At 40.1% G+C, this 72,089-nt stretch overlaps 1 protein-coding gene across 1 annotated transcript; it reads left to right on the top strand.

The window, feature by feature from the left end:
• The first annotated feature begins 5,199 nt into the window (after nt 1-5,199).
• Nucleotides 5,200-44,921, top strand: COL6A1 (collagen type VI alpha 1 chain). Its single transcript, XM_075283772.1, has 35 exons — nt 5,200-5,481; nt 11,852-11,981; nt 13,600-13,800; nt 15,731-15,890; nt 16,003-16,125; nt 16,798-16,818; nt 16,916-16,936; nt 17,040-17,084; nt 17,167-17,220; nt 19,683-19,727; nt 19,828-19,854; nt 20,699-20,725; nt 21,366-21,410; nt 22,240-22,293; nt 22,822-22,884; nt 23,029-23,091; nt 24,555-24,608; nt 24,689-24,724; nt 25,516-25,578; nt 26,719-26,781; nt 33,830-33,892; nt 35,670-35,732; nt 36,416-36,466; nt 37,050-37,085; nt 37,177-37,239; nt 38,233-38,298; nt 38,434-38,469; nt 38,813-38,849; nt 40,728-40,736; nt 40,999-41,132; nt 41,570-41,679; nt 41,881-42,064; nt 42,141-42,315; nt 42,408-42,437; nt 42,554-44,921. Exons 1-35 carry the CDS (start codon nt 5,304-5,306, stop codon nt 43,162-43,164), a joined length of 3,141 nt encoding a protein of 1,046 aa, XP_075139873.1. The 5' UTR covers nt 5,200-5,303; the 3' UTR covers nt 43,165-44,921.
• The last annotated feature ends 27,168 nt before the right edge of the window (nt 44,922-72,089 follow it).

Consider the following 72,089-nt stretch of genomic DNA (forward strand, 5'->3'; position numbering starts at 1 on the left):
AATGTCTGCTACGCTGGTATTCACACCCATGGGACCAACCTGTAGCATTTCATAAATAACATCTGGGTACGTATGTGAGATATGAGCAGTATATGTATTTCTTCCTTGGTAATTTGTGCTACAGTTCTACACTGAATAAAGCGAGGAAAGGGGCTGCTGTGGGGCTATACAGGGGATGGGTGTGTGAACTATGTCCTGCCAAATACTCTACGTGTTAGGTGTTTGGAGACTTCCAGAATTAAGGGGGAGGAAGGATCCTACAGTGAGGAGGAGGGTGGTATATAATTCTGGATAATGGGGGGGGGGGGGGGAGCAGTGAAGTCTTCGAAGTGATGCAATTCTAGACATGTACACCAGGTGGCAATGTGGTTCTGTCCCTTTGTGTGTCCTATTAGGTAAATGTGCAAAGATTTGGCACTGATATGTTTGGCAGCTTAAAAGCATGTGTCTGTGATCATTTCCAGATGTGGCAGAACAGCCATATATGGAGCGAGATTGACTGCAGACGTTGCCTGTGTCAGTTGCTCTTTCTTGGAGTTATTGCAGCAGTTGATTCTTCAAAGTAAAAATGTGAGATGCAGAGGATTCTGCCCATACGTAGGTTCTGTGCGTACAATGGGAAAAGTCTCCCTTGGGGCACCACGCATATGAAATATACAGATGATATATTGTAATAGGTGTCAAACAATGAACAGCGTGGGTCTAATCCTACAGATGTGCTAGGGTCTACTGTACAAGGTGCATACAGAGAACACACCCATATACTGTATGTATACTCACAAGGCTTGGGAAGATGAATATATGGGAATAATATTACTACTGAAATGGTGTAGTGGCAAAGCAAAAACCCTAAATAGGAATGATATTGCGCACCCATTAGCACAGCGTCTCCAGGTATATTGGGATTTGGGTATGCAGGTAGGGTGCAAAGACCACATACAGGACCACAAGTGGTGGATAACATCCAGGATATAAGTAGAAAGTCCAGCACCGGTATCTAATAACATGATATTCTTCATATCTTCACATTGAAACCCTGTTAGAATTATCCGTAGCTTACGCATGTCTGCCTTTCCTCATCGCTCGAAAAGCAGAAGGTATCTATCAGACTGACACGGCTTTAATAGGAAAAAAAAAAACATATGGTGGATGTGTCCCCATCACTGATGTTAGATACAACTTGTCCTTATCATCTTGCATGCTTCAGTCATGGCCGTTGAAGTTGGACAATTTGCAGTTTGCACATCTGCTTTTCATTTAGGGTATATTCACACATGGCAGATTTGGTGCAGAGATATTTACACCTAGAGGTTTGCAGAAATCCATGCACAAGCTGCAGAAGCAACCCCTTTTAGGTAAGGCCCCACATAGTGATATGCAGTGAAAAAATGCAGCAGAAACGTATCAGTCTTTTTGCAGAGACTTTCCACCTGCGTCTGCGTTTCCATAGGTATAATTGATGTGACTACTATCTCTGCACCTTCTAAAGTATCTCCATATCAGCAAAGTTCTGCAGAAGGGTCTAGGACAGATCCCTTACCTACATGCCCCTAAATACTTCCCTATAATATTATATTGTTAAACCCACTTTCTTCTTCTTGCCTTCTAGGTTATAATGTTAAGAAAGTGACTTGCAGTCTTACAGTTTTACATCAGGTTCACAACAGGCACGTGCCACGCCATTTTGTCCATGATTTTTGATGAAATTTGCTATAAAGACTCCTGTGAGATCCTCTGACACAGGTGTGAACATGGCATTACCCATACCTTCACCCAAAAGAGGGCAAGCACAAAGAGAATGACTCACATCTGGTTCACATCTGCGTTCGGTATTCCTTTCGGGGAGTTCTCTTTTGGACTCCCCCCGAACGGAGACATATGCGCATAGAAAAGCGGACCCATAGACTATAATGGGGTCTGTGTGGTTTCTGCTCGGTTTCCGCGCAAAACATGCAGAGAGAAAAGTCCTGCAAGCGGACTCCTCAAACGGAATACCGAACACAGATGTGAACTGGGCCTTAGAGTGATTTATACTAGTACAATCCCAATACGTACACACAAGCTGAATGACCTATTCAACATTACTGATCAATTATACATCATTATTAGATTACTTATAACCCTCAATGCTTTGTTATACGGTCAGCATGGAATGCCATAACTACCTCTTGTCGTGCCATAGTTTGACTACTCTGACTTCAGTTTTAGTATAGAAACAGATATGTATGAGAGTATTTGTGTGTATACATGTGTACATATGTGCCCCACATTTAGTGGACATGTGTATGTCTTCAGTTTATTTCCAGACAGTGTATATAAGCATCAGACTGCAATACCAATGACCTTAAGGGGAACCAGTCACAGGAAATGCCATTACAATCTGCCGGCGGCATGTTATAGAGCAGGAGGAGCTGAGTAGATTGATATATAATTTCCTGGGAAACGATTCGGTATAACCTATCATTCGTCCATGGAAACCTCTGCTCTATGCTAAGAAGTCAAGTAGGCGGTCCTATCAGTGATCCTCTCTATGACTGTGCATACAGAGATAACTATCAATCACTAATAGGACCGCCCCCTTGACTGTTTAACCAAGAAAAAGCAGAGATTTCACTAAGCAAAATGTAAATTATACTAAATCTTTCCCCACAAATCTACAGTATACTGAGTTACTGAGCGTCTCCTCTTTTATAACACGCTGCCTACTGACTGCACTGCATTTTTCTGATGACGGTTTCCCTTTAATAGAAGATCTATAAACAGCATTTTGTTGCTGTTTTTCAATCAGCTGATTGGAAACCATCATCAAGCTGGTATGGGTGGATCTGTTTATTGTATTGTTTTTCTATTTAGGTGACAAATTACTATGGTGTACGGTAATGAAGATTATGTCGATTTGTCGATAATATTAAAGTACACAAGCCAAATTTTGAATAAAAGTGAAAAAAAAAAAAACAATGATAAGGTCCATCAGCACAACCCAGCATGTTTGTGGATGGTTTCCTGGGAAATTAAGTATATTATACAAGTGCCAGAACAGACATTTGCTGACTATATAACTAATATACAGCGCACTGTATGTCCATATTTATGACCATGCTTCTTATTGTCTCAGGTGGAAAAAAAATAAGTTTGCAATAAATCTTAATATATTTATTTTATTTTGCTTATTTAATTAAGAATGATTTGTCGTTTTGGGTCTACAGCACTATGCAGACCCGTGTGTTTCCATGGTAACAGACTACAACAAACACTATGTTCCCAACTCCTATACACATATATATATATATTATACAGTACATATAATATATGTACGGTATCATAGTGACTATAGTATTAGTATGACTGTGGGATCAGACTACAGTACGGAGTTTGTTTGCTGTCTGTTGCCAGGAGATGCATAGGTCTCCATGGGAGCCTTGTACAAATAATAAACACCTAAATGGTCAGGAAACTGCATGGCTTTTACTTCATCTACTCATCTGGCATGAGATGAAGGTTACAAATGTTTTCCCGTTGTATACCGAGGGTTGAACTAGTGAAGTCAATGCTGTTTGTAGAATTTATCATTAAAAACTACACCAAAGAAACCAAACAAACAGAATGGAGTGAACAGGTCAGGTCAAGAACTGCTGTACTGTCAAGCCCAGACATATTGAGAAACATGACAAATAATATACAGTATACAGTAGTAGAATGGTGCACCTATGGACAGAATGAGAGGGAGAATATGTTGTGAATAGGTAGAGGGGAGAACGTCGCTGTCAGATACCTCTCCCTAGAGAATACAGTGATCGGGCTTATTAAAATTTGAATGCCGATCCTTGTCTCCCCAATATCAGGCAATAGTCGGGAGACTCATGTGCACATCCGATGCTTGATCGATCCAACTGAAATTGAAAGCTTTGGTCAACATCTATATAACGGTTATGGCCAACTTTGTCCTTGGGCACTTTACAAAAATGTTATTTGGACACCACCGTAAGGGAGGGGCATTGATAGAATATACGGCATGGGGCACCATCCAATCTAACATTTACTCTCTAAATAATCCCTTAGACTGAAAGTCACCTCTTTTGTATATAATAACTTCAAAGAGAGGGAACGGTGTATTGTACAATATATGTGAATAAAATGTAACTTTTATTGATCTCAGTTAAAAAACCAAACAAATAAATAAATAAATAACTAGAACGTCCAAACAACTAGTTATTTATTTATGTATTTATTTGTTTTTTTAACTGAGATCAATAAAAGTTACATTTTATTAACATATACAGTATTTTACAATACACCATTCCCTCTCTGTGAAGTTCCTAATCTGGATAGTTAGTGACCCTCTGTGACTTTCTTTTTTTTTTGTATATACTAAGCTGTATACTGTACCGTACATGTTAGCCAGTGCTATATACTTCAGTCCTGGAGAACACTAATCATGAATTGTATGAAAAGTGCGCGACATGATTTCTTTCTACTTATAGGAATTTTATGTGATTGTTTAGAATATTGAATTTACAAAAGTTCGGCAACCTTTTAATGTTTGGAGAGATAGTATTATTATTATTATTATTATTATTATTATTAGCATTATTATTATATTACATAATATTAGCATTATAGTTATTATTATCATTATTATTTTTATTATCACCATCATTATTATTATTATTATTATTATTATTAGTGTTATTAGCATTATTATTATATTACATAATATTAGCATCATTATTATTATTATTATCATTATTATTTTTATTATCACTATTATTATTATTATTATTATTACTATTATCATTATTAGTACCAACCACATTATCACCATCATCATCATTATTATTATTATTACTATTATTAGTGTTATTATCAATATTATTACTAATAATAATAATAATAATAATAATAATGAATTTCTAGCCGCTTGCATTGCTTTGTCATGTTAATATGCTTATGATTTCCATCTTGCTTCTCCCAGCTGGGAGTATCGTCTTCTTCCAGGCACCGTCTTCTATCAGTTCTCTAGAAAACCCTCTACACCCCTCTCAGTATGAGCGAGCCCTCTCTTTACCGAGTTATACTGTACAATTCCCCAGTCAATGTCACAATGAAAACTTGCCAGACTGACCCTCCTTTTCACAAGGACCATCCTCTCCTCTCCTGCTTCTCCCCTCCCTGTGACTGTCAGCACTGCCCCTCTCTGTGTAGTGTGTGTGAGCTCTGCATTCCCAGCAGCGCAGCGCTCAGCAGCATTGTCAGGCACTAGCTAAACTTCCAACTCCCCTCCTGCCTGGGATATAGGGGGCACCATGAAGATGCTGAGGGGAGACCTCCCTCTGACCCTGCTGCACCTCTACCTTCTAATCGGAGGGGGCACAGCACAGCAAGGCCAGGGACAGGTTGGCATTAAGGAGCCTGGGCAGCCTGGCACTGGAGGGGGCACTGAGATCATCTTCCCACCACCAGACAGAAAATCTTCCTATCAAGGTAACATTACATGGCTTAGCATCTGAAGTCGCCCACTCCCATCTAGTCTTTTCACCCCAGACTCATTCTATCCATCATTTATGGGTTTAGCTTTTGCAGTGGGTCTCTAAATAATATCATATCCTTCCAAATGTGGGTCTCAAGTTTTCAAGGAATACAAGTCAGATACTTGCAAGATGGTTTGGAATTCATGGTTGTGTAATAGTCTGTCTTCTTATCCATCCCATACTCAGCTTACGTCTATTGATTTCCAGTCAATCTGACTCTACTATTTGCATGCTAACCCTATTTTATAAGATCATTCTACCAAATGTAGTTTTCTTCTCCTGTATCACAGCCTTACAAGAACCTGGATTATTTAGCGCCCCTTCATTACCTTATTTAATCGCTATACCCTTCTATAGATCATACAATAGGTATCTTATCCACCCACATCTGTAAAGCTGCAATTCGGAGCCCAAAGTTAATATTGGGAGGGGCAACTAAAACAGAAGAGTGGGCGGAGCCACCGCAAAGTGGGGCAAATACTCGGCATAAGCTGTGCATAGCTATATACTGTATATATTGGTACATGGAAAAAAGAAGTTTTTGCGACTTTCTATTTATAGATGTGAATACTTGATTGAAGTTGTGTTTTCTTACACGTATATATACTTTGTGTACTTTACATCATTTCATATAGTATACATGTTGTAGGCGAACCTTATAGTGACAGTATGGACTCGATCAGATTTGGCATAGAGTACTAACTGCGTCTCCTCTCTATGGCAATATATATTTACCTGATATGTATCTTTAGCTCACTATGTTGCATGTTAGAATGATATATCTTAAAACAAGATTTTTTTTTTTACATTTTTTTAACATTTTTTATGGATGTAATGTCAAGCAGTTTTATCAGAATAGATACCAGGTTATCTGATATATCTACTTTATTTATTATTATAAATTATGTATTTAATTATTATTTTTTATTATTAATATTTATTGACATTGACAAAGACACTGAAGCCCTTCCATTGGTCCATTGGTATTTGCTTCACCAGCAGATTATATTGTTACTTTAATCTATTGTTTGTCTTCTTTTAGAATTGGTTGTTTTGTATATTTTTACTTATTTCTTTTGCATAGTCTTGCCAATGTGACACTCCTATCAGTTCCCCTGTCTGTCATGTATGTTTTAGTTAACACTTGTATTGCACATGAAATAATAATTTTTTGAGAATTCCTTCTTGGTTGACAACTGGGTGGTGCCATTCTCCTTGTCAATGAGTAGGGATTCCTGCACATCCAATCAGGGCATAGTGACAACAGTCCAGAATTTGCTGGGACTGCCCTGATTTTTAGTGGGTAGTCTTGACAAATATTTGTCCCTGACACAGTCCCAAGGAAAGTGTGTTTTTTATTTTATTTTTAATTTGCCTAAAATTGTTCAGGTTTTTTTTTTTTTTTGTGGTTAAAACCTCTGGACCTTTCCTTCCTGAAAATTGAATTTTCTGGTAAACTCCGCCCACTGAAAGCCCCTCCTCCTCCTGCCGAAAACAGCACCCACTGTTCCTAACAACTATTAGCAAATGTTGGCAATTATATCAGTCCTGACAGTTTCATACCATGTAGTGGCACACCCTATTGACAGGGGGAATGGAATAATGGAGTTCTTCATTTGGTCATACGTTTCCAGGAAGAAAACCAGAGGAGCAGCCCAGTGTAAAGTCCTAATAAAATATGCTCCAGAATTGTCATTTCATGGAATATTTACTTAATAGACATGATGGGAAAGCTGACAGCTGATAAGCTGAAAGCTGAAAGCTGATAAGATCATTCTTATCAACTTGTTGACATGACCACTATGTTTGTGCAACTCAGATGGACATAGCTGTGTTGGCATGGGTTTAGGAGCTGTGTTTAAGACATTGGCCTCAGGTTTAACCTGTCTATCACAGATGACAACCAACTGCAAACATGGCTGCTAAGTGCTTAGAAAGTTGGCTTCCCCAGTGGCCTTAATTCAACCCAATAACAGGGTACAGATAATTTCCTATGACAACTAGGCCCTAACAATGGTCTCCACTGGAGTCTCCAGATTTGTCTTTTTAGAACACCTATTAGGCCATGCCTGCTGCTAACTGGCCTGCTATTACAATATGTTTCCAGGTTACAGCTATTGATGACCTATATCCCAGCTACTGCCAATACTAGGACAACCACAGACAAGGGAACCAGAAGCACAACTCCATTCTCAGTGTAGTGGACAGGCAGGGTTGCCACAGCTCAGCTCCTATTTACTTGTATGGCGGCTCACCAGCAGTAGTGCAGACCAGTCACTACACAGAGAATGAAGTTTTGCCTCTAGTTCCCTTCTCTGTTTTACTGCTGGCACTGGAAGCTTTTGGGACCAGCTGATCACTGGGGGTGCTGGACTGTTGCCGATCTGATATATCCAGGGCTTCCATTGAAATGAATGGAGACACTGGTTCATCTGTATCCATTGCAGTTACATTTTCAATGGGAGTAAAACAACCCCAGTTCTCAGGATGGGTGAGGGTCTCAGTAGTATAAATCTCAGATCTACATATAGAACCCTTGGAGTCTCTGGCATGCCCCCACACCACTCAAGCCTCATTTGCATATTCAAAAGAACTTTCTAAAGACTATTGAATTGACTATTAAAGGCTATTTCTATTGGTCTATTTGAAGGTACTATATAATGATGTTCAGCATAATGTCCTCTATAATGCACTGAGGCTGGGTTGGTATTGAGTTTCCTTGTGACAGACTCCAATTTTTTTTTTTTTTTTTTCTCGGTTACAAAGAAAATGGTTAAGGGAAGAGTTAAATGAGTTTTCTGGAGAAAAAAAACAGGTCACTAATAACAGATCTCTGGAGGTCTGACACTTGGCAGCCTGATTGATAAACTGATATACAAAGTATGGAGCAGGAAGCAGACAGCTATGTTCTCTGTGTGTTGGTGGAAGTCAATACAGCTAATACAGCTTAATTTGTATTCAAGTAAATGGGTGCTTATCTGCAGTACCTGGGCTGACCAGCACACAGAGAACAGAGCTGTCTGCTTCCTGCTCTATTCTCTGTGTTTCAGCTACTGAAAACAGCTGATTAGTGAGGGTGCCAAGTGTCGGACTCCACTAATCTGATATTAATCACCCATCCTTAGGATATGATAGGTTATCAATAATCTTACCCTGGAAAAACTCATTTAAATGTCTGCTGCAGAGGGTCCATAACAGTATAGTGTCATAATGATTGATTTCCATAGTCTTAGCCTAAATTTATATTGTTATTTTTCATTTCTTATTAGCTTTGTGTAGTTTTCTTAATGACTATTTGAAATTCATTGATTTTAATGGGTCACACTTTTGGGTAGTGTAATAATCTGGGCGACCTTCTGCTGGCAAAGCTTGTGTCCTGGCATTCATGTGACTGATGCTTTTTCACCTGCTACTTAACTTGCTGTGGATAAAGTACCTCCCTTGCTGGCAGGGGCCTGTTACAACAGGACAATATGCCATTCCAATATGCCATCCCTATATGCCATGCCTCACTGCAATCATTGATCAGCATTAGTTTGAGGAAATGGCAAAGATTTCATGGTGTTGACTTGGCTTCCAAATTTCCCTTATCATCATTGGACCAAGCCTTTGTAAGATGTGCTGGAAAACAGTTCCATAAAGACTCCACATCACAACCATGGGGCCACAGAAAATGTTCACAGGTCTGTATCTCAGTGGGTCTGAGCTGTCTTGGTTACACAACTGGGACCTACATACCATCAGGTTGGTGATCTTAAAGGAAGTCTACCACCACTAAAATCTCTTCTTAACCACTTATACAGTATGTTGTTTTAGGTGCGGCTAGTGACATAACAAACTTTTTTGTGCCAAATTGTAGTCTTGCTGCAGAGAAAATCTACTTGTAATGCCTCATCTTATGGAGCACCTGTTTTCATCTGTGGTCTTGTACATTGCATATATGTGGTCTAGAAGTGATTTTGGTGTTGGTAGATTTCATTTAAACCATCTGGGCTCAAGTGCAAAATCGGGAACAGGGCATCTACCATATTAAGTCCTGGTGTATACTTATGTGGCCTTAAGGCCACCTCAGGCTTCATAGGCCAGGATTAACTTTAATTGTTTTCTCCAACTTTAGCATCCCTGTATGTTTCATGTATACATTGACAATATCATATATACAGTAAAACAACAGGGCCCAGGCCTATAGGCCCTGAATTATGCAGAAGTGATTGCTGCTTCCTTGTCACCCCTGCCTATATATGCTATGCTATGTTTCCTTGGACCTGATTTGTTACAGTGGCATAATTATTAATATTATCGTGTGATCATATAAAAACCATATACTTATACATACCTCCCAACTTTCAAAGGACCAGAGAGAGGGACAAAAAGTGTGGCACGTGCTATGTGCGCATTGGCAACCTTAGCTCTGCCCACTTCTACATTGACTCCATCCATTCTCACTCATCACCCCACACAGTATAATGCTCCTACAGTTATCCTAACATTATAGGACCCACATTATAATTTTCTCCTCCACTGTATGAAGTCACTCTCCTCATGCCCCAGCTTAAACTGGGGGCAAATAGAGGGTGACATTAAACGACGAGAGTTGGAGGTGCCCCACCCTAATTGCAACAAACAGCTCATTAGACGTTGAGCAGCAGGACTGTACTTTGACACAATAAAGCAATGTTCACTAACTGCCCCAATGACAGCATATAAGCGTTTTAGAAGAGATTTTGGCGCTGGTAGACTCCCTTTATAAACACCACCCTAATAGTGTGTAACTTGTGTTAGCAAGACAATTATGACCCACTGAGGTATAGATTCCTTAAGATCTATGAAAGTGTTCTGTAGCATGTGGTTCCAAGATCTTTAGCAGTAGATCCTTTAAGTTGTGAGGTGAGGCCTCCATGGATCAAACTTGTTTTTCCACCATATACCACAGACGCAGTTGGAAGCCTAGCCTATCAATCAATAACCTTTGCATACCAAAAATACAGAAAATTTGACAATTGCATCACTAGGACATGACGATTTGAACACAATCCTATGCAGGCAATGTATTGTACATTTCGGTTTCCAGTCCACCGCTAATTCTGCAATGAGGAAGCCTCTCCAGCCTTGTCCTACTTTTGTGTCCCTAGTGAACAAGCCTACTCTATCAACCAGTTCACCAACTCTCCTAGAATGGATAACTCCAAGCAGACCATAGCTAAACTCTTTGAACTCGGGTTTTTGGTGCCAAAACACTCATTTAGGAGCTCCTTTCTGTTCTTCTTATAGAATTATGGCCCATCATTCTAGTGTGATAAGACTCTATCCCATGACAGTGTCGGCTCCACCTGGGCCTATGCTGATCCTAGCACCAGTTAGCTATAGCCAAGGAAATGATCATTCTTGTTGTCAGCTATCATGGCGAGGCATGCAGTTCTGCCAAGCACTGAGACCTGCCATTTTATAATTGGCAACCATAGTCTAAATCTGTATTGATACTGATATATCACAAGTACACTATATAATAGACACATATACATTGTATTAACATTAGAACATTGAACAGGTTATCTCAAAGAGCTGAGCAGTCTCAAGTTACCAAACAGTCTCTAGTTTTTGCAATTTTAAAAGTAAGGCGGAGGCCCCACTTTGAAAAATGCAACATTTTTTTGTTGCAGATTTCCTATAGTTTTTTGAGCCAAAGTTAGGTGTTGCTTGAAAAGGAATGGAAAATATAAAGGAAGCTCTTAGATGTTTCACTACTGTTTAATCTGGACTCAAAAAACGCAGCAAATTCTGCACCCCCCCCCCCCAAAAAAAAAACAAAAAACGATACATTTCGGCAACATGGGACCTTAGCTTAGTTTATCTGCCCCATTATGTTTACCCTTTATATTCAACTACCTGACTTCAGGCTATAATATGAGTTATAAGTAACATAGGCAAGGGACAGAGAATATATAAGTTGTCTTGGGGATTTAACTAGTTTCACACCTTACACCAAAGCCCCATAATACCAGCAAATCACACCGCGCAGTAGTTCCTAGTTTTATAGCCATTGTATGTTCTCCATATGTTGGTGCACTTTTCTTCCAGGTGTTTATGTTTTCTTATAATCCAATAACCTCATAAGATTGATTTCTTCTGAAACTCTCCAGTATGTTTCTGAAGTCTAAGAATTTGGAAATCGGACAAATGGGTAAATAGTTGACGTTGGAGCTGTAATGGGGGCAAATATGGCATAGTAGAGTTCGCAAAATGTACTTCTCTTGCAACACCTGATATATTACACGATATACAATGTTGTCGTAATGCTTGTATGTCTTCTCACTTCTTTTCAGATTGTCCTGTGGATATTTTCTTTGTGCTGGACACATCAGAGAGTGTTGCTCTTCGTGTCAAACCATTCAAGACTCTTGTTACTCAAGTCAAAGAGTTTACCAAAAAGTTTATAGATAAACTCACTACAAGGTAACATCTACTTATTCATAGAATTTACTGTACACTGTGATCACAATGTTTTAGCTATAAGGGTCAATTCATATAGGTTTAGTCTTCATCTTTTTACACTTGTGGTTCAGTGTACTGTTCCTGACGGTTCACTGCTTATATGCTACTGGATAACGTGTAGCCAATGTGGCCCAGTGATTTCTTACATGTTTTATATAACTGTTCATGGTTTCACTATCTTCTCGAAGTGGTTAACACGTAAGATAGTTCATTATGTGCTACAATTATGATGCTTTACTGTACTTAGGTAAAGCATCTTCAGTTTTTAGCGGATTTACTCTCCACTATGCAACTTTCTTTTGGCTTTTATTAAATACTTCTTTAATGTTAAATCAGGATAGGATGTGTTCCTATTGCAACATACAGCAACTCCTGCTTATTTCAGTTCTTAAAGGGGTTTTCTGAGATAGGTCATCAATTGAATTTCAACAGGGGTCCAACATATGGGCCCCCAGCTGAGCAGATACTTGAAGATGCTGCACCATAAGTATTGAAGCTTCTTCCCAAGCACTGTACATTTTTACACTAAACGTGCTTGGTATCACAGCTTAGCCCATTTATTTGGATGGGACTGACCTGCGATCAGGCCATGTGATCTAAGTTTAGGTCATCAAATAGAAAGTCTTAGAAAACCCTTTTAGGCTAAGGCTTAGTGTTGCAGAAACGCAGCTACTTTTGTTGCAGATTTTGTTGCATTTTTCTGAGTCAAAATCAAGAATGGCTTCAAAAGTAATAGGAAATATAGGAAGCTCTTATACTTCTACATTCTGCTCAATCCACTCTTGGTTTCGGCTCAAAAACTGCAACAAAAAAGCTGCGTTACCGAAACATGGGATTATTTCATAATTTCTGTATACCCTCCATCCACAGGTTAGTTGAAAAGTGCCTGGGCTGTGATACCTTATACCTGTGTAAATGAAATAGAGGTCACTCCTTTCAGATGGGGGAACATGGGGGTCCCCATTCTTATGGGGCTCAGACCAGCCAGACACTTATCACCTATAATGGAAACCTCTTAAAGGGTTTGTCTGATTTCATATGTCCTATAATTGTAAGATAAGAGTAAAGGATCCCCGGTTCAGGACTCTTTTCTCTTAGATAGTATCTTTCATTTTGGACTGCCTGCCTTTGAAATACTTCAGTCCCCTTCGTGGAAACTGAACACTTATAGCCAGATGTCCCCACGGATTACCAATGATCACTGTGCAGGAGTCAGGACTCCTTGTGATCCAGGTGTCAGGGACTTGGCTAATAAGAGGGGATTGTTCAAAGCACACAACTCCTTCAATGTCAGAGACTAAACACCCAATCAATCTCTTACCATTAAAGGGGTTGTTCACGTTGTACAATCTCTGTTTGCTACTTTCAGAGCGTGCATATGACTAGCCCTCCTGCGAGACAGATGCTTTTTTTTCGGTCACTCTCCAGTCTAGCTCATTCAGGGATACTTCTGTGTTTTATTCACAATACCATATCAAAATGAATGTTCTAATAAGCATATACCTCTTAACCTTCTAGAATCCCATTACTAGTATAGACATTTATTAGTCTAGGTTTACATTGAGCTCTTTCATTTTAGGTATTACCGGTGTGACCGCAACCTTGTATGGAACGCAGGAGCTCTGCACTACAGTGACGAAGTCATCCTAATTAGTCCTCTGCTCAATCTAGCCAAAGAGCGTGATACCTTGAAGACTAGAGTTGATAAAGTCGAGTACATCGGTAAAGGTACTCACACCGACTGTGCCATCAAAAGAGGCATTGAAGAGATCCTGATTGGGTTTGTATAACAATATATTTTATAGCTAACACTCTTTAACTTCTACAACCTTTGAGCTCTCCTATCTATCTATCTATCTATCTATCTATCTATCTATCTATTTCCTATCTATCTATCTATCTATCTATCTATCTATCTATCTATCTATCTATTTCCTATCTATCTATCTATCTATCTATCTCCTATCTATCTATCTATCTATCTATCTATCTATCTATCTATCATCTATCTATCTATCTATCTATCTATCTATCTACAGTCCTATGAAAAAGTTTGGGCACCCCTATTAATCTTAATCATTTTTAGTTCTAAATATTTTGGTGTTTGCAACAGCCATTTCAGTTTGATATATCTAATAACTGATGGACACAGTAATATTTCAGGATTGAAATGAGGTTTATTGTACTAACAGAAAATGCGCAATATGCATTAAACCAAAATTTGACCGGTGCAAAAATATGGGCACCTCAACAGAAAAGTGACATTAATATTTAGTACATCCTCCTTTTGCAAAGATAACAGCCTCTAGTCGCTTCCTGTAGCTTTTAATCAGTTCCTGGATCCTGGATGAAGGTATTTTGGACCATTTCTTTCTACAAAACAATTCAAGTTCAGTTAAGTTTGATGGTCGCCGAACATGGACAGCCCGCTCTCAAATGATCTGAAAACAAAGATTGTTCAACATAGTTGTTCAGGGGAAGGATACAAAACGTTGTCTCAGAGATTTAACCTGTCAGTTTCCACTGTGAGGAACATAGTAAGGAAATGGAAGACCACAGGGACAGTTCTTGTTAAGCCCAGAAGTGGCAGGCCAAGAAAAATATCAGAAAGGCAGAGAAGAAGAATGGTGAGAACAGTCAAGGACAATCCACAGACCACCTCCAAAGAGCTGCAGCATCATCTTGCTGCAGATGGTGTCACTGTGCATCGGTCAACTATACAGCGCACTTTGCACAAATAGAAGCTGTATGGGAGAGTGATGAGAAAGAAGCCGTTTCTGCACGTACGCCACAAATAGAGTTGCCTGAGGTATGAAAAAGCACATTTGGACAAGGCAGCTTCATTTTGGAAACAAAAATTGAGTTGTTTGGTTATAAAAAAAGGCGTTATGCATGGCGTCCAAAAAGAAACAGCATTCCAAGAAAAACACATGCTACCCACTGTAAAATTTGGTGGAGGTTCCATCATGCTTTGGGGCTGTGTGGCCAATGCCGGCATCGGGAATCTTGTTAAAGTTGAGAGTCGCATGGATTCCACTCAGTATCAGCAGATTCTTGAGAATAATGTTCAAGAATCAGTGACGAAGTTGAAGTTACGCCGGAGATGGATATTTCAGCAAGACAATGATCCAAAACACCGCTCCAAATCCTCAGGCATTCATGCAGAGGAACCAGTACAATGTTCTGGAATGGCCATCCCAGTCCCCAGACCTGAATATCATTGAACATCTGTGGGATGATTTGAAGCGGGCTGTCCATGCTCGGCGACCATCTAACTTAACTGAACTTGAATTGTTTGTCCAAAATACCTTTATCCAGGATCCAGGAACTGATTAAAAGCTACAGGAAGCGACTAGAGGCTGTTATCTTTGCAAAAGGAGGATCTACTAAATATTAATGTCACTTTTCTGTTGAGGTGCCCATACTTTTGCACCGGTCAAATTTTGGTTTAATGCATATTGCACATTTTCTGTTAGTACAATAAACCTCATTTCAATCCTGAAATATTACTGTGTCCATCAGTTATTAGATATATCAAACTGAAATGGCTGTTGCAAATACCAAAATATTTAGAACTAAAAATGATTAAGATTAATAGGGGTGCCCAAACTTTTTCATAGGACTGTATCTATCTTATTGATCTATCATATATCTTCTTTATGTCTGTCGTAATGTTGACATCTCTATTATCATGCAACTTCACCTTACAGAGGATCCCACCAGAGGGAGAACAAATATCTAGTTGTGGTCACAGATGGTCATCCTTTGGAAGGATACAAGGAGCCATGTGGTGGTCTGGAAGATGCTGCTAATGAAGCCAGACATCTTGGAATTAAAGTCTTCTCTGTTGCTATATCACCAAATCACCTGGTAAGATGGAGACTCTCTAAACGTCCATCTAGATATTATGTAAATAAGTAGATGCCCCTATATTTCCCTGATGTGCAACCGGCCTCTAATATTGTCTCTTTTTTATATGCAGGAGCCACGTCTCAGTGTTATAGCCTCTGACCCAAGCTACAGGAAAAACTTCACAGCCACTAGTGCTGCTGGCTTGTCTGACCTGGAGCTTGAAAACACCATTGACAACATTATTGACACCATTGTGAGTAATTATAAAGATACATAGTTTAAGTTGTTGTTTCCATCAGACCCTCAGACACCCCAATAAAGAAGTAAAATGGAGCACACTCAACCAACGCTCCATCCAGAATGGTCCTCACAGTGATCATAGCCTGGGCACTTGTTCTAGTGATCGATAGAAGCTCACCCAACAATCAGACATGTATGCCTTATCTTACGGAGAAGTGATAAATATCCATTATGGGACAAACCTTTCATGCAAGTGGGAGCAGAGCCTTAGTGAGACAGAGAAAAAGAATATATGGGCACCGGATGTGCCATTTAAACTGCAAGTACTGGTGCGGTTTCATTATTCTATGACATTTGTGTCATAGGGGATACTCTTTTGTATAGTGTATAGTGCAATCCTTTTATACTTCGTGGAAAGAGGGCCGCTGTCAGAGACCCCCTTATCCATTGAAAACACCTACGTGATCAGCCAAAATGATGTTACTATGTTATGGAGGAGTCGGAAGAAATAGCTGTCAGCCAAAGTTTTGAAATTCACCATCATATTGAATTATATCTATAGTATATAAAGAAAGAATCCCATATCTGCAGTCATGGTAGAGTCACTAGGTTTCTTGATACAATGTATATACAATATACTATACTTGTGGCTTATAACTGTTCCATTTTTTTATTTTTTTTTCAGAAAACTAATGGAGAACATGGGGTGAGTATTACAGATATATCACTGTTAGGTTCCTTTGTGTACAATTCTGTATTTTTTCCACTAATAACTCTCCCTTTCCCTTCCCCTAATGTTACAGTGCTGCTCCTATGAGTGCCAGGTAAGGAGCAACCATGGTGTGGGCAATGGACGCATGATGTGAATATAACCCAACATACAAGTCTATGAAATATTTTGACTAATATGTTCATGTTTTCCCTTAGCCACCTCGTGGAAGTCAAGGTCCCCCTGGTCCCCCTGGGTATGAGGTGAGGACAATTACCAGTTGAGTAAAATAAAATAACTGAAAAATATATTAAAATTGATCTAATAGTTTTCATTTACCCATAGGGAGAAACTGGTAAAACTGGACTTCCAGGAGATCGTGGACCCCCAGGAGACCCTGTAAGTAAACCTTTTCTTGAAGAATGTTCTTGAACGTGTGACCTCAGCTTAATAGAATTTCACATTGGCAATGGACAGTAAGAACATCGTTTTATTTTCACATTATAATAACTCATCTAAACCTGTATCTGACATAAAGAGAAAGATTTTTATATAAAGCATTACACAGTTTGTACAATCCAATAACTATGGAGCAGATTTAGTAATAGTTACTTAAAATGGCTTAAGAGTCCGCTCTGTTGGTCACGACCATATGGTGTTTGAGTTTATAGCGGACAACACACCGATTCTCCGACTAGTCTGCAGACTCATAGTCATATATTGTAGTCCGCAGACTCATAGTCATATATTGTAGTCCGCAGACTCATAGTCATATATTGTAGTCCGCAGACTCATAGTCATATATTGTAGTCTGCAGACTCATAGTCATATATTGTAGTCCACAGACTCATAGTCATATATTGTAGTCCGCAGACTCATAGTCATATATTGTAGTCCGCAGACTCATAGTCATATATTGTAGTCTGCAGACTCATAGTCATATATTGTAGTCCGCAGACTCATAGTCATATATTGTAGTCTGCAGACTCATAGTCATATATTGTAGTCCGCAGACTCATAGTCATATATTGTAGTCCACAGACTCATAGTCATATATTGTAGTCCGCAGACTCATAGTCATATATTGTAGTCCGCAGACTCATAGTCATATATTGTAGTCCGCAGACTCATAGTCATATATTGTAGTCCACAGACTCATAGTCATATATTGTAGTCCGCAGACTCATAGTCATATATTGTAGTCCGCAGACTCATAGTCATATATTGTAGTCCGCAGACTCATAGTCATATATTGTAGTCCGCAGACTCATAGTCATATATTGTAGTCTGCAGGTAAAAAGTTTGTTTTTAACCTACAAAAACTACAGATGTCTAAATACAGAAGATTCTGTAATTTTATCAAAGTGACCCCCACTGTATGATACATTTCATACATTTTTATGTATATTTGTATGTCTCCAAGCATACTCTTAGTGCATCTGGGTGGACCTATTTCCATATACCGCCTATGTTTGCAGTTGAAGATAGGAAAATGTAGTAATAGTAACTACAATAAAATATGGCTTCCTCTAAGAAGCTTGCAAAATATTGAAAACCAACAGCAGTCTTGGTTTCTGTATTCCGTATTGTTGAATCACCATTTTCCTAAATGGACAACTATGGCTTGCTGTAAGACAACGGGCTGGAGCTGGAGCCTCCCTGCTGTGCCCTATCTACAGTAGGACAAAAGGTTCAGTTGCACTCTCTTGGCTAACATCTGCCCCCCTACTAATTCTCTGGGTGAAAATGGAGCAGACTAGTAGGAGATTAACCCCTGTGTTATCTGCAGGATCTACAGGCTAATACAAAAATGCTATAGATTGAAAAGAGTGGGAACAATTATATTTCCTGGTAACTTTTGTGGTTTAAGCCACAACCCGCACCTATCATAACTAACTGGCTATCCCATACTGGATTGTTCATACTTGCCGACAGCGCCGCACCTCCCATGAGGCGACCTGAAGCAACCGCTTCTGGCGGCACTATGCCAGGGCCTCAGGGAGGGCGGCATTTTTGGTTACCTAAGCCAGTCCAGGACAAGCTGTCCTGGACTGGCTTAGCACCGAGCGGTGGTTTGGGGAGGCCACTGGAGCAGCGCTGCTCCAGCAGCCTCCTCTCACGCTCAGGCAGAGAGCAGGTCGTCTCCGTGCCTGCTCTCTGCCGGCGAACGGTGCTAAGCCCCACCCCCTGCACTTCGCCACGCCCCCTCCGCTCAGCCACGCCCCCTCCGCTCTGCCCCCTCCTCCCGGCGGGGGGGTGGGGGCGGCTTTCTGTAGTTCACCTCGGGCGGCGAAAGAGGCAGGTTCGCCCCTGCTTGCCGAAATATCCAGTGTCATGGAAGGCTACTAGTAAGAAGCTCTCTGACATTGTGTCATGCCTCTCATTTATTCCTCGAGCTTTTTATCTTGGCAGTCTGCCATTGACTTACCAGGCCTTTCCAGTTCATGTAAACTTTCTATCTCGTAAAATGTTCATCGTACTTCTTCAGTATCTGGTTTGTGTAAATTGTTCCTGAAAGCAGTGAAGAATGATCCAACAATAAATAAAAAATAATTGCATATATTCCAATATTACCAAGTTAGGCATCAGTTTATTGGCCATAGAGGGTCACATGACTTCCGAGGCTCGGGAACACTTGCCCGCACATGGTTATTTAGTTGGAGAAAGATTACCTACAATTAATACTAAGCTGACACTACTAAATATATACTTTACTTCTTATATATGTACGGCCTACACATTCAAGTTCAGCTTGTGGAAATATACTTACCAGTTGCTCAATTTTCAATCTAAAATACATTTTGGCACTCTTTCTTACAGTTTTCCATGTGTGGATTTCTAATACTGTCTAACTTTTGCAGGGTCGCCCTGGTGACATTGGACCTGTAGGATATCAAGGAATGAAGGTAAGTTTAGTGACATTTACATGTTATCTAGTATCACTGAGTTTCTTAATGTTCATACTGACTTAGATCTTGAATTGTCTTCTCTTCTTTTTCTCAATAGGGTGACCAAGGTTCCAAAGGAGAAAAGGTAAGTAGGCCAGAAAGTCTGTTCAACATCTTGGTGAAAAATGGAACAGATATTTTGATACCTAGGCTAAGCTTTTTTGTTTTGTGACGGTTGTAGTTAAATTGTGTAACATAAAATTTTTCCTAATTAGGAAAAAATTGTATATAATTTGCAAAAATTGCAAGAATTTTCACCTCTAGGGAGACCTAAACTATGTTAGGCTCCTTGCATTAGAGTGTGCATCTGAGGTTTCCATTGGGATGATATTCCAATGGTAACTTCATGGGGTCTACATGTTACAGATGTCACTAACAGGCATCCATCTCGCCTAGACTCCAATGTAAAAAAAAAAAAAGTATAACATTTTAAAAGAGTTTGTCTGAGACCCAAGAATAATGGATTCTATGACCTACTTATATGTCATTGCTATCCATTACCCTTGCATCTTGGACAACCTCTTTAAGTGCCACTGATAATGGTATTCACAATGTAATTGTTATCATTACCGTGGCATATATAGAGAATAGCCAAAGATAAAAATAAAGGCCCTTTGGCCGCTGGTGGACACATCCACTCTCTTACCCCTATTTGATTTTCAAGACTCGAGTACATTTTCTACTCTTTGCCAGTTCTTCAGTACCTGTGGATACAATATCAATGTGCAGGTTCTCCCAACCTATTACAAGGGGGATGAAACCAACCTGAAATGGACTAAAAGCAAGTGTATGGGTTGGGTCTATGGTGAGAACCAGTGGAATTTGCAAAAGAAGAATCGTGGAAATCAAATTCATGGCTAACAATTCACCATCCATATTGCTTTACATTCTAAACTGTTTTGCTATAATTCTCTGATTTTCTATTGCAGGGTGGAAGAGGAGCAAAGGGGGCAAAAGTAAGTATTTTATAGTTTTAAGACTGTCCAGTTTAAGAATTTCCTATTAATCTACCATCTGAAACTCTTTTTTCTCTTCCATTCGTACTTCCCATAACTGGATTCTCAATTTACATGGCCCAAAAGTATTGTGATATCTTTAAATAGCAATGACTTCAGCCTTTTATTCTGGCTGCTTACTAGGAGCTAGAAAGTAATTCCATTTATGGTGACACATGCTAATTCTGCATGAGGACTGCAATATAAACTGCTTTATAATCTACAATATTTTGGGTGTGTGAACAATAGCTAATATCTCTATCTAGAAAGGTAATTTGAGGTAGATCTTTGTAGCAAGTACTCGATTCCCAAACAGTGCCACCACAGGAGAAATCAAGAATTACATAATGCCCATTGATGTCAATCGTTTGTCCACTTAATCCATGGACATGTTCAGTCCTCCAACATCTCTACTATCTATTTTAGCTATTTGATGGAGGCCTCATATAAGGGACTAACATATATTAACTGAAAAGTCACTATTAGGGTATTTGAAGATAGTGTTCTCCTTTAAGAGCTTTTCTCATTCCACCTGCGTTTCCTAGTCATTTACATGTACTTAAATGTGGTTATACTTAGAAATGTTTCTTTCATTTTACAGGGTGAAAAAGGAAGAAGAGGAATTGATGGGATTGATGGACAAAAGGTGAGCAACAGTTATATATTTAGAAATCTACATAATATACAAAGCACCAATGCAGGCGTCTTTATGTGAAGACCTAACCAAACTTGGATATACTTGAAGAATACGTAAAGCTATTAAAAGCTTAATCCTCACCAAGAGAACCTTCCCTAGTGATCAGCTGTTAGAAGGTATTTTGACCTCTGTGTAAGGAAAATGTGGCCATTTTAACGAATCTTAGAGATCTGCTTCCTGTTCTGGTTCATCGGGGGTGGAGACTTCTAAAGCAGGGGTTGGCTCTACAAGCTTCTTTCTGTTTAACCCTCACCAGTGGAACGTCTTTTCAATACTATTCCCTAGTGACCAGTTGTTAGAATCTACTTTGACCTCTGTATAAGGAAAATGTTGTCATTTTAATAAATATTGGAGATCTGCTTCCCATTCTGGTTCCTAGGGGGTGGAGACTTCTAAAGCAGGGGTTGGTTTTATCAGCCTCTTTCAGACTTTTTAATGGATTTACTTTCCTTAGTTGTACTTATTGTTAATAAGAGACTTTTAAATAGTAGTTTTATTTCTATTTCCATCAGTAACGTTACAATGAATACAACGTTTGTGCAGATAGTGTGGATGGTTAGATGGAAAAAGACAGAGTAATAATAATTCATTTCTAATTTATCATATAGCCAATATTAACCTGGATAAATTAGAGCACCTTACCATTAGAGCACCTTACCATTAGAGCACATTACCATTGTGTAGCAAATATTCTCCTTTAGATTTTTTTTTTACGTAAAGCCAAAATCCCCTGCAAATTACTTGGTTTTTATAATTTATTTGCCATTTTATTATTTAGGGAGAGGATGGAGAGCCTGGTTTCCCTGGTTGCAAAGGATCACCTGGTTTTGAGGTAAGTACTAAAAATATGCATTAAATATTTTAATAAATCCATACTTAAAGCAGTTCTCCAGCAGTCCTTTAATAAGATTAGTCCCCCATAGTCATTTTTCAGCAGTTACCTAATATTTATATCTCGGTCATTGGCGGTTGAGTAATATGGGCTTTGTATTCATTCTGCTCATAGAAATCAGCTCCCCAAGTTCTGACGTCCTGGTGAGCTTATGATAAACTTGTGTTTATACACATCACCCAATCAAAGAAATTAGAGCTGCAGTGGGTGGGATTGGACATCAGTCTGAACCAATGATGAGGCAGGGGGTGTGTCTTAGACTTCCTCAGACTCTGTGTAGACATTGTAGCTAAATTGTAGATAGCTAAAATGTGGATGAAAAATTTAGATGAACCTTCAGGTTTATATAAGGACATGAGCTAGGGATAGATGTTAATAGTAAATAGTGGATATTAGACAATTGAAGAATGTTTAATACAATTCAACTTAAGTCACCTTTAAATTAATATTAACACGTTTTCGTCATAGGGAGAATCTGGAGCTCCTGGGCCCAAGGGAGATCCTGGATCATATGGGGCAAAAGGAGAAAAGGTAAGTCTAATCTTCTATGAAAGAGTGATGTTCCTTAGCAATTAGAGGGCATCACATGGGTTAAACGAGAAGAGGACACAACACATACGTATATGTTAGTTATATAGTACAAAGATGCTTACAGTATGCCAATTATTTCTCTAGGGCGAACCTGGACGGGCCGGCTCTGCAGGAAAACCTGGTAATGCTGGTAACATAGGAGACAAGGTAATATTATGAAAGACCCTTTTTAGTATTGGATTTGATGTGTTTAATAGGGGGTAAACATGAGGTATAAGAAGATCCCACTTGGGAAAAGAAATGCATTGAAAATGTGGTCTAATGTGTAGGAGAATGGCCAAAGATGGCACATTTTTTAAAATGTTGCATGGACATGGCAAAAAAACATGTAAAAAAAACTACATCAAAAATTTTATACTCAGGTACACTTGGCATGAGTTGGCCTAAAGAAAAGAGTATTTTACACCAGATTATTTACTGCTAGACATGAGATTTTATGGCAGCTCAAAGTGACATCCACTGCAGAATATTTTTGAAGCATTCATAGTAGGCCTTCAAAATTATTCGGCATATTGATGGTGATTGGGTCGCAGTTATTGGGGTGCTATCTAAAGCTATAGTCGCATGACCGATGGGCAAACTGGACGTGAAAAAGGGACAATTTTCATGTCCATTTTGCATCCGAGGGACACCCATTTTCACAGACAGTCCCATTCACATAAATTGATATTCATACAGCCTTGTGGTGACCAAAATCATTTATGTGAATATAGTATAACTTTTAGACAGTGCAAAGCTGGACTAGACAGTCTTAAACCATGGCAGATTTTCCAAAGTTTCTGATGTTGTTTGAAAATCTGGTGTACATTTAGACTGTCTAATCTAAGTTTATTCCACTCTATAGGAAGTTTCATTTCTGACTCAATTTTGGTGCAAAATTTTTGCGCATTGTCCAGTTTTTTGGTGTCTTTACTGGACCCTGTCCTGCTCTACCCCCATTCGCACAAAGAGGCAAGCGTTGCGGGGATTGCGGCCCAAAAATCTGTCGTAGAGAAATTGATGAATAAACCCCATTGTGTCTTGGAAAACGCATAAAACTATTTACCTCCACAATTGACCATATAGTGTAAGACTTCTGTCAATTGTACCCTACATGATACAGAAATGGTAAACCGATGGGAAGTTCATGGATTTCTATGATCACCTATACCAAGTTTATACATTTTAGACTACAGTATAGGCTTGCCCCATGTTAAGGATCCTGCCTATATTGATAACTTACGTAATTCAAGACTTTTCCTAAATATATTACTTTAGAAATGCTGCTTTGTTTGCCTGCTATGTGAACTTTGATAGATATCTATGGTGGTTCAATTGATGACCACATCCATTTTGTCCTCTGCTGCTATATTTCTAATATCCAATGGTAAACCCTGGTACTAGTAACTTCTATAAAGATTTTGAGGTGTGTTTTGAGTAAAAAAAATTTTTTTAAATTGTAGTTAAATTAAAATGAATTAATAAACTAAAAATTCCCAAGAAATTATAGCTTGGCAAAGAAATTAAAGAAAACTTTCTAGGTTTACATCTACTATGTATTATTTAAATGACTTCATTGTAGTGAAGTATCTTTGGATTGTGATATCTTATGTTGATCACTTATGTTACAGGGAGATCCTGGTGGAAATGGCCCACCTGGTGAGAAAGGTGAATCTGGCGATGAGGTTAGTGAAAGAAAATGCTTGTGATTTTAAAAATTCCCTAGTAAATCTGCAGATATTTAACTTTTATTTGGTCTTTATAGGGTGACGCAGGATCTGATGGACCTCCAGGTGAACGGGTAAGAGATACTATCAATCTATTGATATTTATTGAATAGATGACACACAATTTTTGTTTGCCCAAGAAACCAACTCATACCTAAACCATGGGACAGGTAACTGCTCAACTGATCAGAATGAGGAAACTTTGCAGCCCAGTCTGAATCGAGAAGACATTGGGCAGTTCCCACTTCTTCTCCATTTATTTCAATGAGCAGGAAGAGATAACTAAAGTACCGTACTTGACTTTCTTATTTGGTACTAAAACACTCCCGCTTTAATGGGACCCCAGCTGATTAATAATATTTACATATGGGGTAGCTAACATGTAAGTGTTGTGTAGTAATGGTGCAGAACCCTGAATACTCTGCCTTAAGTGACTACCATGAATGAGACTGAGTTATAGCTTGACCATGTGACCAATGGACATGATGACACTTCCTCAAAAGAATAAATGGAGCTCAGTCCTGGATGATCCCTTTAAATAACTACTAATACTGTTAGTGGACAGTTTGTTATAAGCACCTTCTTAATACTTTGGGATTTTTTCTGTATGTATGTTAGTGCCATAGACTGGTGTGATAGTGCATATGGTCGACTGCTGCTTCATTCACAATCCTCACCACTTTTGGGCGATGGGGAGAATCGAGGTTAGGGGACTCCTATTTTTATAATCATTGGGGCCACAATCGGTTCTGGAAAAAACCCTTAATTTTTTATGATGAATCTTTTATTACATTATCTTACATAATATCATACCTACATGTACTATACATGTTAAAATTCACACTTCGATTGTCTTTTTTTACAGGGTGGTGTAGGAGAGCGGGGTCCTCCAGGGGTATCTGGTGCACGAGGACCTAGAGGAGATAAGGTATGAACTGACAAAGTTGAAAAGAGCTGTATGAGGCCAGGGCCCCAGGTAACTGCATTGTGGTAAATAGTAAATCTTCCCTTAAGTTTCACATATCAGAGAAAATTGGTTAAAGGGAATTTGTCAGGTGGTAATTCCACCATATACTGACCCCATCATGTGCAGGATCAAGTTACATAGTTACATAGTAGATGAGGTTGGATGAAGACATCAGTCCATCAAGTCCAACCTATAACCCTACAATCCCTACAGTGTTGATCCAGGGAAGGCAAAAAAAAAAACTAAACTAAATACAAGTCCTTAAAATCTAGAATCGAGAACCTGTAATATTGTTCTCCTCAAGAAAAGCATCCAGGCCCTCCTTGATCTTGATCAATGAATCTACCATCACCACTTCCTGGGGCAGAGACTTCCATGGCCTCGCTGTTCTTACTATGAAGAATCCCTGTCTATGTTGATGGTGATACTTTCTCTCCTCCAGGCGTAGAGGATGTCCCCTTGTCACTGTCGCTGGCCTAGGAGTAAAAATATCCTTAGAAAGTTCTTTGTATTGTCCCTTCATGTATTTGTACATTGTTATTAGAGCTCCCCGTAGACGTCTTTTCTCTAAACTGAATAACCCCAAGTTTGTTGATCTATCGTTGTACTCCAGTCCACCCATTCCCCTAATCATTTTGGTTGCCCTTCTTTTACTCTTTCAAGTACATTGTACTTACCTTTCCAGTGCTGCCCCTCTGTAATCTTTCTGAAGGTATAAATTTATGAAAGCATACAAATGTATATGTAAATTAGTTACAGGGGCGGGAGTGGCTTCGGCCTTGCCACATTGTCCCCTTGTATATCAGACATCCTGGTCATAAGTGACGACTCCCTCATAACATCATGGAGTGAGTACGGATTTCTTCTTAGACGCACAGACCCCAGAGGATCAGCTTCATTTATGATTATTAGGCTTGTACCTCATCACAGCCGGGGTTACAAAGACCGGCATAGAAAACATCTTGATATATCAACCCCTATATTTTCTGTGAAATATTGCAGCATTTCAGAATAAAATCTAGTTGTGATAAGGAATAAGCTTGTCGACATTTCACACTGCCCATGGTTCACATTTATTTATTTACTGCTTTCTGTTTCCAGGGAGATCCCGGCCAAGCAGGAGATCAAGGACGAGATGGACCTGTTGGTCCATCTGGTGAACCAGTAAGCATCAAAGATTTTTTAATATTATTTGATCTGTATATCTCTTATACATTACATCACTTCCAAACTGTACAATGGGATGTGCGTGTACATTGGTTTCTTAGCATTACCAGATACATGGGGTGGTTCATTATCGTTAGCGCGTACATGCATACACTTCTTCATAATCTTCATACATTTCTTCATAAATCCTTAGTGAATAGACACTTTGTAATGAACTTTATATAAGAAAAGTGCCCGTTTTGTTTACTTATTTGCCTGCTTCTGTCAATGATCAAATCTGTACAATAGACATCTATGGAGAGGGGAAGGGGAGGAAGAGGAGAGCTCCTTAATGCAGAGAGACATCTTCACTATAAAGAGACAGTTCTCTTACAGACTGCTATCCAGTCTTCGTCTCACAGAAATGACTCATTTAATGCTGTAGATGGTCTCATATCTCCTTCTCTTTTCTTCTACAACTCCCCCTCCCCTCACCTTAGACTATGCTGTAATCTGACACTGCTTGTGTATGGAGTATGGATTGAAACAACTCAGATAAGAAGTAGATACAGCAGTAATACCTACAGACAGGCACTTTTCTTTAGCAGAGTATATTGCAAAGTTTGTTCCCTTTACCTGTACTTTTGATTTATGAAAAAAAAATCTATATATCCTTACACTTTAAGATGCATAGAGTACGGTATGTATTAATTACTGACCCATAATGGTAGAGAATAGAGGTGAATATTGGCATTGTTGGCAGACTTGCAGTATTGAGTGAATAATGGATGGGTGATAGTGTGAGGGGACAAATATCTGTGTAAAGAGAGAGATTAGCATTCCGCCATCTTGTCTGCGTATATTCCATATTGCTCTCACAAATGTCCTGTCCTCTCTCACGCAGCTACTATGAGAGACTTACAATTGTGCATTCTTATCATATTTAGGAAAAAGGTTGGAATGTTTCTGAGGTTCTCTTAACTATCACTTAGCTTCTCATGTCCTGTAACGAGACACAGAATGTCCATTAGATATGAGAATAGTCGAAACTAGTTCTAAGGAACAAGGACATACCGTCCATCTTAGAACACTGTGCTAGCATGATTAAAACTAAAATGGATGACATGGACAACATGTGTTAACTCATGTATTGCTTATGCACGTATTTATCATTTGTAAACACCCATTTTGTACTCTTACCAATGATAATTCATATTTATATATGATGTAGTTTGTTATGCCTAAATTAGCATACAGCCATTATTCCTCTATAAGAGCTAAGTAACGTAATAAACTTTAGAACATTTAGATATACATCTGGGTATGTGTGGCTTGTGTTCTCCCCGTACGGGCAACCTTTTTGTTTTAATTTGGAACAGACAGCCTGTGCTCCCAGGGGTGTTCCCCCAACAATAGGTATAAAATATCTTACCATAGGAGACAATAGTGGATACATTGTATACATTGTTCTGCGCAAAAACTCATTACACAAGCTTTAAACAGAGAGTAGTTTTGACTTGTTTGGTGATAGACCTAGGAACTTTAGTTGTATAGATCAATGAAAGGGCATGAGTAATCTTGAATACTTTTTTTTTAACCATTTGGTTTTTATCCACAATTTGATGATAAATTTAATAAATTTATCATCAAATTGTGCTCCATTTTTCTTATACAGAGCTTCAGTCAAATGTATGGACAGAGTAAAAAGCTAAAAAATTTCACAGCCTGCAAGAACCAGTAGGGGCAGCTTAGAACTTATTGTATACTGTGTGTACATTGAACTGTTTGATAAGACTGTATTCAGTTAGGTTCTTAGTGCCCTCAACTGGTGGCTGCAGGTGCCCAGAATGTCAAGAATATTGGGGATTTGAAGCTCTGTATCGAAAAAAGATTTCGAAATATATGACCAAAGAATGTTGGCCCTAAATGACATGGGATTTTATTTTTCAAAAATTTCTGACATTTTTTGCCGTGCGTCACTTTTAATCTTGTCTCGGCTCCTTTCATATCTAAAGTGTAAGGATCGCTGAACCTTTGCAATATTTTATCAGCATTTTACATGGATGTGCACCACTACTGTAAACTTTGTATTAGCCTTTGGGAATACTTTCACCATGACCTTATTTCCTCCTTGTGATTTTTGTTTTGTCGATGTGAAGGTTATTTTATATAAACATTGGCAGAAAGCATCTCGGTTCTTACAGTTACAAAATGTAGTAGCAAAAATGGAGGAGAAATTAAGCAGAAAATAAGTCAGACGTGGCTACAGACTGTTCTGAGTAAAGAATTGGAGGTTTTCCATTGTAATAACAAAGAGGGTATGTGTTTCTCTCCAAATGAAATTGCAGACATATACTGTTTGTCCATTATTCGGCTCTAACTCTTACTAAAAGACTCTATCGGTTTCAAAGTGATTCGGCTAGGGGCCAGGTCCTCCGCCTCTGTAGAACATTATACTTGTACCAGTCTTGGACCATGGCTATAGATATTGGGAGGGAGGATGGTGTGGTGTGTGCCCATGGTGGTGGGAGCTTGGGGAGAAGCACCATTGTAGAAACTAAAACATTTTAATCCTATTAATATTATAAATGTGAAAGTTTGTGTGTTTGGATGTTTGTGGGTTTGTGGAGTTAGGACCAGAAGGCAGAAGGTAAGTGGAGGGGGGCTAGATTGCACATGCGGAAAGGGGGTAAGGTAACCGGGGTCACAGGTGGGTGGTGGTGAGGGGAAGGGGTAGATGTAGGAGGTGACTGTAATCTCTAAAGGGGGAGAAGGGGGCCAGGGACGCGGGTGGGGGGTAAGGGGAGGTCCAGGGGTGCGAGTGGGGGAAAAGGAGAGGGACGGAAGCGCAGCAGCGGGGCTGTGGGGTCCCGATCCACGATGCTGTGGGAGGGGCCCGCGCCGGCCGCAAGTAGAAGTGGACGAAGTCGCGGGTTATAGCTAGTTTGTAATAAATGAGACATATACTTTTTTGACTATTTTATGGCACTGCCAGAACTATGGCAATCTTTATGAATTATTGGATATTTTGGGTTAGCTGCACTATATGACTGATAACTGGTTAGTTCCAGGTGACCCTTCTTAGTTTACCTGGACATGTACAAAGAAGTTTGTAAAGTTCTGTTTCACTTGTGAGTGGGGACATCAAACTGGATCTTTGCCCTGGGTGAAAGATTGGGATATTTATATGCAAATGCCGCTGCTTCCCATCTCAATTGCAATGAGGGGCCGGCTCAGATTCCGGACCTAAAAACCAGTAGCTGCGACTGGATGTCGGTGCAGTGCATCGGCATCCAATTGCGGCACTCTGTTCCAGATTAGGCCCAAATGAATGAGCCTAGCCGGGAGGAAGTATCTTCAGGCGGAAATCTGCAGCTGAACCGGCCGCGGCATCCGCCTAAAGAATGAACATGTTGCTCCTTTTTTACTGGGAGCCAGAACAGACCGCTGGCGGAAAAAAAGAAATGACCGTCTCCAATTGATTTCAATGGGAGCATTTTTTTTGGTCAGGATTTTGAGGTGGATTCCGCTTCAAAATCCTGGCCAAAAAACCCTGTATGAACTCAGTCTAACCCATACACTGTAAGAAGTGGGATGCAGCCTTGAATAGAAAAGCAAGCGAAATAGTGAAGAAATTCAGGATTTCACACAAAGGAGGCAAAAATTATTACTAAAGTATATTACTAAATTAATTGATGATACAAATACTGATAGAAAATAAAAAGTTGTTAGAAAGTTTAGTTAGCACAAGTTATTGTATGGCTTGTGGTCACTGAAGCCCATTGCCCAATATGTGAATGTAGTATGCAGTATATAAATCCCCCCATCTTACTTAGCATGGGGTGGCTGGAAGTTTTGTAATGCAGGAAATATGGTATGTACTTTATGGATTTGGAGCATGTACAGAACACACCTCAATCTTGACTGCCAAGTCTGGTGGCCAGATGCTTTATAATCATAGGTGCGCGTGTTCTCAACACGAGTCTAACATAAACTGTGAGAACAAGCACCCTAATCCCAAATTACTTTCTCCATGTTTAACAAACTCTTGAGACGCTTTCCAGTTACCTGAGGCAATTTGTGATTATTGTAGGACTGAGGCAGGAAGTGGATTCTTAGTTTCAACTTCAAGACGTATCTATGAATGTGTAAAGAAAGGTGCATATTGTTTCACTAATAACACGTTACAAAGGGAAATTAAGTGGTTTAAGGTTCAATTCATTCTGGCTTGATGGCTTCCATTTTTACGGAATCAGAACATGACAGATCTTTTATGATTCATCGTGATCTGTTACGGTTTGTTTGAAGGATCCAGTATGATCTGTTTTTAAAACCACAGACATATAATAAGGATGTCCTCAAAATGAAGAGAAACTTGCCAGAAATACAGCTTACACGAGTGTGAATTCTGTAACTTGCGCCAAAATCATCACACTACACAATTCATTTGGCAGAAATCACTGCATACATCCGTACGCAAATCTTACATGCAACATAGAAAAAATACATACGTATTATATACAATGACTTACATGTGATGCAACCTTACATTGCACACATTTTCTTCTCCATTCAGACCAGGGTGCCATGATTTCTTCCAGCCTGAACTTGTCTCTGCAGACTTGCCACACTTTCACACTTTTCCATCTATGTGCCCTAACATTGTCATCCTGTTGCTACCCCTAAAACTGTGCCTGCTGTGCTTATCAGTGCCCCAGATACTGTAGAAATAATAGTGCGGTACAAATAGTGCCCCTAAAAAATACTCCCCAGGAAATGGTAATGACAGTAATATTTTCCCCATAGTAATAATGAAACCCCAATGTGCTTAATTATTAATGGAACCCCCATAGTACCCTCAATATAATGGACATACATAGTTCCCATTGGTCATAGCGCCCTCCCTTGTACATTCATTAGTAATTAGTAACAGTTCATAGTGCCTCCAATAGTAATAATGTACTAATGTTCCCATAGTGTCTTCAGTATTAATAATGCACCCATAATGATAATGCTTCCCCAGTTTACCCCCATTAATAATAGTAGCTTTGTAGTCCTTTGGATAATGGTAATGTACCAGTAGTAATATTGGTCTCCTATTGTACCTCTCATATCAATAGCGCCTCCATACTAATAATACCCTCCATGTTCCCGCCATGACAGTGGCCCCAATAATAATGATTCCTCAGCATGCTCCCTATAGCGCCTCCAGTAGTTATACCACCATAGTAATATTCATTCAAATATGTTGTTTATGCTGAATAATAACATTAGAAATTATATATTTTTCACCATTTTTCTAAAGTACAATAAAAATGCCTCAGGATTTGTCTTCCAAAAGTGAAGCTCCCTAAAGACACGCCAGACACCATTTTTTAGGAATTCTGTAACATTTTAATGTACACATTACTGATAGTAAAGGGGTTGTCATGGATTTAAAGGGGTTTTCCAGGCAGAATTTTTTTTTTCTTATAAAGGTATATTATTGCTAGTAATGGGTTAATAAGTACACACATACACCTTTAGCAGTGTTTGAAGTGATTTCTAAGTGTCTCTATTGCGGCTGCATCCTCTGCCTTTGTTTACTTGGTGTTAGCTTCCTGCTGTGCAGCTTCCTGTGTACACTAGTTCCCTCTCACTCAACCCCCGCCTCCTCTCTCACTCCTACACCCCCTCATCTCCCTAGCTAATCTATTCCGCCCACTACTAAAAGACAGGAAGAGGGGAGGAGTTCCCGGACACAGGAAGGCTTGGTAAGTATTGATGGGAATAGGGGAGGGGGAAGAGTAATGGTGACGTTCTGTTTCATAAACGGTGAAAAGGAACATCACCGGATTATCATAAAGTGTTCCTGGAGCTCCAGAGATATGGGTAATTCTAGATTTTTTTTAACTGAAGTAAATTAAAAGTTGGGGGGTGGGGTAAGTTTTAGTTTATCCTGGACAACCCCTTTAATAAAATTGAGCTAAAGCAGAGACACTTTTCTAGAATCAGTAATTATTTTCCTTCTAGTCATCATAAACTAGGTGAAGAATATGATGTAGACACAAAAATTACTATCAAAAACAAATTAAATTGGTGACTAGTGCTCCGATGACAGGTACTAAGTATACGCTGCAATGTTACACAGTGGTTATGCTGTTGGAATATTGCATGCTACATGGGAAAACATGAGGTAAAACTAACATGGAAAAGGACTTGGGGTCATAAGTGAGTAGCAAACTCAACTGAAGCAACTAGTGCCAGGCAGCTGCTGCCAAAGCAAATAGTGTATGCATCAAAAGGGCTGTAGATGAGAACATGGATTTACAAAATAGACCACACATGGAGTATTGTATACGGTATTGGACAACAGTATACAGGAAAGACATAGACGAGTTGGATATTTGATAATTGATAACCTAAATGGATCACTATAGTACCAACGAAGATAAACATTTGATCATTGATAACCTGAATGGATCACTATAGTACCAACGAAGATAAACACTAGTGGGTTTGTTTATTTTGGAATGAACGATCTCTTCGATGAGTGGTATGGATGACTTTCTGGAGAGATATATGGAACGTTATCAGTACTACGTTTCTTACAGATAAGCCATTGAACGGGGATGTATTTTATTTACTATAGTTGGATTTAGGATTTTTTTCCCTTACGATGGGGCACATTGCTATCCTTGCTGATATTGGTGTCTTGTTCCATTCATCCCAAGCATTGGTTATATTGCACAACGTAAAGGAATTTCATGGATACTCATTTGCCGGATTACTGTATATCATGTTTTTTTAGTACATGCTTTTCTCTATGTTTGCTCTTAAGATCATCGTCTTCTCACCTCTTAGCTATTATGTAGTGCGCTCGGAGTGGGCTGTCAAAATGGAGATAAGCTTAGAGAATCAGAAGAATTTTCCTATCCTAATCTTATCAGTCTGACTTGTGGTTTTCCTTTTCTCAGAGTCAGTTTTACTCCCAGGCTTTCTTCATTTCTGGTTCTATCTTGTGATTTATTGTGTGTATTTGTGATTGTGTTTTCTGTAATAACATTTATGTATTATTGTTTTGTAGGGTGAACCGGGGCCAGTAGGAGCAAAGGGATACAGAGGAGATGAAGGACCAAGCGGTCCCGAGGTGTGTATAGTAATGCATGTGGATAGGAAACTAGAGCAATAATCTCATAAGTAAAGTTAAAGTGGTATCCAATTTTAATATTAGATCTGCTTGATCCAGATCTAAGGGGACCACTGTAGATCAGCTGTACATGGGCAATGAATGAGTTGGTAAAGCGCATGTATGACCACTGCTTCAATCAGAAATAGCAGAGTACTGAGCAGTGCTCCATTAGTCCCATAGATAGAATGGAGCAGATGTCATGCATGTGCACTACCACTACATTCACATAGGGATCTCAGGATATCCATTCTTATGATCAGTGCAAACCCCAGCAATAATACTCGTATTACCTATCCTGTGAAAAACCTCTTCAGAAACCCCAAATTACATAAACGCAACTTTGTTTGTTGCAGATTTTGTTGCATTTTTTTTTTTAGCCAAAGCCAGTGACCTACAAAAGAAATGGGGTATATATAGGAAGCTCTTATACCTCTACCTTCTGCTCAATCCACTCCGGACTTTGGCTCAAAAAATCGCAGCAAAATCTGCAACAAAAATGCTGCATTTCCTCAATGCAATGCTGGGGTTGTAAGGCCTTAGCCTTACAGTCGCAGCAAAGTGAGGTCGGGGCCCCTCATGGCGTAAATGCGGAAACCGCTGCAGACTTTCTGTGAAAATTGCTACAAGTAAAACCGCAATGCATTGCTGCCATGGATTTTCCCACAACACTTTTTTGCTGTAGCACTTTTTTGTGCAGGAAACGGAAACCTGCAGAACGGAGACTGGGCGCAGATGTGAACGAGCCCTGAGCTGCATTTTACTTTGTGTTGTCTTATCCTTGGACTGTTTTTTCCAGCATTGAAACTTAACCCCTATTCACAGGATAGGTGCTAAGTTACTGATAACAGAGGCCTTACTGCTGCCTCCACATCATTGATCAGAAAAATGGGGGTCCCACAGCCCTCTTTTGAATGAAGTGGTGTTGAGCGATCGGGATCAAAAAAGATCGGATCCCGATCGGCGATCAAGCAAATTTCACAATCGGTATCGGATGGAAATTGTTCGGAAAACAGATTTTGAAATCTCAAGATTGTCTCAACCCTAAAAGTGACTTTTTCCAATAGAAAAGCATTGACTAGGGTTGAGCGATCACGATCGGAAAAGATTGGATTCCGGTCGGTGATCAAGCAAATTTCACGATCGGGATCGGCTGGAAAATGTTTGGGAATAGGATTTTAAAATCGATCCTGAAATCTCAACCCTATTTGGTGCCCTTTCCAAAATCCATGGAATTGCTAGAGATAGTTGCAATTGTGGGAAAGTGTAAGGATTTTAATTGCAATATGTTTTGACGAGTCACTAAAGAATTTTCTGTCTACATTGCTTTAAATACTTTCTCTACCCAAAAAATGTCTACCATGTGCAGGCAAGGTTTACACTTTGAAGAAAATATTGGAAACAAATGGTTTCTGCATTGTATTGTGCTGAGAAAGAGCGGCAACTAGATTCTGTGGTGTAATAAAAAACTCTTGATGCCATATGTAGCCGTACGTCCCATGCTGTGTCTCCCCCATTTTGTGCTGAGCAGTGCGCTCCGAGCCAGAATTTTAGGGACAAATGTCCAGAATGAGACTTGATGAGCTGCTTCTGATTCCCGCTGGACTCCCCAGCATGTATATTAAACTACAATCATTTGCAGCTGTTTCCTGTGTCTCCTCTGTTTCCCATTAGCTATAAATCCTGGTTTTTCCTTTCATTTCTCCTTATTTTTGGCTTTATTATTTTATTGCTTCAGGGGCCTAAAGGACCAAGAGGAGCCAAAGGATTACCCGGCGAGCAAGGAGTGGCAGGCGATAGGGTAAGAGGGTCATTGTGAAGAGGAAATGGTTAATTCTGCAAGTCAGAAATGTATACAAGCGTTATCAAGACACGACTAAGCCACAAGTATCTGTACGAAGAAAGGGAAAGTGAAATAGAATATCTTTTGGAAAGTGTCTAATACATCATGGCAAAGATTCGATTCTTTCTTATGTAAAACTAAACATGTTTTTAGAGGGCAAGTGATATATTGTTGAGTCTTTGAGCGTTACATACTCGGGGCTTCCGCCATCATTTGGTCAGTTTTATATATTTTCTTCATAGATATTCTATCATGAAGAATGTATGTATCTAATATATTGGCAAGCTAAATTGGCAATGGCTTCCATCTGTCAGTACAAAGCCGGGCTGCCTATGGATTGCTTATTAAGTCAGATTCAAAGAACAAAAGAAAATTGTAAAACTTCCAAAATTGAAATTTGAGAGTAAAGGCTTTACCATGTGCAATGAGTTAAGATATACGAGATAAATATATATATATATATATATATATATATATATATATATATATCGTCATGTTCATAGTATAGAGTTTCCACAATTGATGCAGATAGAGAAACCTATGTGATCATTCAGTAGGATTACTGAAACCTGGTAACAGGGTCAAAATCGTATTAGGGTTCAATTATATTATCATCATACACTAATAGATTCCATCCATAGGGTGAAAATGGTCTCCCAGGAAATGGAACAGACGGCTTCCCAGGTTTTCAGGTAAGTTTATCACTCAAATGTAGTTTCCATATCTCAGGCTGACTGACTTCATAGCCACAAGAGTAGTCAAATAGCGGCCAAATTATTCACACAGTGACTTTTTTGACAGATCTAAGGGCCCTTTTCCATGCATTCCATCTTTACGTTTTTGATGACCTAGTATCATCTATTTTGCATCAGTTTTTAATTGCCAGTGAAAAATGTTTTTTTTCTTTTTTAACCCAACTGATTAACCCATTTATAACTGATATAACATGGCATCCAAATTACATACTTTTTTAAAACAGATCTATTGGGTCAATGGATCCAAGAAAATGGCCAAAGATACAGTATGCCACTGAATCGCCACATTGAAATCAATATGTTCTCAAAAAGGCAGACAACCTTTACAAAGACGGTCATCACATGGCTGTTTTTCACAATCATGTGAATAAGGCCGAAGGTCCAACTTCAAAGGCATCTTGTAGTTCAATTTTCAGGCAGGAATTTGAAGATGACATTTAATTACATAGTGAATACCTAAAAGTGTATAAACGTTAAGAAATGCAAGAATTTTTTTAATGCTAGTTTTATATCTTTCTAGGGATATCCAGGAGCTCGAGGCGATCGTGGCACAAATGTAAGCTTATATCTATAGATGTCTCTCTTTTGAAGGTTGTGCCACAGAATGTCAATGTTAATATCCAAACCCTTAATTCTAACTCTTGTAGGGAACTAAAGGGTATCCCGGACCTAAAGGAGATGAGGGAGATGCTGGCGACCCTGGTGATGATGTAAGTATGACGAAATGTAATAATTCTGAAATCCTGTCTTTCTAGAAATTTCCTAGAAGAACTGAAATCTTGATCTTAAATGTGTGCTCCAAATAAAAAGGACACCCCTATTCCTATGAGATAAATATATACTTAAGTAATGACTATTCTTCCAACTGAGGCTGAGGCCACATGGTGCTGAAACGCAGCTTTTTGTTGCAGATTTTGCTGCAGTTTTTTGAGCAGGAAAAGTTAGGAAAGACATAGATCTCCATTATAATTCATGCCATGAGTTTTGATGAATATATTGGTTAGGCCCATCCTGCTCCGCTTGCCCATATTTGCACAATGTGGTACGTACGATGCAGAACAGGGGCGCATTTGGCATAAGAAACCAACTTGCCCTCATATGTTCCACAATATCATCCCTATATGCCAGAAAACTGGTGTAGAAGGATAAATTCCCCCCAAGGTGTATGGAGCTGAAAACAGACAGCTCTGTACACTGTGTAGCGGTATAGCTGACTATTGCAGATCAGTACTCAGTGAATGGGAGCTGATCTAAAGTGACTTGGCTCAATCACTATACAGTGTACAGAGCTGTGGAAAATTTTTCAAGAATGACACGTAGCACGTGATGTAATAGAATTACTAAGAGAATCCATCCTTTTCATATTTATGCTGCATCCCATGCACCAGAATTGAAATTTATTGTAGCCATAGTCTGATAGTACTTGCCCCGGCCCACCTTGACAGCAATATCCTATTTATAGAAATGAATGTCTAGTTGTCACTGCACATCCCTGGCACTCGCATTACCATTTCCATTTCCCATCTTGGTCCGGCCTTTTTTCCTTCATTTCTATTCGGTTCCTCCCTATTTTATCCACAATATACAGTACTTCCCATTTGAAGCAATTGCCAATAAGTTCAGACTTTAATGATTTTCTTCTCTGTAATTCCTAAATTGTAGGATTATTAAAAAGTAAAATGTTATTTCATCTCTTATTTCAGAATAATGTACCAGGGGCAGAAGGGCCCAAGGGAGGAAAGGGCTACAGGGGCCCAGAAGGACCACAGGTAAGTAACATATGATACACTTTCTATACCGGTGATTTTTCCAAGTTGTGAAGCTCTTATTGACATACATTAAGTGAAATAATTCATAAGATTGATTTTTTTTTTTTTCTTATTTTCACAATTCTTATCTTGTAGGGACCTCCTGGACCACCAGGACCACCAGGCCCAGATGTAAGTTATGGATGTCTCGTTCAGTTTTGCTGCTATCTCTTCTATTTAGATTTCCCTCTTCAATGATTTAACCAGATTTGACAGATTCTGTGACTACTGGCTGTGGTCACCAAACTTCCAGTAACTTGCAACAGCCACTCTGACTTGGCAAACTTACTTTACTGTGCCAGTTGTTGGCAATAGGAGATTCCATACAAAAATGGTGAGACATATGAAACATATATTCCAAGTGACTCATGGAGGCTGGAAACTCTCCAGAGCTAAGAGATTTTACTGGATGCCTGCTTTATACATTTACTTGCAGCCTAAAGTTCATTAACCTCCATTATTGTTATATCCACAGGAGTGTGAAATTCTGGATATTATCATGAAAATGTGCTGTAAGTATTATATCTTTTTCAAGTACATGTCCTGATATGTAATCCCCCAAAAAATAATACATCAATCAGTGTCTACAAATTATGGCCCTGGCCAAGACATGAAAAGCGAGGGAGTTACAGTACATTATGTCTCCCAGAGCAATGAAGTACTTATTATAGGCAGTCTACCATATAAGAATGGAGCAGGTCTGGCATGGGGCTTGATATGAAATAAAAAATAGTGGTATCTCGACTTTGGGTCATTATTTAAGGATTGTATATAAAGTACTCTAATGCAGATGCTGTTTGCCAGAAACTAGTTTCTCCATTACAAAAATCAAGGAAGAGTATGCAAGTCTGCCACGTAGACAATAAGTGGCTGGGGTTCCCACAAAAGTAACCCATAATAGGTTGGACTTGATGGGTTGAGTCCTTAATCCAAGCTCATCTATTATGTAACTATATAACTATGATCATTAGAAAGGGGCACCTGTGTCTCCTGTATCAATGAAGTGCAGGTTGTGTGTATATGGTGGGTCTAATAAAGATAGTTGAGTTCTGTAATATCCATTAGTTCCTCAGACTTGGATCGAGTGACAGTGCACATGTGCGACCATTTCTACACTGAAATAAGGGACCTAGGATCCCCTCTTCTATACCCACTGATGTCCCATTGGTTGGTACCCCAGTGATCAGACACTTACCCTAAGGATTGTGTTGATTATGGGAAAATCCCTTTATAGTTACTCAACTGGAGTGATTCATGGTCTACCATATTTCTTGCAAATTAGACCTGCAAGAGTCCTAGCCAGAAAGAGTCCTGGCTACTAGGTATTACTTAGCCGTTTAGGTGCACCACCCTGATTGCTGCCTAAGATGTGGACAGTGGACGGAGTGGGCAGGGCCCTCTTGTCAGATTTACGATTACTCACTCCAAAAAACTGGTGCAATTTCTATCAGTAATCTAGGTCATTCCTTGACTAGCGTAGAATTAGATTCTTCCACAAGGGACCTTCTGAGATGTGCTTATTAAGAGGTGGGACCTTTAGCACCACCAAGTAGATGATGTCAAACTGGCTTAGGAAATGTCGGTCTTAATAAATTTCCCTCCATATGCCTAATTTGTACTGTGAAAGATATCTGGGCGCCAAGCACTCCTGTAGACCAAAAAAGTAGAAAAAAAAGTCTTTGGCTTCCCATGTCTTATTTAGTTAGAATTGCCTTCACAAATGACTTAAGTACTATATTTTCAGTATGGACCAAGTTAGATCTATCGCTTATTGCCCATACTGTATAATATTCTGCATGGCTTGATGGGACATAGCCAGTATTGTGGTGCAAACCCACTTTTATCCAAGTAAGCTGAAGTGACCTTCCAGTATTCGGGAAAATGTATCATGGAGCCAAAATGAAAGGCTTCAAGCACTCATCCAAGTGCTGGCTGTTTTTTGGCCTATTATTCTTGAGATCTCGAGGTCACAGGATTAAGTGACTTATCAGGATTTTGCTAAAACCAGTGATCACTTTAAAGTTTATCTAGTCAATCTACCAGTCTGCCAAATAAAAGTCACTGACTAGAGGTGTCCACAAAGCCTATTGCCGTTGACATGTTACAGGATGATGAAGATCACTCTGGACATTCTGTGTTGAATAAGACATGCATAGGGTCCTTTTACTTCACATAATGTTCCTCAGATGTCCGTTCTTTCTCCTTGATGTTGTGCCTATTTAGTAAGAGAACTGTCTTGCAAGAGTGCAAAGAGTCAGGCTCCTTATGTAGCTGTGCTTATTTCATGTCTCTGTGATAGCCGGCCTGTTCATTATCATCTGGGTCTTTGATGTTGACGTTGTTTATGACAAGCTGGTTCTCATTGCCTTTTCCTTTTCTTTCCTTTGCAGCTTGCTGTGGTAAGTATGCGTTGTTTTCTGGGCCTATACATGTATACAGAATTTTTCCTAATAAACTCAACCATATTTTTTCATATTCCTAAACATGAGCACTATACTAACATCGACAAATATCAATTAATTTATATAGCATGACCTATCCTTCATGAGATATGCTCTTATGCTACAATACATAACCCACCCATAACCCCTTCTCCTGTTGTACCTCTATTACTGACTCACAATTTAGAATTTTGATCCTATTATTTTCGCTCTCCTTCAGAATGCACGTGTGGTCCCATTGATGTCCTCTTCGTTGTCGACAGTTCTGAAAGTATTGGAAGCTCTAACTTCCAGATCGCCAAAGAATTTATCATAAAGGTCATCGATAGACTGAGCCGAGATGAACATGTCCAGGTTAGATTATATCGAATTTTGGAGCCAGATTAACCCTATCTCTTTCTGGAAGGGCATCGTGTCTGTCCATCATTGCATTATTGGTGCTGTTATGGGAAAAGAGTATTCTCTTTATTCTAATCCTTGGACAACCAAAACGCCATCTGCATTTAGCTTATTTTATTCTGTTGGTTCCATAAGGTCCGTTGAATTAAAATCCTGTGAAAAATGTCTGGTTTCTCGTAAAAGTATTAAATGCTCCCTAAACATTCGCTGTATCTACCTATGTAATTACCAGGATTAGTATTTCCATGCTCTCACTGTTATATAGTGGACCTGCAAAGTTTCCATAGGTTCACTATTACCTAATGTATAGTCATTCAGTATATTTCCTGCGTACATTGTGTACTGTTTCCATGGCCAACAGGGTCAACATTCTCTATTTTTTCTGACTATAGTTTAACTCCGGGGAGTCTCGGGTTGGAGTGGTACAGTACAGTCATGGAAATACTCAAGAATCCGTTGCGATGGGAGATCCCAACATCAACACTATTGGCCAACTGAAGGAGTAAGTGGCACTAAAATAGTCCATCAAGTTCATGTAAAGTCCATAGACAATGTGAAGCCATCAAACAACATATATAGAGGGGCACACTGGGTATTACCATAGAAATCTTAGTTTTCTCTTGCAATGGAAACATTTACTCTTCAAGAAATCTCTTAAGAAATCTCTCACATTTACTACTTTTGAACGTTTTCTTTTCTATAGGGCAATAAAGAACTTGGGATGGATAGCAGGAGGCACATGGACTGGGGAGGCTCTTGCCTTTACGAGAGATAACCTTCTAAAACGGTTTGCATCTGATAAGAGAGTTGCTTTGGTGTTGACAGATGGTCACTCCGATATCTTGAGAGACAAAACACCACTCAATACCCTGTGCGAGGTTACTCCGGTAAGTAACCATCAATGTTCTTTATAGTCTCTACAGTGTGTGTTGGCACCTTGCTCATATCTTCTATATTCAACAGGTGGTTTCTCTCGGAGTAGGAGACATCTTCCAATCTCCTCCCAACCCTGACCAACTGGGAGACATTGCTTGTGGTGGAACAACATATTCAAAGGGGCTATCTTTGCAAAGGACAAGCTATACAGAGCTGCTGGAAGATGGTTTCCTACAGAACGTTACAGCTCATATCTGCAAAGGTAAAACAAACACACCCAACATGGCATGCCATTTGACAGAAACCACTCGGAGAAGATGTATCTGTTTGCTAAAATTTGTATTTCTCTTACAGAAAAGAAGTGTCCAGATTACACCTGTGCTAGTAAGTATCCTGCTATTGAATGTACTATCTTCTGGTTAACCATTACAAGGTCAATGGCCATCTGACCCTGTTGTGATGAAGCCCTGATAAATAATTTTCTTCTTTTTATTTCCTAGTCAAATTTGAGGTTCCCGCGGACATCACTCTACTTGTGGACAGCTCTACCAGCGTCGGAAGCCGAAACTTTGAAATGAGCAAAGGCTTTGTAAAGCGTATTGCACAACGTTTCCTGGAAGCCCAGAGTCCTGCATTTGACTCGGTACGTCTTTCGGTGGTGCAGTACAGTGGTCCAAATGAACAAGAGGTGGCATTACAGTTCGTGTCCAACTATACAGAGGTTGTGAGCGTAGTAGATAAGATGAAGTTCATTAATGGCGCCACAGATGTAGGGGCAGCACTACGTACAGCGACAGAACTTTTCCGTGAAGACTCAGCACCTGGATCAAGCAAAAAGCTGCTGTTGTTCTCAGATGGCAATACCCAAGCAGAGGACACTCTTCTCAAGGCTGTGCAAGACGCCCGTGCTGCAGGAATTGAGATCTCTGTTTTGTCAATAGGAAATCGCCCCCATGAGGATAATCTACGAGTACTGCTAACTGGCGCTGCTGCAGATTCTAAAGTTGTCTTCAGTGACAGGAACCTCTTCCGAATCCCCGATTATTCCTCTCTTCTTAAAGGTGTCTTCTACAAAACCGTGAGCCGCAGGGTATCTCTGAAACCCCAGTAAATTTACTCTTCCTGACACAATGGGCCGGAAATGCCGCTCGGCCATATGCACTGTGATCTAAGATAATAATGAATGGGTAAAACTTTACATTCTAGATTGTAATCTTATCCTGTCTACCGCAGTCTCTCATACCTGGTATAGAAAATTATAATTATCAGAGCAGATAGAAAAAAAATTTGTGCCATTTGATCTTATTTTTGGTAAATTTTGCACCATAGATATGGCATGAAACAGCCAAAAATTTTAATGGAATCTCAGGTGCTAGTGGGGTACAATATTCAGGGCACAATATTTCATGTGTGGCAATTTCCATTCTAATATTTAGAAGGTATGAGAGATGTACAAAAAGTGTTATGTGTGCAATATGTCTACACTCCTATGTGCACAAAAAATTCAGATTTTCTGACAATCATATGCCTGCATTTTACGGCCCCTATTACAGCCCCAACACTTGGATCCCCTATGGTCCAAACAAATTTAGACTAGAAGATTCTTTTATGAACTAATTTGACTTTATAGGTGTTCTTGGTTTTTGCGGCTGTTATAGGAAAAATAAAATGCGGCTTTATTTTGAGTGTCTAAAAACTGCCATAAATAACGTTCCTCCAAATTAAGCAATATTTGAGGCCAATTCTAAAAATCTCAAATATGATTAAATATTCATACACATACAATATTTTTAATGTAGTGATTTTTTTTAAATCCTTGGAGAATTTTTTTTTATTTCAATTAACTCACCTCTATGACAAAATTAAAATATTGGAAACACTGTAAAATTTGGATACTACTTTAAATAGATAGGACCACTATAATCTGTAATTGTATGATGTATCACAAAGAGGGCCTTAAAGCAAATGGGAAGAAGCAATGATGACACTAGTCAGACCATGGGATCCTATGCTATATGACTAGCCCCTAAATAATGCATCCTATAGATGTCAAAGAAAGAACATGTAGGTGATAAGATTGTTAGATGAGCCATAGGGAGGCTGTAAATACTAATACTAGATACAAGTTTTTGGACGTGGAATCAGTTCATTGGGCATAAAATGATATTGGAAAATAAAAATACCAATATCTTTTTCATTGCCTAAATTCAGTAGAAAAATAGCATTGGGCCATGTAATGTAATGCATCCCTATAATCCTCACCACTCCCGGGACTGCAATTGTCTTCTTGAAATGATGACAGTCTGTTCAAAAATTCTTCCATTTCTCAACCCCAACCACCTATAGGCATAACCTGACCTTCCCGGCCCTTATGCAACATCTATAATGGCGGCCCCCCAACCCTGCTGTCCCATTTATAGTACAGATGTCTTTTTGGTTAGAAGATACTCACAAGTCCTATAAAACGTCTATGAAAATATCATAACGACAAGTAATAAAAAAAGTGAATTTGACTTTGGTCCAATAATCCGGGACAATGTGTTAATGTTTCCTTCATTTTACTTTTGCAAAAACAAGCAGAGCAAAAACAAGTGTCACAGGGACCATAACGTCTTCTGCTTAACAAAGAACCCATTTGATCTCATCTTAAAGGTAATCCTGAGTCATACCATCACCCTGAAAGTGAAGGGTTAAACAATTTTCTTCATATTGGTGCTATATTCAGGGAAATGAAGAACACGATATCTCATGACTATTGTTCTGTTGGTTGTGACACTTGCTATGGGGTTATTGGCCTGCGCTGTGTTGTTCCAAGACCCCTGTATGTTTCAGTCTCTGCTCACTTTGGTCTCTGAATAAAGGGTTTTACAACCATTGTGTCTCCGTTGTGAGTTATTGGATGTATGAATGGGAATTATTCATGAGTATGTCTATATTCCGCGAATGAATCGATACAAGTACTTGCATAATGTACGATGGAATAGCTTAGGGGCAGGTACAGACGACATAACCCCCATGCAAGAACACTATATGGACCCCTTGTTCTCCAATAGCCCAGTATAGAACACTTCCCATGTGTGTCTGGCCATTCACCAGTAAATTCAGTGGTTGTCTAGTCTCCAAGTGGGGTTATCTTCTTCTGCACCAGGGACTCAATATTGTATCAGAGTCTAGGTGTAAAAATATCCACTAGAAGTCATCAAACTGCTTTGGCTTGGTCACTTCAAGGATGTTGTCTAAGTGCCCCTTCCCTCAGTATTCACATCTAATCACTACCTCTTGCCGAGGTCCCAGTTGGTGAAAGCTGACCCAAAGATCAGGCAAATGCACAGTCCGAATAAAGACCAAAATCAGAGTAGACAGTATACATATATACAGGAAAAAGTGAGCCAAGATTATAGTAGAAACAGTAAAAGCAAGGGCATTAGATGGGGTAAGGGATGCAAATTTCAAAATATAGGTCCAACTTCAGATCTCAAGACAAGGTACACAGCTCAGCAGTGGCGTAGCTAGGAATGCCGGGGCCCTGTGGCGAACTTTTAACATGCCCCCCCCCCCCCAACTGACGCCGAAGACCTCGACCGACCCCCTCCTCTGCACTCTATTATGTCCCTTAGTAAGCCCTGCACACAGTATTATGTCCCTTAGTGGCCCCTGCACACAGTATTATCCCCCATAGTGGCCCCTGCACACAGTATTATCCCCCATAGTGTCCCCTGCCAACAGTATTATCCCCCATAGTGTCCCCTGCACACAGTATTATCCCCCATAGTGTCCCCTGCACACAGTATTATCCCCCATAGTGGCCCCTGCACACAGTATTATCCCCCATAGTGTCCCCTGCACACAGTATTATCCCCCATAGTGTCCCCTGCACACAGTATTATCCCCCATAGTGTCCCCTGCACACAGTATTATGTCCCATAGTGGCCCCTGCACACAGTATTATGTCCCATAGTGGCCCCTGCAAACAGTATTATCCCCCATAGTGGCTCCTGCACACAGTATTATAGCCCATAGTGGACACCCATAAACAATTATTATACTCTAGGGTCTTTTCAGACCCCAGAGTATAATAATCGGAGACCCGGGGGAACAAAAAAATAAAAATTACTGTTTCTTACCTGTCCCTGGCTGCTACACTGTCTTCTCCACTGCCGTCCTTCTTCTATGATGTCGGACGTCACATGACCTGGGAAGCAGGCCGGGTTCATGTGACGTCAGAGACGTCAGACAAGGAGGAAGGAGGCCTGGCCGGATCGTGGAGAGGTAAGTAACAGTGTTTTTTACATTCCCTTACCTCTCCCGGTCCGCCGATCATTATACTCGGGGGTCTGCCAGCCAGGATCGGCAAGTAAATAGGACCCGTAACGGCCTATTAAAAAAAAAAAAACGCAGTGGTAGCGGCTGTCACCGGGCCCCCTAATGGACCGGGCCCTGTGGCAGTTGCCTCTGCGGTAGTTACGCCCCTGCAGCTCAGATTCTGTAGGAAAAGCAGTAAAAGTACAGAACTCAGGGTGCCCAATTATATTCAGGGCTCAACCCTTCAGATAGAAGGAGAGTATTGTTCAGGCAGACAGACAAGGGGAAATGCATCCAAACAAGAGATCATGGCACAAGTAAGGCACAGACAGAAAGAAGAACATTGCTCGGGCAGGGCGAGGTAAGAGAAGCAGACTTTTGTACACACAGGCAGGCAGAGACCAGGCAGTAACATCCGTTGGTAAAAGTAGTACACTGGAATACAAATGTGTATGGGGAGTGTTGTTTTATTTTTTAAAGTATTTTAAGCAGTGGTCACTAAATAGAGCATATCTCTATGTACATCATGGTAATGGATATCCTCATATTGCTGTCTTCAATCCCTTTAAGACTACCTGTTCACTGTAAGTTTTACAACTAGACCTAAGGTGCTCTGGTATCCTTGGACTTGTTTAGGTTTATATTTAGCGTATTATACACAGAAACACATATAAGAGCAATGGTATCTACCTAGTCATCCGCCTAATCGGACCAATACTAAGGGTACATTGGACATATAGGGAAATAATTGCTGTCCACCAGATGGTTTATAGTACAAACAACTAACATGGGGACAGGAAGTTTAATAATAACAATTCAGATGAAACAGTAAAATTTAACAGACTGCTATTAACAATGTTCATCATATGCCAAGACTTGTAAGTATACTGTAGTTTGTCATCTTTGGCTTCTTTGTACCTTTTCCGCTTGTCCCAGTAGTAGTAATAATTACAAATAATATTAAAGAAAATTAAGAAAAACTTATGAAGGGGTTGTCCACTTTCTAATATTGAATTCCATGAAACAACACTAGAGTAAATTACCAAAATTATCATATATTATTTAAATGGTGCAAATTTTACCAAAATTTCCAATTGTGCAAATTGCATTCTAAACATTATAAATTTGGTGTATTTTGCTAGGTATTTTACTTTTCTATCCCTCATGCTGTACCATCTTCTACCTATTGTATATTTATGAATGAGAGTGGGTGGGATTTATCATGCCTAATATGTCTTTATACTCCTTTCGGCACTTCACCACTTTCCTTCCGGTTTATTGTCATAAATTATCAATTAATCCTGAAATCTAAAAAATTTCAGAGCAGGTGAACAGCCCATCACGCACCTTGTCATAAATGAGACGTACCCCAGACCGGGTTTTCATAAATCTCCCCTAGATTTCTAGACTATTGATCTGCAATGAGGACAATGTTGGGGAAGAATTGCACAAAAATTAAAACAAAACTTCAGCGTAAAACCTATATAGGAAGTAGAAAAGTGAAAATGTTACTGCAGTGAGCAATAAAATCTATATTATGTGCCATAATAGGAATGGAAAGGAACATTTTGTCATTTTTTTCCTGCCAGATTAATGGAATCCACCTTTTGTACCCAAGGAATCATTAACTTTCATTAAATGGAAAAAAAAAAAAAAAAGCATTTCAGTTGTGAATTTTGTCTCATTGCTATCTTTGCTAACACAATGAATTTCTAAGAAATGCCCTAAAATTTGAAATTTATGTTGTAAAATACCGTATATGCTCGAGTATAAGCCGAATTTTTCAGCACAGTTTTTGTGCTGAAAAAGGCCCCCTCGGCTTATAATCGAGTCAAGCAAAAAATTTTTTTTATTTATTTATTTATTTTCTGGAAGGGGGTCTATGACCAGCCGCAATAGTAATGTATAGAATCTCCCATAAAATAGTGAAAAAAAGAGAAGCTTTTAAAAAAATATAATAAAAAAATAAAGTAAATAAAATACATATAAAAGTAGAAAATTACTGTGAGACATATACACATTAGGTATCCCTGTGTCTGAAAGCGCCCGGTCTACTGAATATAGGGTATCTGCAGTGCTCCTGTTCCGTCAGGAAGGGGTTAATAGGAGCACTGCAGATCCCCTATATTCAGCCAGACTGAATTCCAAGCGGGGGAAAAAAAACCCAGTCCTCAAGCTCAGGGAAGGGGCAGACAGACAACCAAAACACCCCCTCCCCTTCCCCTTTCCCAGCATCTACTGCACCCAAAAACACCGACCATTTTAATTTTTGAAATTTTCCAGTAGCTGCTGCATTTCCCCCCCTCGACTTATACTCGAGTCAATAAGTGTTCGCATTTTTTTGCGGTAAAATTAGGGGCCTCGGCTTATATTCGGGTCAGCTTATACTCGAGTATATACAGTACTTTGTATTGTATTGTGGTATATTCACATGACTTACGCTAGGTTCACCTGCACTTGGATTTCTGCTCCTTGGATTTCTGTGCAAAAATGGAAACCCAACCCACTTGAAAAGTGATTAATCACGACCTCCTGAACTATAATGGGGTACACCAGGTTTCTGCCCATTTCTCTCCACATTTCCAGCGCAATAGAAGACGGAATCCCCAACGGAAATCAAGCGTAGGTGTGAAACCAGCCTAAGCCACTTCTCAGCCATGTGTTTCATGGATGCTTGTGGGATCCATTTTCTTCATGGACCAATTAAACTCAATGGGAGAATCAGGCCTGTGAAAACAGACCCAAAAGTCCGATCTGTGAAAAAATAAAGCATGTCCTAGTTTGTCATGGATGACAGACACCACGTGATCCAGAAACTCAGCCATGTGAATAAGTTCTTAACCCTTCTGAACAATTTTCAATAAATATGATATATAATTTTCAGAAATAAACCCTGATCTTTACAAGCTTTGTACTACATTTTTATTGCTTTACTGATTTATTCTTATTTAGTTCCATATGTTAAAATGTAAATGATATAGAGGAAAATGTGAGCTAAAATAAGTTTTAAAATACACTCTATGGAAAATCTGGCCAAACTTTTCTATGAAAGCTTTATATTGTTTATGGCATAGCTTAGACATTACTCTGTGTCACTAGGAGATGGTTTGTCACAGTTTGGGAAACAAGTTTATCCGTTTCGCAGAGTTTATTAAAGTCAAAAGTCCATTGAAAAATTTCTTATGAAGGAATAAAAATAGATATGTTTAGATGCAAACACCTACCCGTGCTATGACACAAGGCCAACACGAGAAGATATGAACCATATTGGTTACAATGGATTTGGTTTATGGATAAATTGAGGAACAGAGTCAAGAGATTATCAGGTTTTCATCCTATAAACCCTATACAAGGATCTAGCTGCAGGCAGGGCAATTTTAAAACATTGGTGGGCCCAGTGCAAAGGTTGAGTCCCCCATCACCACCCCTATAATACCTGACCCACATAAATTAGTGACTCCCACATGGTATAAAGTCCCTTAGTGGCAGACATTAACAGGTACTCCCAGTGTCCCCTCATACATTAACCTGTCCCGCCCTGATGGCCCCTCATACATTTTATTACAATGCCCTGTTCCACTTTGCCCCCACAGTATAATGTCCCCTTTCCAGGTTCTTCCCACAGTATACTATGGCCTTTCTAGATTGCCCCCACAGTATATTGTTCCCTTTCTAGGTTATCCCAACAGTATAAAGCCCCATTTCTAGGTTGTCCCCACAGTATAATATCCCCTTTCCAGGTTCCCCTTTTCATGTTCTCGTTCCAGGTTTCCCCCACAGTTTATTGGTTCCTTTCCAGGTAATCCCAACAGTATAATGTCCACTTTCCAGGTTGAACCTCCTGCTCCCATGCAGTACACTGGGAGTAGAGACAGTGGAGCAACCAAACGGTGAAGCAGGGATTGACAGCTCCCTGCATCACCATTGTACTTCACTCAGTTGGAGCTGTGATATATCGGGTGGCCCAGAACAGCAGGACAGCACTCTAAATGCAGGACTCTCTGGCTGTCCCAAGGGGCCCCCCCGCTACCATAAGGCTTGGTGCAAGTGACAGTTGGCTGTATGGCTAAAAGTGACCATGGCTGCAGGAAATCCCCAGAGTAGTCACTGTTAGCGACAGCTGACTCCAATGCATGATACCAAAGCAGCAGTCAAGAAGCATAGTCAGACGTGGATGAGGTCAGGTAAAGTACAGTTTACCCAACCAACAATGGTAAGCAAGCAGACAATTAGGGCAGCCAGCAAGTAGACATAGTCAGAGAACAAGATGGATCAGTAAAAAAATATTGTAAAAACAGAAAAAAATAGAAAAAAAACCTTGCACAATGCGCCATGGAGGTTCCTTGTACTTCACACATTGATCAGGCATGATGCAGGTCATTGGACCGAAACATCCCTGCTTAACATTGGATCAATTTTTCATGTATACCTAAATACCGTTTTTTCCATGGCGCATCAACCTATGTTACCTTCACAATAAATGTATTTGTTTATTCATCACTGAATCAGGAGTGTGCAGCAGATCATTTCTTTTTTGGATACTGACAGGGTCGGAGGATCCATTTTCTACTTGCATCTCAATCCAATATATGAGTGTGCGGTTCCACTGTTTTCTTACATTGGGAACAGATTCCTGGTCCAGTAACACTAATGTGTGAGTGTCTGGCGCTGTATGTGTGCTCGGCTAGTGGATGTTGTTGTGCAGGAGAGATTGGCGGGTGTTGCATTGCATGAGCTTGAGTACAGCAGCAGGTGCCAAGGCTCATGCAACAACCACTAGCTGCCTTGTGTGGTTTATGGAGTGCTTGAGCCATTGGACTGTGGGAAATTGTATGTGTTGTGTCCTATAACAGAAGAACAATGCCATTTTGTACAAAGGCTGTTGAACTTGGTTGTGAATTTGTGTTTGCACCCATAGAAAGAGGGGTGATGCTTTGGCTTTGAGGTTTTTAGAAGATGGAAAGAGTTTAGTGGCTGAATCAGTGAAGACCTTAGGTGTCCACAGCCAAAACATGCCCCACATTTTCCCCAGAGAGGTTGGCATGGAGGACTAACCCTGTCTGAGTCTGGAAAGTGCCATACATGTGGAACCTGCTGTTGTACATGAATGTCCATCTATGCTGCTTTGTAACTCTCTGAAACCCTGTTAAACTAACCATTGTCTGGTTTATATGCCATCCCGTCTCCTGGGCCTTCATTTGCACCCAACACCAAGGATACCCCAAAACACTATCACTTGAAGGGCAACTAGCATGGCGTGCCACTTTGATCCTTGCCATCACTTCAGCGTCACCTCCACATCACTCTGCATATACATATAGTAGGTAGAATACATCATGTTATTGACAAAGCAGAACAAGTCCAACTTTGAGTCTTCTTTCTGTGAATTCATGTCTGATGATGAGTGCTCCTCTACTTGATCTGATGGAAGATAGTCATGTGCGGGACTGCGAACTGTACATGCTAGCAATATAAAAACCACTTCAAAGTCAGTTTGAAGCCATATACTTAATGAATTAAACCTTTAGCTCTCTTCTCCAGACATACTATTTGTTGGCCTGTCGCTTAGAACTTAATGGAGTGATGTGAACACATTTGTATGTAGAATGTAATGTTTTAATTACAAAGGGGCATAAGAGGTTTTGTAAGAGACTCAAACAAAGCATGACTTTGACTTTGTAGCTTTTTCTGCATGAAAATATCCTGTTAAAGTGAAAAAATGAATGGTCCTTCCATTTATTGCCAAATAAAGACTGAGAATCTACCATTCCCATGACTATGAGGAGCAAGCCTAGGTCATGACAATGAACACTGCTACAACACAGACCTTTATGGCTATGTCCACCCTCACAACTGAGTTTATTACTGTTTAAAGGTGCACCAGACCCTCTGTGTCACAAAATTTAGAATTTTGGTCAATGTTAAGGGTGTTATCTAAGTAGCCATCCTAATCTTCAACCTTTAACCACTATAGTTTTGTTACATATTTGCGTGGAAAGCACACGGACCCCATTATAGTCTATGGGGTCCATGTGCTTTCATAAGTTCACCGCTTGTCAGTGCGTTTGGTATTCTGTTCAGGGGGGTCCCCAACTGGACTCTCCAAACAGAATACTGAACACAGATGTGAACCAGGCTTTAGATAAGTTATAATAAGTGATTAAGGACCATGGGAAGAATATGCAAATCTGTCTTCCATGATGTAATTAGGAAGTCAGCTGCTGCCTCAGTATTGCAAACCAATAGAGGGCGCTCACTGGAATGTGCAAGCCTGTCTTCCCTGATGTAGTTAGGAAGACAGAATTCCAGTGAAATAACCCAATAACTACATCAGGGAAGACAGGCTTGCACATTCCAGTGAGCGCCCTCTATTGGTTTGCAATACTGAGGCAGCAGCTGACTTCCTAATTACATCATGGAAGACAGATTTGCATATTCTTCCCATAGTCCTTTGCGAAGTGGAGTGCTAAAGGCTTAATAAGTCTCCACACACCTATATGGTGGTCTCTCCCCAAGGAGTGACAATATCCCCTTAAATAAGTGATTAAGTCAATTTACTCTGTGTGACACTATGTATGCCGTACTGCATTATTTATACTTACTGTTCACTCTAGGTAGGAGGAAAGGGTTAACCACAGATATTGAGGATTCTTCCCTCTTGTGTTATAAGTCATGAAGTCCTACTAAAGCATCCTGTTGGTTCAGGGCCTGGATTATGTCTGCAGGGAAGATACAGAAGTGTGATTTGATGGGGAATAGCAAATGGAATTTGCTGGACAGCTTAATAGTGGAAAGGAGAGAAAAAAGACACGAATATGGACAAAGGACAACAACAAAATGTTACCATTACTGAGAATTTGGACGATCTACCTAGACACATTTCTTTAAACAAAAGATGGTTATAATATAAATGAGTAAGTCCAAGGAAATTATATAGTTTTTTAAGTTAGCCTTGGCTGAAAACCGTGGCCTGCAACAATAATGGACATGATACGAATTTAGTACTTTATGCTGTAAGGTCCACAAGCCTGAAGGGGTGCAAAGACCCCCCCTACACTATAGTAAGGCACCAGTATTATAAATAGCACATGCTAAATGGTGACCCTCTTACAAATTTTGCATTGGGACCAGGTTACAACTCAAGTACAAATGGGTGAAGCTCAGCAGATTAGTTTTTCAGAAATTTTTTTGGCTTTGCCCACCTATTTTGTAGTTCAGTCTAAATTGAATCTGCTATTATTATGGTGTCATGGTTTTGGCAGACTAAAGATATTTTGGAGGCCTGAAGTGGACTCCTAGAGACTAGCGAACAGTAAAATGTTCGAGATTTGATATTCGTTTCGAGTAGCCCCTCAATATTCGAATCAAATATTGAACCCTATTATAGTCTATTATAGCCTATTATAGTCTCGTTTCAGGAGTAGGCAACGTTTGATCAAATTATACTTACCAAGTAGATGAGTGAGGGTCGGGCTGGATCCTCCGAGAAGTCTTCTCCGTGCAGCGTCCTCACGGCATCTTCCGGCTCTGAATTCACTCTGCCAGGCATTGGGCCTGGGCAGAGCCGACTGCACATGTCCACACTACAAGCGGGCATGCGCAGTCGGCTCTGCCCAGGCCCGATGCCTGGCAGAGTGAATTCAGAGCCGGAAGACGCTGCGGGGAAGCTGCACCAAGAAGACTTCTAAAGGTAGGAGAAGAACCAGCATTGATTGGCCGACTGTATAACATTCGGCCAACCAATGCTGGTTCTGCATCGAACTTTTCCATTCGAATAGCGAGTGGTACTCGATCGAGTACGAGTATTTCGAATACCGTAGTATTCGATCGAATACCTACTCGATCGAAAACTACTCGCTCATCTCTACTAGAGACCCCCAGACATAGCTACAGAGTCCAGGACACGTGAATAAGACTGTTTGCTATGTCTACTACCTCCCTTGGGCCTCCACTTATACTCTGGGATCTTTTCAGATAGTGGTTTGTGGGTGGCAAATTCCAAAAATTTGTAAAGAAGCAAACTTGATAAGAACCAATTTTCTCATCCCTAGTCTCCACTAATTCTGCCATGGCCAATTCCCTCCTCTGTAAAGCCGGCATAATATATGGCCACAAGTACTGAATTTTGTGCTGTTAAGGGCAAACACAAATAATATGTTGCAACATTTCCTATATCCACATGTATGAAAAGCTCAAAACACAAAGTGACGTGTGCTGCAGGTTTTAAGCATGTACATTTCCAAGGTACAGGATATGCACGCTGTGACAAAGTAAGCCCGGGAGTTTCCAACAGTGAGTGAAGCGACCTGATAAACATCCTTGAGCAGTGGGGTCCATATGAGCTTTATGAGTTTGCTGGGCTTCTGCAGGCGATGTTGAGACCATTGTCTGTATTCTGTGAGCTCCTGTGAAACTGCTGTGAAACTGCCATGAAGTCCTGCTGTAACCGAAAACTTCCTCCAGTGCTCGGTGAAACCATGGCCTGTGAGTGTTGGTGTGCCTTCCCGCCCTTGATCTTCTCTTTGAGGAGAGTGGAATCACTGAGCAAATGTCTAAGATAAGATATTGATAATCCATTAATAGTCCCACCATGGGAAATTCAGTGTGTTACAGCAGCATAGATAATACAATATAAAAATACAAAGAATCCAAGGTTGCAGAGACAGTAGGTACCAATAAGAAAAAAGAAAAAGGTAAAAAAAAAAGAGGTAGTAGAAGAGATATCACAACTTAAAGATCTTTCAGTTCTCCGTGTGGAGTGATCTCTGCTTGGAGCTCGGTGTTGGTTGTACAGCCGAACTGCAGTGGGGAGGAAATACCTTCGATAGCGCTCCTTCTCACACCTGGGGTGAAGCAGTCGGTCACTGACAGTACTGCCCAAGGCTATCACAGTCTCATACATGGGAGTTGTTCTCCAGCATGGAGGTCACCACGGACAGTATCCTTCTGTCACCCACCACATGTACTGGGTCCAGGGGGCTCCGCAGGACAGAGCTGGGGCTTGTCGAGCCTATTCCTATCCCTGGTTATCACCATAAAAAAGCCAGTAATGCTTATTTTTTGCTTTGGTGGCTTTGAATGTTGTTCTTGTTTTTGCAGTTTTTGTGTAAACATAGGCTCAGATGTACTATTGTAATTATGACTCGACACTGGCATAATCTTTGGCACAATATGGCACATCTTTGGTGCAATGTGGCTCATCTTTGGTGCATCTTGGCATATCTAGTTTTTGACTTGCTAGACTTGTGAGTGTGGATTCTTAGAAATAGGAAAAAGGATGAGTCAAAAATGCTCCAAAATTGGGTTGAAAAATTCTGGCTCAAAGCAAACTATCTAAAAGGTGGTATCGATGTAGACTAGATAGTCTAAATATACAGCAGATTTATCATCCAGCATCAGACACCGTGACACATCTGACACATTTAGCTTGAAACCTCTAAGTATACATTGTTAGTAAACCTGGGCTACACTTTTTCAGGTGTTGGCCCCATAAGGAAGTCAGAAAACAGAAAAAAATGTCAGAAAAACAGAAGCAAAAAAACACTAGAATGTCTTAAAAAAATGCAGTGTAGATAGGGCTTTTTGTTCATTAAAATTGGCTAACCTGTATCATCTGGGGGCAGCATTTTTTTTTTTGCAAGATAAAACCAAGAAAAACATCATACAAATTTCACAAAAATGTTTTTAAAAACAAAGCGTTGATCCGGCCAACCAATTTGTTTCTTACTAAATTATATACAATTAATTCATTTGTGTACTGAGGCATTTCTATTCCAAAAAGTTAAATAAATCTATCAATTTTGGACAGAAATTTAAAATAATCTGGAAAAAACAATCTCTTGGGCCATAAATTTCAGCCAGTAATCGAACACCTGCTATACAAGCCATTTATTCGGAAATGTGTGTTCCTAAGAAAATTTTCCTCTCGTTTGTATTTCTTTGTATTTCTAGTTCCAGGCGATTCAATATCCTATATTCCCTATGCAAATCCCCAAGTAGCATGTTCCTAATATTCTATCAGGCACAGCTGTGGATGACCTCACCTCATCATGAATCAGGAAAAGGACCATTCCCTAGTGCGGTACAGTAAATACAAAGAAATGCAGAGTATATTATAACATGTTCTTATATCACAAATATCGTCATATGACATTGCACGCAATTGCTAATGTGAATGGACTCCCACTGTATAGTTAGAGCTGGCTAGGACTTTGCAGGAGCTTAGTAGGACTTTTCCTACAGGGAAATAAAGATGTGTTATTCCTTGCCTTTCTTCTTGGCTGGATATGTCAAGATGTGTTTCACAAGATGACCATCTTTTCAAGAAAACATATTTGCAATATCCCGTCACAAAGTGATGCTCCATTGAAATAGCACATCACTTTGTGACAGAATATCACAAAATCATAAAGTTATGTGCATACAAAAATGGATCCGGCAAAAAGGAGGACAATATTTCCAATACGTTTTGAACCTACTTTTGGCTTTGGTGCAAAAAACTGCAACAAAATCTGCCACAAGAAGGCAGTAGGTAACAAGCGTCCAAGACTGATATTGTGATTTTTTTTTTCAGGTACAATTGTTTGACGCATCTCCACATCAGAATTTTATGCTGCAAAGGAGAAAAAAGATTCAAAACTAGGAGTATTCCTGCAGGTAACATCAACAGAGCAATGACCTTATTATAAGTACCAAGTTGCAGAGAGTTACAACACATATCGATAGAATTAAGTACAGAACCTAGAACATCTTCAGATAAAGAGAAGACATCACATGATATGCTAGAGACCGGCAAGGAAAAACAAAAAGCATCACAGCAGATAAAATGATGAGTGTAGGGGATGGGAAAACCACTTTAATGGCTGAAACGAAGCTTGCAGAAGCCACTTTATCTCCACCACTTTATCTTTCCTAGCAGCCTTAGCATCCTTGGCAGACTCCTTTGGGTGATCTCTTCGTCAGGTCACATTTTAAGGAATGCCTTTATCCTCCTAGGTCTTGTCACTGCCAACAACTATGCCTATTTAATTATTATGCCCCCACTGAATCCTTGGTACTGTTTTTCCATGAACTCTGTGATGTGCTGGGACACCTCAATTTTGCTAAAACAGTCACGTGCAGGGATTATAATTTTAGTGTTAATTTGACCCTGGCCATTCCTCCTCCTCAGCTAATAAGCTTTCCTTTAAGACCAAGGGTGAGATCCATCCATCCAATCCCTTAAAGTAGCTCATGCTTGGCGGAACTTAAATGGGAATAGGTGAGGTCATACCTCTTTTACTCCAGCTCACCACTTTGACACCAGGATCGATAAGATCATTTTATCTACTTTATTTAACATGTTCCTGACCAGATCACGACCTTGTCATGGTTGACATTGATTTTCAGACTCCCTCTGCCACCCACGCCCCAATGGCGCTTAAACAAGTTCATATTGACTGATCGTGGCATTAAACAACGGATCTCCGATGCTCTTGCCAAGCTCCTAGTATATAATAATGCATTAATTGGGTTGCGCATAAGGCTACAATTACGGCTACCCTCGTAGTGGAGGCTTCTTGCTTGAAAACAGAATGGTTTAAAGTGCAGGCAGACCTAGAACATAAACTATTAAAGATAGAAACTGCTAATCAGCTTAATCCTTCTCGCTTTTTGGCTACATGTTGGCCAGCCCCATCCAAAAACGACTTCATTCGCACACATTCCCCATCTCCCTTAGAGGTTTTCAGGACTACTCAGGTTTTTAACTATTTACGATCACTTGCCCCGCTCAACCTAAAGATTACACCAACTAGTTCTGAGAGATTATGTTTATATTGGGTGGGTGCTAGAAGCTGTCCGCCCTATGAACCTAAATTGGGCCTGGGAACAGGGCCTAGAGACCTCCATAACGCCAACTCAATAGGCCGATTGCTGCACATTCATCAACAAGGGCAGATGACAGTTCACCCTTATGGATCCATCTTTAAAACAATTACTTAGAACATATTTGGTGCCCTCCAGACTGCGATACACTTCATATTTGGTAGATCTGACCTCTGGCTCGTTGTTTCTGGACGTCCAACAATAGAATGGGGAAAAGGCTCCTGGGACAATTAATCCCAATGACTGCACTGGTGTTTGTACTCGGCCTTAAATCCACTAACCTTTGTCATGTACAATATAAATTTCTTCAGTATATACTGATAACAGTAAGAGTCCATGTTGCATCTAATCTGAAGAAATAGTCTTTCATTAACAGAGGTGATTGGCCATGTGGACACGATCATGCTCCATGAATAAATGATCCCATTAAAATTGAATTTACGTTTTTTTTGTTCCTACTTTATCAGTTAAAATGGATTGATGCTCGACCATGTATTGCAACCTCCCAATCATGTTGCAATGATTAGATTATTACTCACTATGATCATTACAATGTGAAATGACCGGCTAATAAAGACATTAAGACAAAACAAAACAAAAAAATGTCACAGTCTGCAGTAAAAATAGCACAAAATCATGTCAAACCTCAAAAGCTGTCTACATTTAGCATCAGAGACTGCAGTACTGACTGTACCGTGAACAGACGGTAACAATAAGGTTAATCTTCCAAGAAGGGAAAACTAAAGAGACTCAGGATGGAGAGAAGATTAACCTTTATGAAAGCCCCCACATACATTGCTAGGTTCAGCGTGGAGTCACATCTTGTGGATATAACAGGATCCAGCTGTTGTGACCTCCATGAAATGAGTCATCGGTGCAATGCTAACATCTGGGCCCTGCTCCAACCTTAAAGAGGAGTGGGAGAGGGAAGAAGGGTGGGGGATAAAAGAATGGAGCAGAGACGGGAAGACTTTGCACACATAGTATAGGATACAGATCAAATTCTGTACAACATAGAACTTATGGAGTCATCCACCACCAAAATCATGTCTAATCCACTTATATGCCATGGTCAACCTAGCTGCTGAGAAAATCTGATCAGTGCCCCCATGACATGGCCTCACCTGCCTGAGCACCCGTTTTCCCTTTGTTCACCATACATCAGTACCTGTCAGTCTTTATGTTAGGGCGTGGTGCTAGGTTGCAATCACATGTGGAAAATTATCATGTAGCTATTGTAGCTATGGTGGATGGACTAGTAGAAGATGTTATCAAACCCCCTATTTTACCTCACTTAGCAAGGTCCACAGGTCCGTTTTGACAACACATTGAATTCAAAGTGCCAATTTACATGTCCGTTTTTTGAAAGTGTGATTTTCACGTCCATCGAGAAAACCTGACATACACTATCTTTGTCCTTGATAACAGACATAGATAATGGCATGGGGCATTAGGACAACCCCCGATGCACCAACTACTTCAGTCGTATAAGACTTCAAAGTTGTGCTTCAAATCTACAAAAGTGATATACATAACAGAAATGTGTGGTTTATCACTGTAAGGGTTGGTTCACACTAGCGCTTGTATTCTGTCCGCAAGGAGTCCGCACGGAGACCCCCCCGAACGGAATACCAATGTTAATGCAAGTGATGTGCAGTTAAGCACACGGAGCCCATAGACTATAATGGGCTCCGTGTGCTTGCCGCGCACTGCCCGCACAATTCATTAGTGCGGGCAGTGCGCGGCAAGCACTCGGAGCCCATTATAGTCTATGGGCTCCATGTGCCTTGCAAGCACATCACTTGCTATTGCAATTGCATTCCATCCGGGGGTGTCTCCATGCGGACTCCTTGCGGACGGAATACAAGCGCTAGTGTGAACCAACCCTAACGTGCACTTGGTAGTGCAATGGTGGCAGTTCGATATGCTTGGAGAAAGCAGTATATAAATTTCTCTCTGTTGGCAAACAGCCACAAACTTTTCACATTATAACTGCTCCTCAAATAGGAATGGGGGTCAGACCAGTGGTGTAGTAGTGCTCACTGCTTTATGGTGAAAATCTTGTAAGTCTTGATACTGCACTAAATTCACTTTCTACCTTTAAAGATTTTTTCCACTAAAATATATTTTTGGGATAATTAGCAGGAAAATATATTTCCTGGCATAAGAGCATTAAATGAAATTGTGCTTAGACTGTCCGCCATATTTTCGAAGTCCCCCCTAGATACACTGTTGTTGAGGTTTAAATGGGAAAACTGGGACAAAGTTTTTTACATGCAGAAAGCAGGGGTATTGTTATAAGGGCAGAAGATGCTGCAGTCACGCCTGAGGAACCTGAGGAACCTCCTCTGCTATGTAGCCAAGTATCAGGAGTATAAATGGCATGTGCTCAGTAGGGGCCCTGTAACAGAATTTGTATCAGGAGAAGGATTGTAGAAAATAAATCCCGACAAAGGAAATCTGGCTTCCTGATGGGTCTTTACTGTGTAGGAGTGAGTTGAAACCTTAAGCTGAAGGGGAATCCCCAACGACACTTAATTTCAGCTTTTTGCAGTGTTAAAGTAATGGGTCGGAATGTCCATCTCCGATCCAGTGTAGAGGAGGCCACACCCGGGAGCTCTGCTGTGTTGCGAGTAGCGGCAAGGAGCTGGTCGCAGATCTCAGAGTAATGCAGTTTGAGTGTCATATCCCAAAGGATCTCTTTCAAATTTTGGTAGTAGAGTGCTAAATAGTTTAGTGACCAAGGCAGTCAACAAGGTGAACGTTTCAGGGAGTCCTCTCATTCTGAGGTTGGTTCTTCTAGACCGATTCTCAAGGTTATCCATCTTAAATGGGTTGTCCCAAATCAAGGATCCTATCTATACTGGTAGCTTGTGTAAATTGAAGACTTTTCCTAACTATATTGCTTTAAAAATGCTGCTTTGTTTGCCTGTTATGTGAACTTATTTCTACCACTGTTTACACAGTGTTGCTATAACCACAGACCTGAGAGATAGGACAAGTGATGTCACTGACTCAGTGCCGGCAGGGCAAAGCCGAGCTGATAAGAGCTGTGGGTAGCTCACTTCTCATGCATCCTCTTTTGTTACCCATGCCTATCTGATTTTTATATGATATGATATTTGCTTTCTTTGTATACCAGATCTACCAGTCCCAAAGCTTTGATCACACATTACCAGTTGGGGGTGCTCTAGTTTTGCTAACCACTTACATTTTTCTTCTTGAAATCGTAAAAAAGATCTAGTATGTTGAACCTAATCTCAATTTTGCCAAAATGAAAAAGGTAGAACATCTTTTGCACAAAAGCTGAAATATCTAAATGTAGCCTACGAGGCAAAAAGGGTTCTCCAAGAAATAATGGCCTCTTTTATTTATGCTAACAGAGGCCAACAAAAGTGTTCTTTTGGCCAGTGTTCTGCAGTATACATCCAAGTTTATGTTTTAGACTGCATAGAGCAGAACAGCACAGTGCACTATTTCATTTAGCTGAGAAATATATACTGCCTGCTGCACATTTTTTATTAATATGGACGCCTATCCTTAATGGATACCAGTGTATGGCATCCATCATAGGCTTGTGACTAACATCATGTGCCAAGTTTCTTGGATCGTATTGTAAATGTCCACTCTTGATGCAGGCTGAACATATACACTATTGGCAGGAGGACCCGGCTTTGCATGGATATATTTCAAGTTTTGTTTGCATATTGGCCCAATAAGAATTACCCAATTTTTACACTGGTGTATTTTGTATGTCATTTGTGTGTGTGTCGATAGCGTCATGTAATCATGTATATCTCAGTTTGGATATCAGTGAAAAACCTGTGACCGGTTGCTAAGGTTACCTGGGGTAAAGCTGTGTGAATGTGAACTTGTGTAAGTGTCATTAACAGCGCCCTGTCCCTATAAAGTTGACTTACAGCAGTGAAGGAAAATGGCTGGGTTGTTATGGAAACCAAGAGTAAAACTCTGATGTGTGATGATGTGTGCTGAGCTGTGTACCTAATCCCCTGATGTGTGATAGTTTGTGCTGAGCTGTGTATCTAATCCTCTGATGTGTGCTGAGTTGTGTAGCTAATCCCCTGATGTGTGGTACTGTATGCTGAGCTGTGTATCTAATCCCCTGATGTGTGGTACTGTGTGCTGAGCTGTGTATCTAATTCTCTGATGTGTGACACTGTGTGCTGAGTGTTAGGATTGGGTCCCGCAGGTTGCTATCATAGCGCACAGCGCCACCTGCGGGTCAGTCTAACCATCCAGCTTTCATCATACTTAACATGCTCAGACGTATTGGAGCTGCTCACAAGCTACGTGCCATTTCTCCCCTACTGAGCATGACCAATGTGGTCATGGCCACCGCCCCTATTGGGTGGGGACTGTCCTTTAAATAGTGTGAGACGACGCCCGCCGGGTGCTCATACTTTGACTAAAATCTCCTCAAAGTCCATGGAGCGAATGACAGTAGTTTGCAGGGATAGGCTCCAGTACTCAGGCAGGTTGTCAGACTAGGCCTCTGTGTGGGGTTCCTCTGCTTCTCCTGGATGCTGTTAGGTAGGACCTATAAACCCTGAACTGTTAGAGCTACACCAGGGCTAGGAGCGTTAGATGCCATTCCAGCTTGTAGATCTGCAGCAGGTATGGTCTCTGAGATAGCCTATGTGTACTGTCTGACTTCATGTATGGCTCCTAGCTGTGTGCGGGAGCATGAGTGTTTGATGGCTCCAAGCTGTGTGCAGGACCATGCAAAATCCCCTGGTAACTCCAAGCTGTGTGCAGGAGAATGTTCTAAACTTACGTGGTGGCCCCTAGCTGTCGCAGGGGTAAGTGTGTTTGCTAGCCTGGGGTGAGTGTTAACCCTTGGCAGCCGTGTATGTTTCACTTGTACTGGTGCACCTGGCCAGTGAGCTAAACTGGCACAGTTTTAGTTGCACCCTGTTCACATGGAGTGTTGCACAGTACACACCATTCACATTAAGTACCGCGCTGCAGTGTCTTTGCAGTAGTTCACATTGAGTTCAGGCTGCAGTGTCCTTGCAGCTGTTCACATAAAGTACCGCGCTGCAGTGTCTTTGCAGTAGTTCACATTGAGTTCAGACATACAGCCGCCCACCATTGGGCCTGTGGACTTCGCTGTAGTGTTCTACAGACTAGAGGTTCTGTAGTTTAAAATCTTTTTATATATATATATATATACAGAAGCGTAACACTGAGCTGTGTATCTAATCCCCTGATGTGTGGTACTGTGTGCTGAGCTGTGTATCTTATCCTCTGATGTGTGATACTGTGTGCTGAGCTGTGTATCTAATCCTCTGATGTGTTTTGAGCTGTGTATCTATTCCTATATTATTATATGCAGAGGAATAGGGCAGGACGGCGCTCACAGGTCCAATAGATTTTATTAATAAGAAGAATTGCATATTATTATATGGGTCTGAGTATCTTTAGCTGTACCCTTTTTAAAAAGCCACACCCCTTGAATAGGCCACTCCTACTTTTACCACAAAATCTTATTTGTGAATCATCCTGTGAACGGCTATCCCAGGTTGACGTCTAGGAAAATGGGAATAAAACCATAATTATGATCCCCAGGATTTTCTCACTACAGACGTTTTCTTTTGCTCCACTGTGAAAAAAAGAATCTTTACCCCATATATTATTATAAAATATGTTTTCTTTAGGTTTTGGCCAGAAAACAGAGAATGTTCTTCACAGACTTTATATTTGTCTTTGTTCACCCAAAGTTATTTTTGGATTTCAAAGCGGCCTATGTCTAATTAAACATGTAACGTATGCCATACTGGTCCCATATGTTCAGCATGGAGCTGGATCTTTGCTGAGCTACATGACATTCATTGTGATGACCTGAGTACATTAACCTGAGAAAGTAACGTATTAGATGTAATAGACGCAATGTAATGTTCCAGAATTTATGTGACACTATAGGGAAGCAATATATCCATATACAATGAGACAATGCCAGGCGGTACTCTAGTTTAGATATTATAGATTACATACTGAACAGTATGTTGTCATGTATATACAAGGCGTAAGCAGACTACGGCATGTTATCAGCATCAATATCAATAAGTCACATGCAGTTATTTCCAATGAACTTCATGGGTAACTTAGATGTAAGTTTGTATGATGTCATCTCAATACAGAGACACAGCTGCAAACCACACATTCAACATCTGGCATTTGATTTACTACAAAGTGTCATCACTTTGAGGCATAGTCGCTTTTATTCCCTATTATACAGTTTTTTCAAGGTGACCTTGTGTGCCAAAATGCTTGAAGTTGGAATTATTATCTTTAATTTTCATACTGTATATTATGGTCATTTTATCCAGATTTTTGTCTGCACAGATAATCCAGTGTGTTTGTCTATAGGTTTCTTAAAGTGAAAATCCCATCTGGGAATCATTTTCTACAAAAATGGAGTTCTATAGATCTCAGTTTCTCCACTAGGGGGAGCTTACTGCATACTGCTTGAATTCAATTTATAAACAGTATACAGTGAGCTCATCAGCACCCTCTAGCTGTGGCTGAAGGCAGGGACACTTTAACCATAGGGTCAATGATGCACTGGGTCCTTTATGTGCAATTCATAATATGGCTGCTCCTCATACCCAATTGCTCCTACAGATGCCCCTGCAACTATCAAAGACTGGGCTCCATCCATAGCAAACTTTTGACTTGGGCCCCCCGCTCCCACATGGCATACTTTCCCCTTTCCTGGCACCCACACCTATACTGCCACGTTTACTTGCCCCCACACGGTAAAGTCATCCCTTTACCGGGCCCCCACATGATATAACATACCCTTTTCAGTCTCCACATGGTATAAAGCCCCTTCTTACCCCCCACATTGTATATTGCCTCCTTACTGACCCATAACGTTTTCCGCCTCCTTAACAGTATACTGATCCTTTAGAGGTCCCCCTATAGTAAGTGGATAAGCCCTTTCCGAATAATTTCCCACAGCAGTAAAACCCATAGATGTAGGAATTCTGATCACGTTGCTTTCTCATATACAATAATAATGCATTTCCTAATACAGTATATTCCATAGTAGGCTCACAGATTCAGTCATATTGTTCTCAGGACACTACGATAGAGCTGTTGCTATCATGTATTGGCATTGACTGTTATAACTCCATTACTTATTTTATAGCTTGTATTCTCCAATTCTTAATATGTAGTGTTAAAGCAATGGATGCCAAACACAACATCGACCTTGAACTCCGCAGTTCTTCAGTAGTCATCCAGTCCTATCTAGTGAACTGTTTCTCACACAGAGGACATGAGGAAATAATTTATAAGTGGAGTAATCCCAACATCGCCTCTGTTATATCATGGAATAAGGCCCAGACACAAGAAGCAAGAATGTTAATTAAGCAACCTCCATGTCTCAGTATTCGGCATCTTACTAATACTGGGCAAACGGAACTGCGTCTAAGTATTAGGTATGCAAATCAATCAAGTAAAATATTGACATTACCAGATTTACTGCCAGTTGGTCAGAAATTACAGTTTTTAGAAGAAAGGATGGAAAGCTCAGCACTTCAGACTGACCTTCTCCATTTGCAGTTTGGGTCCGTTCACACAGAGTAAAGTGGCGCTGATGCTGGGACGATAACTCGTGTAAGAATCAGCGGTGAAAAAAAGACTCCCATTGACTTCAATGGGTTCTGGTTTCTGCGCAGAACCCATTGAAATCAATGGGAGGCTTTTTTAATCATTGATTTCAATGGCTTCCAGGCAGAAAACAGAACCCATTGAAGTCAATGGGAGGCTTTTTTTTCAGCGCTGAAATTGCACACCAAATTCCTCACCATTTTCCTCCGTGTGAATGGACTCTTACTGAGAACAAAGGAACAGTCTAGACCAAGATCGTGGAATAAAATCTGGAGGTCTCCATCAGCTGACCCCCATGACACTACTCATCTGTCCAAAATCCATAATGGCAGTTCATTATAAAGAAGAATGTTACGAGACATTTGTAGCTGAAGAACAGTCAAGGCAGATGACTTCTGTCCACCATTATTGTAGGTCATGGCCAATAGACAGTAGATTATAAACTACAGTATATTTAGTAAGAAAGCGCAGTATCCCAGTGGAGACTACAAAACTGTTCTATGTTGTTTGTACTGTATTTGCTATATCTGTGCCACTGCGAACATAACTATAGTTTTATATAATGTTTTTGTTATTATTTCATTTTATTAACATTAATATCACATATAACTTAGTGGATACGTAGACCCGTAAAACTATGGCTGTCATGTTAAACTGTCAATACCTTACTGGCAAATAACTAGTAAGAATTCCTGTAGGTTATCACCAACCATAAGAATAATGTTGTGGGTGAGGATTTTTAAGGGATATGGGGGACAGAGTCGAGTCATTTTGTAGAAGTGTTAGATAAGATGGATATGCAGGTCTGGAGTGAGACTCACGTGGGTGAGAATAGAATGTGTATTGGCTCTATAATATAAAAATAGCGATAAACTCAGCTAGTGGGTCATGTTTGGTTTTGTATCTCTGTGCGACCCTGACCTACAGCCAATAGCATGAATCATGATCATATGGAAATCGCCTCCCATTATCAATGGTTCACCCTGCACGTCTATCAACAAGTTCATCAAGGAGTTAAACAACACCCAGATTTCCCTGCAATGTAATTGGAATCTCCCCTCAGGGTCAGCGACCTGATGCAAAACCTCAATTAGGATACGATTGCTGAATTAACAATTAACAATGTCTTACACATTTCTGGATCCAAAGGGCCCTGAGGGAGACTATGGTCTGTTTGTTCCAATGGGTTACCTGCAGAAAGATATCTATAATCAATTTTTTAAGATGGGTAAAGACTTTAATCCCTTGAACTGTAGTGTGCACTGTGTTATATATTATCCCTATATTATGATAAAACAAAATGTATGATTTCTGTACTCCTTTTACTGTGACGTTGCTTTCATTGTTATCCCTTTACTATGACATTACTGTGTTTATTATCCCTATAATATGATGTCATTGTGTTTATTATCTCTCCACTGTGATATCACAAAATGTATTACTGGAAGACTGTGTGACTGTATTTATTAGTATTATAACCAGAAAAGGGTATCCGCAGCCTCTATGAACTACCGGGACATGCCATCAAGGTCCCGGGAACTGCGGTTTTAACCACACATCACCAGCAGGACTTAGTTTGGTTATTGTACACCACAAACTAGGGCAACAGTCTCCTGATGAGTTATATATTAACGAAACGCGTTGAGACGAAAGATGAGACATAATATGGTGTGAATACTTACCTAGACATCTAACTCTTAGTACCTGGTACAGCTCTGGGTGTAACTTCAATTTTGGGCTAACAGATACTAATAGTGACACCATAACTAGCAGATCGGCCGATATCTGAACCAGTACTGCTATCACAAGAAGTCTCACAGCTGTTAGTTGTTTTTTTTGTTGTTTTTTTTTTTTACTGGTGTTGGATTAAGCAGCAATATCCTTCTACCATGTTGTGGGATGCTACGTTTCTTGACGTAGTGTAGCACCCACATGGCAATTTTTGGGAGTTGAACTAACCCAGGCAGCCACATTATAGGGTGGTAGTTACAGGTGTATCATTGCAATACCTGTGCACCACCAGGCAATCAGGCATTGGCGTGGGGTGGAGACACTTAGTTTTTAACATGTATGTTCTACATAGGGGCTGGACACTGCTTTCTGTGTATTTTACATTTTATGGTACATCAATAAAAATTAGGTTTTCAACTTTTGTTTTGGTAGGGGATACCCTTTTCTGGTTATAATATTATTACTGGTAGTCCCAGGTCCTTGGATATATATGACTGTATTTATTAGCCCTGGACAGTGACATCTCTTTTCTTATTCTCCCCATGTTGTGACATCATTGCACTTATTATCCCCATGCCATTACAACACTATGTTTATTATCCCTATACTGTGAAACCATTATGTTTATTATCTCTATATTTTTTTATTTACTATGCTTACTTATATAGCACCATCATATTCCACAGCACTTTACAGATAATGTCAGTCACTGTCCCATATAGGGCTCACATTCTCTATCAGTATGTCTTTGGTGTGTGGGAGGAAACTGGAGTACCCGGAGGAAACCCACGCAAACACGGGGAGAACATACAAACTCCTTGCAGGTGTTGCCCTTGGCAGGATTTGAACTTAGGACTCCAGCGCTGCAAGGCTGCAGTGCTAACCACTGAGCCACCGTGCTGCACCATATTATCACATCATGTTAAATATTCCTGTAGTGGCCTGTCATTGTGTGTATTATCCAGGTTCTACAGCATAACAATATGAATTCTTGATATGCAGTGACACCAATATGTGCATTTTTAGACACGTAAGAACAAGTTCAACTAAAAAAGTAGAGCTAGGTGGTTTATTGCTCCTTCGGGAGGCCACTTGTGTTGAGGCTCATGGTAAATTTCCCTTTTAGCTTAGTCATTTTAAACCCAGACACTGTCTTTAGGAGTTCTCCTTTAAGTTTATCATCTTGTTTGCATTAGAAAATATCACTGGAATTTTTGGGTGGACAGAATTATTCCAATCTTAAAATAATGAAGCATTACGGTAGGTGCCACCACGTGTCCACCACGAGATTGTATGATACAAGGTCTCAGAGGCTAATGAGGGTTTCCTTGTTTTCACATTAGTAAAGCGGAATTCTTCAGATGTTTTCACATGAAATCTACACAACCTACACATGAGAATATCCACAAAAACTTCACGCCATGAACTACAGTAACAGTATGCAGGTCCCTGACTTTGTCCATGAACATGAGCCTGTATAGTAATGTACATAGGCCATATGGCTCCCTATTGCCTGTATTTATCACTATACAATTTTTTTACTGTAAGCCAGTGAGTTGTGATAAGGCCATGTGCACGAGACCCTACAAGAGATTACCAACCTTATTTTCACTCGAGTCTCAGTTAAGCATTCACTTGCCTTCATTACAGCTAAGCAGGACGTTTCCATTTCTGCTTAGCTGTGTACTAATAATATATTGCCTAGTATGTGTAGAAATGTTAGTATGACACCAGTCCAGTCTGAGCAGATACGCAAGTACATGACATCCATACTTCTGTGTGTATATGTGTGTCAGCGCTACCCGGTGGTCGTTTATACGCGTCTTAAACCCAAGTATCTACAAATATTTATAATAGAAGGCAATGTGATTTATCACAATAAATAGACACGTCAACATTTCCCCTGCAAGAACCAGAAGGGACACGAAACATGATGGAGAATGCAACAGATACTATGTCTAGAACAGGTTTATACACACTGATAATATACACATAGTATACAACGCTGGTGGGAATTCAGGAAGTTTTGTCATGTTGTATCCGTTTTCTTATTTTAGTTACCAGTCATGCAATTGTGATATCAGGTCCTGGATGGAGAAAACCCTCTTCTGAATGTGCACTTTATGATAACTCTAGTTATCAGCAGTCATGTGTATTCTGAATAGATGCCATGAGGTCCTCTATTTTTTGGCTATCTCCACTTCATGGATCCAAAGTGTCAATGTAGGAGGAGTGAGTACAATCTTTTGTCTTGAGACTTGTCAGAAACGTAGCCATGATTTCCTTATTATGACCTGGGTACCTCTTCATGTGTGTAGTATCTCTTCCTGATAATCTGGCCACAATAAAGAATTTAGAGTCAACTTTCCGAAAAGTCCCAGACTACAGACCGTTCCTAAATTCACGGCCATGTCCATTGGCAACCAATGAAGACAAATACACCAGTAAGATGGTTAGAGAAAATTATTGAAACTCTTAAAAAATCTTTACAATTAAAGGGTACCATGGGCCCAACGCTGTTTATAAATCACCACCCACTCAATTCTTACCAAAGATCCCTGTTATAGAATAATGTCTCATAGCAGCACTACTCTCAGTATAATGTCCCATACTGGCCCACACACAATACAATGTCCCATAGTGGCCCCCACACAGTACAATGTCCCATAGTGTCCCCCACACAGTACAATGTCCCATAGTAGCCCACACACAGTACAATGTCGCATAGTGGCCCCCACACAGTACAATGTCCCATAGTGGCCCCCGCACAGTACAATGTCCCATAGTGGCCCCCGCACAGTACAATGTCCCATAGTGGCCCCCACACAGTACAATGTCCCATAGTGGCCCCCGCACAGTACAATGTCGCATAGTGGCCCCCACACAGTACAATGTCCCATAGTGGCCCCCGCACAGTACAATGTCCCATAGTGGCCCCCGCACAGTACAATGTCCCATAGTGGCCCCCACACAGTACAATGTCCCATAGTGGCCCCCACACAGTACAATGTCCCATAGTGGCCCCCACACAGTACAATGTCCCATAGTGGCCCCCACACAGTACAATGTCCCATAGTGGCCCCCAGACAGTACAATGTCCCATAGTGGCCCCCACACAGTACAATGTCCCATAGTGGCCCCCAGACAGTATAATGCCACATAGTGGCCCCCACACAGTACAATGTCCCATAGTAGCCCCCACACAATACAATGTCCCATAGTGGCCCCTCCAGGCAGTATGATTTTGCATAGCGCCACCTGGACACAGTTTAATGTGTCACAGTTTCTTCTCTACACACTATAATGTCCCATTGTGGTACATACATAGGGATTACTGAACTGGTTCTTGGTACATATTTTCCAAAAATCTTGAGCTTAGCCGAATGTAAAATTTTGGGGGTTTACCGTCCATTAACCACTATTATACTTGTGGGATCTTTCCAGACGATCAGAGTACAATTGGTGGAAGCCCAGGGTAGGTGAGTAAACATAACAGTGCCTGGAGACTCAGGCTCTGGCGCATGAGTTTCCACCCGCTTTGGGTCTGAGGCCTGTGATTGGGCCTCACTGGTTACATGGGACACATTGACATACCAACGCTTGTGTCTATGCGTCATGACTGATGAGTGTTACATGGAGGATATTACAATACCAATTAAGATGAAATGTATTGTTATATTTTACACTTTCAATGTGACTATGTGTCTAATATACTAACATATAAAACATGAGAAACTGTGAAAGGATAACAGTTACTAGGGAAAGAAGGCATCCAAATAACAATAAGATACTAATCAGATTAAGCAATATGATAGCCACAAATATTAAACTGAATCCACTCAGTAGTCCTTCTCTATTACAGCATTTTGACGTTTTGTTAATATCCAAATCCAAAATTTATCTAACTGGCAAAGTAGAGGCAAAGTATAAGCTGGCGCTGGGACAAGTTACATCAGGCATAACCCTATTAATGTCAGTAAAAAGGTCCCAAGGATGCAGAATTACCCTGTAAGCTCGGAGTCTAACATTACTCAATATGTAGAAAAAAGCAGGACGAATAACTAAAATATTACTGTAAGTTACTACTGGTTAAATATGTATATAGATGAGAGTTATGGTTGACATTTATTACACACTAAGGCCAATAACTCAGGGTCCATTGCCACAAATGAACGACCCTATGTTGAATAGGGAATACATGGGGCAGATTTATGGAAATTCTCAAAGGGGTTGGCTAATTTCAGACCAATATTGAGAGATAAAGTTTAATCTGTATGTAAACAAGCTGTGCACCTATGTGTCCATCACATGACCATGGACTGTATATCACATGACCATGAACTGTATATCACATGACCATGGACTGTATATCACATGACCATGGACTGTATATCACATGACCATAAACTGTATATCAAATGACCATAGACTGTATATCACATGACCATGGACTGATTTTTATACACTTGGAGTAAGCAGAATGAATGACAGCAAGCAAAG

The sequence above is a fragment of the Leptodactylus fuscus genome, chromosome 8 (assembly GCF_031893055.1).
Source record: "Leptodactylus fuscus isolate aLepFus1 chromosome 8, aLepFus1.hap2, whole genome shotgun sequence".
NCBI classification, from domain to species: domain Eukaryota; kingdom Metazoa; phylum Chordata; class Amphibia; order Anura; family Leptodactylidae; genus Leptodactylus; species Leptodactylus fuscus.

Excerpts from the sequence above, each read along its gene's own strand:
- COL6A1 (XM_075283772.1), top strand. The coding sequence starts at position 5,304 with ATGAAGATGCTGAGGGGAGACCTCCCTCTGACCCTGCTGCACCTCTAC. Across the intron at positions 23,092-24,554 it reads CTGGTAACATAGGAGACAAG|GGAGATCCTGGTGGAAATGG; the intron begins GTAATATTATGA and ends CTTATGTTACAG. Across the intron at positions 37,240-38,232 it reads CTGGCGACCCTGGTGATGAT|AATAATGTACCAGGGGCAGA; the intron begins GTAAGTATGACG and ends CTCTTATTTCAG.